Source organism: Netta rufina (genome assembly GCF_964035555.1).
Source record: "Netta rufina genome assembly, chromosome: 35".
Taxonomy (NCBI): Eukaryota; Metazoa; Chordata; class Aves; order Anseriformes; family Anatidae; genus Netta; species Netta rufina.
The window spans coordinates 529,428-586,744 of NC_140159.1; the positions used below are offsets into that span (position 1 = coordinate 529,428).

General features: G+C 54.9%; 3 protein-coding genes across 3 annotated transcripts in view; all 3 read left to right on the plus strand.

The window, feature by feature from the left end:
* LOC311220593 (olfactory receptor 14I1-like) overlaps positions 1 to 254 on the plus strand; it is a gene marked incomplete at both ends in the record, with an annotated part of 16,953 nt that extends 16,699 nt beyond the window's left edge. Inside the window, one exon of the mRNA XM_084304156.1 lies at positions 54 to 254. Coding sequence (XP_084160282.1) covers positions 54 to 254 — 201 coding nt within the window. The remainder of the gene's footprint in view (positions 1 to 53) is intronic.
* A 7,682-nt stretch (positions 255 to 7,936) lies between these two features.
* Positions 7,937 to 8,851, plus strand: LOC311220594 (olfactory receptor 14C36-like; the record flags this gene model as incomplete). The annotated part of the gene is made up of 1 exon (XM_084304157.1): positions 7,937 to 8,851. One exon carries the CDS (start codon positions 7,937 to 7,939, stop codon positions 8,849 to 8,851), a length of 915 nt encoding a protein of 304 aa, XP_084160283.1.
* A 4,457-nt stretch (positions 8,852 to 13,308) lies between these two features.
* LOC311220577 (olfactory receptor 14C36-like) lies at positions 13,309 to 55,210 on the plus strand (the record flags this gene model as incomplete). Its single annotated transcript, XM_084304138.1, has 2 exons — positions 13,309 to 14,069; positions 55,048 to 55,210. 2 exons carry the CDS (start codon positions 13,309 to 13,311, stop codon positions 55,208 to 55,210), a joined length of 924 nt encoding a protein of 307 aa, XP_084160264.1.
* Between the last annotated feature and the right edge of the window lie 2,107 nt (positions 55,211 to 57,317).

Sequence of the window (57,317 nt, forward strand, 5' to 3'; positions counted from 1 at the left end):
GTGTGCCTTGTGACAGTCCTGTTGTCTGTTCCGTGGCATTCCTGGGGCTGTAGACAGGAGGCATCAAGGTGAACCAGTGTGTCACAGCTGGCCTCTTTGCTAGCAGCACCGTACCGAAAGGGGCTCTTCAGGGCCAGGAGGCTGGAGGCCTCTTCCGAAGCTGCGGTCAGCAGGAGCTGCTCCCTGAAGAGGCCTCCTGCTTCTTCTGGGGCTCTCTGTGGATGGAGGGGGACAGGTTCAGAGCCCCTGGGTGATCTGTGTAGTGGGTTTACGTCGCAAGGTTTTGGTAGCAGGGGGCCATAGGGGTGGCTTCTGTGACAAGAATGCAGAAACTGCCCCATGTTACATTAGGGCCCCACTGCTGGGCAGAGCCGAGCCAATAAGCGATGTTGTCTGTGCATCCATGAGAGCACAAAAAAATAAAAAAAAAAAATAAAAAAATAAACCAGCAGCTCAGCACTCACCTGCCCTTTCTGCTCTTAGTAATAAGAGAAATTTCTTTCCTCTGCACTTCCACATGGCCTTTGCTTTTTTTTTTTCCTTCCCTTTATTTAAATGATGTAATTAGTAACAATTTTCCCTTAATAACTATTTTTCCTCTAATTAAATTATCCTTATCTCAGCCCGTGAGTTGTTTCTTTCCTTTTCTTCTTCCCTTCCTCTCCCGAGGATGGGAAGAGAGAGAACAGTTGTGGTGGAGGTCAGCTGCCCAGCAAGGTAAGACCAGTGCAGCTGGGCAGAGGGCAGGGAGCTTTTTGGGGCTTTTCTGGGGTTTTAATTCTTTTTCTCTGCATTCTGCTCCTCTATTAGATGATGCCATTTTTCTCTTTCTTTTGTACCTGAAGCTAAATGCATGCACTATCCTGGTGGTAAAGGACAGCTGAGCATGGTTTCTCTGTCTCCACATTTAAAGGACTCTTCAGCTGGAAAGCAGAAGGTTGCATGGAAGCTTGTCTTGCTTTCCTCCATCAATGCAGAGAGGTCGATACCTCAGTGTGGCTGGCTTTGTGCAAAGACTGAGAGGCGTCATGGACATTCCTGGGCAGGGAAGGTTAATCTAACCTTATTATTAACCTTATTTTTAACCTGATAAACCTAATAATAACAGAAACATTTAGAAAATGTCAATGAAAAGGAAAACCAAACCAAACCACAAAGACTAAGATCTAAACCAAAGACCTTTTATTCATTAAAATTTCAGGTTTTACTTTTTTTTTTTTTTTTTTTTTTTTTTTTTTTTTTTTTAAGTTGTGCATTTGCTTTCTTTCACTTTAATATCCTGGATCTTCAAGGGTGGGTATGGGACCTGGGGTGGATTTCTAGTCCACTTTTTTTCTTTTGAATATGAAAGTGATGTTCAGAATTGGGGTAAGATGTGGGTCACAGGGACACAGGGACAAGCAACACACAATCCTCGCACCTCTTCCTTCCCCCCTCTCTCCCTTTTGGGATGGGGAGAGAATGAAAAATAAAATTAAAAAAAAGAGTAGTGAAAGCTTGTGGGTTGAGATAAATACAGTTTATTAGGACAGAAAAGAAAGGAAAATAAGAATAATAATGATAATAGCTGAAACCAGGACACACATATATATAAATGCATGTATATATGAGCACATTTTCATTACCTGAAACACGTGAGTTCTGCTTATGGAACGGCAATATGTTCTTACCATGCCGGAATGGAAATCACCAAGAAGTGCACTTATTGTACAGGAAATATTGATTTTTCCTTCTCTTTGCACTACCAATATTGTCTGTTATGCTGTGTGTCCAGTCACCCTCATCATTCTGGTGTTCCCACCTCTCCTGGGTATCATAGAATGGCTGGGCTTGGAAGGGACCTTAAAGATCATGTAGTTCAAAATATTAAATGATTAAATAAAATGATTAAGCGGTTATGTCTGAAGGTGTCTTTTCAGCAGACTCCTTGGACGTGTGTTCTTTCCATCGCTCTCCAGAATCTCCCTCTCTTTGCTTTTTGTTCATTCAGACACCTCCCAGCTATCTGATAAAAGCTTAGGGAGATAAAAACTATCGCCATCCTTTAGAAGTCTAATGAACTCTGTAGTGAACGCCTTAATTGTGTTTATCTCTATCCTTGCTTATCTCTCTGTGTAAAACGTTTCTTGTACAGCTGTCCCTTGTGCCAGGTGAACCTCGTTAGATGCAGTTTGCACCTGGCATGCAGTTGAGGAGAATGTTTTAAAGTTTATTGAATTGTACAGCGCTTAACTTTTGTTTGTTTGCAATGGAGAGAATCCCTTCTGTGCCTGTGTGCAGGCAGTTCTCTGGGGAAAAGAGACAGCAATTGGTGCAAAGGAGCTGTCACATGCAGCTGCAGGCCTGAGTGGAGAAGTCTGATGGGAGGAGAAGTGCTGCAAGTCCCAGGCGGCTCCTGAGAGAAATGGAGCGCTTGGGGAGGTGAGGAGCAAGGATGCCCACAGAGTGTCTGGCCTCAAGGGACTACTTTTCCAAGCTGACCACAACTCCTTAGGAGATCCTGTGCATCAATATCAGTTAGAAATGTCAGTAAACTGAATAAATAAATAAATTAGTTAAAGGAAATGCCCTTATTCTCAATTGTTCATTGAAATCTGCCTCTTTAACTACCCTTCTGAAATCTCTCCAGTTAGATGTACAAGCCCTGCATCCTTGAAGAAAATGATGGGAAGAAACAAGGCACATGAGGGCTCTCTGTATTGTAACAAGCCCCAGGGTGTATTTGGTGCTGAGTCCATGGACCTCTGATGCTGAGAGGAGATAGCACAGGCTGAACAAGAAGGTAAAGCCAGAAGAAACAGTAAAGTTTCTTGGAGTGCTAATGGGTCTCACTGAGGGCCATTAGCAACACAACCTCCCCATGGACTTGTTAGAGCAGAAATTGGAGGCAGTGATGCCAGTCAGGCAAAGGCAACATGTAGGTGGCTCTGATGCTGAGTAAAGCCCTTATCCAACCAGATGCCAAGGCCTGATGCCCGGGCTCTGGGAAGGGAGCTCCTGTCCCACACATGACTCAGGACTCTTCAAGAGACAGTGGGATGTGGGGTGTGTGATGCGGAGTGAAGGACAACAGTACAACACCACCGGGGGGTACAAGAAGGCCCCAAGGTTCCAGGGCCAAGGGGACAACGTGCCTTCTCATAGGCCTCAGTGACAGACAACAGCTACAGCCAAGGGGACAAAGACCTTGGCTCTGTCAGGGCCTTCCAGCCTTGCCAGTGCCCTTGGCCGTTGTCTGTCCTACCCTGCCCCATGCCGGTGCCATTTTCCTTGCAGTCTGTAGACACCCAACCTACTTCATCACCACAGTATCTCCCTACCTCTACTGGCATCTGCTTGTCCTCACTGGCTATTTCTTGCAACACAAAGCCATGGGCTGATCCAGACTCCCTCTGAGTGACCACAGCAGTACCCTTGGAGTGATATTTCTTTCTCCTCATGACCAGGACCTCCCAAATGGCAGTTTATGGTTGGTTTCCTTTCTCATGCCCCTATCGAAAATGTGCCATCATTTCTGAAAGCAACTTTCAAGCTGTCTGGAGCTACTACTACACTGTGCCAAGCCTGTGCTTCGCCAGGCCTAGGAAGCCCAGGCCTCTTGGCCTCCACACATGATGCCTACCCCTGTCTTGGTAGACCTCCTCTGAACCCTCTTCAGACTTTATGCATTCCCAGCTGCAAGGTCAACATCGTGGCCATGAGGGCAGAAGACCCTGCTGAGAGGGAGAGGAGAGGCAAGGGGGTCTTGTTCAGTGGAAGGCATCCATGCTGGAGAGGACACAGTGGTGCTCCAGTCCCCAAGGCACAATGCTGCTCTTAGGAGTTTCCTCTCCTTCTAACCACCTCTCTGCTGTATGGAGCTGTCCCTGGGAGATGTTTCTCTGCCCCCCATCTCTTTGGTGCCAGTGTTCACAGACTCTTCCCCCCCCCCCTCCCCACATGCTGCACTCAGCTCTGCCCTATGGGCACCTCTTGGTTGTCTGGCACTGTCCGAGGGCATCTCTGTGGTTGCAGCTTATCAGGGGGAGGCCAGACCTAATCTGACAAGGATGGAAAGAGGAAGCTGGAGTTGTCTGCAGTCTGTCTCTTGTGCAAATAATTTCTCGTTTCTCTTTTTTTTTTCCCTTCAGCAATTAGGAAATTGAAAGCACAGCTTCTGAAAAGCTCCCTCCAGAGAATGTAGTCCCTGCCTTCTTCATCCTCTTGAAAGATCCCCTCAGGACAAGGGTGAGCTGGAACTGCAAGCAGCCCTCAGCTCTGCAGCACCCTGTTCATAGGAGGATGGACCTGCCCTGCTGGGGAAGGACTTGGCTCCTGACTCCAGTGAGCAGACCAAGGACTGTGCGGGTGCTACACCCAGGGAAAGTCTCATCCCTTTGTGACAGCCAAGGACAAGAGGATTCGCGTCAGCGGCATACATCTGAAGCTGCCCAGAAGCATGCTCATGACCTTAGCTTCTCTGCAGTTTCTCAAAATTGCTCTCTGATAGCTCAGGGGTTCTATGGGAGAGCTGTGCCCTTCTGAGCAGCAGCACTGTGCCTCTAAGGACACCAGAGGGTGGTTGCCCTAAAGGTCAGGACGCTCAATGGGAGAGCCAGATCATTTTCCAGCACCACTATCTGCACTGCCAGGAACCCCCCGTCTATCTCTGCTGTCATCTAGGGGTGTTTTAGGCTGGATATTAGTAAAAACTTCTTTATTTAAAGGGTTGTTAGGCATTGGAATGGACTGCCCAGGGAAGTGGTTGAGTCACCATCCCTGGAGGTCTTTAGAAAACATTTAGGTGTAGAGCTTAGTGCTATGGTTTAGTGGAGGACTTGCTAGTATTAGGGCAGAGGTTGGACTGATCTTGGAGGTCTCTTCCAACCTAAATGATTCTGTGATCCCCACATCTACACCCTGTCCATGCTCACAGACCCGGTCCTATTGAGCTCATCATCAGCATTTCAATCATCTCATGGAGCAACCTCTTCATATGAGCAGGAGCTAAAGGGCAGATGCACAAACTCTGATGAGCTTGGAAAGGTGATGCTGGTGCTGTCTGGAGGTTGGCATGTGGTGCAGGCACTTGCCTGGTAAAGCTCAGAGTAACAGTTTGTGTATCTGAGCCCATTCCCTAATTGGGAGAGATGTTTTTACATCGCCACCCAGATGAAACAGAGTAAACTTGAAGCCCAGATCAAGGAAAGGAAAAACTCAAACAGGAGGCACCTTCTGTTAACTAGAAGAGTCCCTTCAGAAATGTGCTGGGCACAGCCCCGGGCACCTCAGCTGTGGCTCTGGGTCCAAGTACAGACTTGTGACAAGGAAACATGGTTTACAACGGCCCAGGATCACATGCGTGCAAAAGGTTTGCTTGTGAGCTTAGACATGCTGAGTGTTTGGCAAATCACAGCATAAAGAGCAAAGGAGAGCACCGCAAAGAGAGCAAACCCTGCTGTGTCCAAGGCTGGAGAGCAGGAAGGGAATTGAGCAGTCTTTCTGGACCTCTCCTGCATTTGGTCAGCTCAACAGCTCTGCATGCTTTGAGGAGATATTGGATAAAGGCACATCCGGAGGTGTCCTACATATACAAGTCTGGTGTCCCTGTGGGCAGCCAAGGACATCCCCCTTCCCTGTCTGGCCCTCAGCTGATGCTCAGAAAAGTTCTCCATCAGAGCCTGCAAACACTGGCACACGTCTTTGACCTCCCCTGGCACCTGAGCCATCACCAAACGTCTGTGTGGGACCAGCTGTCCCCCAGGTTGAACAAAGCCCAGGGGCTCAGAGCCCACACTAGCAATTACTTTGTGTCTACCTGAGCTGAACCAAGAGCAATCCCAGATGTAGGGTGTGTAGGATGCATGGGGGAGCTGAATCCTGCTTCAGCCTGAGGGCTTCCAATTTGGGATGAGATCCTAGAATCATAGAATGATTTTGGTTGAAGGGGACCTTAAGGATCATCTAGCTCTGACATACCAGCCATAGGCAAGGATACTTGCTACTAGGTCAGGTTGCTCAATGAAGATGCCTGCATTCCCTCAGTTGAATCACTGCCCTGACCAAGGGAAACCAGAGAAGCCTCCCTTTGTTTCTCTATTCTTTTATTATGGGTGTTCAGAGGTGAACCAGGACATCTCGTGCTCTGGTAGCACAAATCATGCTGCTGGAACCAGTCTCTGTCCTTTGTTTAGGGCAGGGCAGTTGGTGATTACTTCAGCATGCTTCAAATCATGTTCCCCAGGGGTGACCCTGCTGCTTTTCAGGAGCTGTCATCCCTGGAGCCCCAGGGACATCTCCAGGGAGCCCGAGGGGCCAGCAAAAGTCATGCATTGGGCTTAGCCTCTGCTGCTGAGCTAGGCTGGGCTCCTGAGATGGAGGGATCTGTCTGCAAGCAAGCAGCTCTGCTGAGTCACAGCTGTACCCAGGAGCAGTTCCTCAGCATGGTGCAGCAGGGCTGGGGGTCCCAAGGGGATAAGGGAAGGGGAGGGAGGCAGAGAAAGGTTAAAGGCACTCGGGAGGATGAAGAGAGCTTACTGGAGGAAAAACATCGCAGCTCTTGAAATGGTAAGTCTCTGGCTGCAGGGCAATGCTGCTGCAGTTCCTGGAAGGATCTCCAAAGGGCAGCATAGCCCACAGATTTTGGGACCTTTCTTGAGGACTCCCAGCCCAGAGGCTCTAAGTGGAAAAGTGTGAAGTGCTGTGCAGCTGGGGGTGCAGGCAGGGGTGCTCAGGGCTATGGTGCAGAGTATGGTCCCCAGGGCGCTGCAGGGAGAAGCTGCGGGTGGAAGGAGGCCCCCTGGCAGGGCAGGGCAGGGTCATGCTGCTGCCTAGAGTCTGGTCAGCAGTCTGCTTGCGTTTGTAATTTGCTGCAGTGACATTTCTGGTGCACACAGCTGTTCAGGGGCTACCTGATAAAGACAGACTCCGTGCTTTCAGTTTTCTTGGGAGCAGCTCAGCAGCAAGGGATCTGGGAGTGCTGGTTGACAGCAGGCTCACAGCAGGCTGTGAGTCAGAAATGTACCCTCACGGTGAAGAGCACAAAATGCATTTTAGGATGCATTAAACACAGCAGAGCCGCTCAGTTGAGGTGATTGTCCCACTACCTTTAGCATTAGAGCAGCCTCACCTTGAATTTTATGTGTAGTCCTTGTCTCCACTGTACAAAAAAAGTCCTTGGAAGAGTCTGGAGGAGGGCAACAATGCTGGTAAAAGGGCTGGAAGGGTCCTCAATAAATGGCTTTAACTTCTGATTGAAAAGGTCCTTGAAGAGGTCAGGCAGTTGGACTAGAAGATCCCTACCAATTGAACTATTCTATTTGATTTGATTCGATTTGATTCTTCTATCCTGCCCTATCCTATCCTATCCTATCCTACCCTATCCTATCCGTCCCAAATGGACACAGTTCTCCATTAGAGTGATTGTGATGCTGGAAGCCTCGAAGAATCAGTGGAGGTGCCAAGGCCACAGAAATGCTGTTGGGGAGATGCATGAAGGGAACTGAAATAAGCCCTTGTTGTTCGTGGTGGTTGGAAGTGGAGTACGAAGACAGGGTGAGGGGTTTGGAGGTGTGTGCTTTGAACCGGGAATCCTCTGCTATCAGCAGTACCCAGGTTCATCTCAGGTTCTGCTCTGCCCTGCTGTTGGGTGATTTGGGAATAAGAACACTGAGAAGCTCTTTGATATTGTGAGTGGATTTAATTTGAGATCACCCCATGTTCCCATAAACCTACTGCTGTACAGGACTGACCCACAGATGAATCCCTGCTCCCTCCGCCCACCTCAGCCAGCACATGCTACAGTTAATTAAGGGAGCCACAAGAAGGTCTTTGAAAGGAGAGAGGTACTTTGGGAGACTTCTGTGAGAAATGGCATAGGATTTTTTCAGAGGAACCTCTCCTAACTGGTTATTGCTTTTTCCTCCTTGTAAAGGTCCCCCATGCCCAGAGACAGCAGATGTCCAACAGCAGCTCCATCACTGAATTCCTCCTGCTGGCATTCGCAGACACGCGGGAGCTGCAGCTCCTGCACTTCGCGCTCTTCCTGGGCATCTACCTGGCTGCCCTCCTGGGCAACGGCCTCATCCTCATCGCTATAGCCTGCGACCACCGCCTCCACACCCCCATGTACTTCTTCCTCCTCAACCTCGCCCTCCTTGACCTGGGCTGCATCTCCACCACTCTTCCCAAATCCATGGCCAATTCCCTGAGGGACACCAGGGCCATTGCCTATGCAGGATGTACTGCCCAGGTCTTCTTTTTATTATTCTTTTTTGGTGCAGAGTATTCTGTCCTCACCATCATGGCCTATGACCGCTACGTGGCCATTTGCAAGCCCCTGCACTACGGGACCCTCCTGGGCAGCAGGGCCTGTGCCACCATGGCAGCAGCTGCCTGGGGCAGTGGTTTCCTCTATGCTCTCCTGCACACTGCCAACACATTTTCTCTTCCTCTCTGTTATGGTAATGCTGTGGACCAGTTCTTCTGTGAAATCCCCCAGATCCTCAAGCTCTCCTGCTCAGACTCCTACATGAGGGAAGCTGGGCTTCTTGTGGTCATTGTCTGTTTAGCCTTTGGTTGTTTTGTTTTCATTATGCTGTCGTATGTGCAGATGTTCAAGGTTGTGCTGAAGATGCCCTCTGAGCAGGGTCAGCATAAAGCCTTTTCCACATGCCTCCCTCACCTGGCTGTGGTCTCCCTATTTATTAGTACTGGGATTTTTGCCTACCTGAAGCCCCCCTCCATCTCCTCCCCATCCTTGGACCTGGTGATGGCAGTTCTGTACTCATTGGTGCCTCCAGCAATGAACCCTCTCATCTACAGCATGAGGAACCAGGAGATTAAGGATGCCCTCAGGAAACTGATGAAATAATTTTTTTCAGAAGGAATGAACTTCCCAACTTCTGCATTAGACACATAACGTGGCTCATTAAAGGCACAGCTCCTATTCTAATGTATTTCTGGGTATTGTCATTTCTGTCTTTATTTTGCTTTGGTTTCAGTGTTTATTTTATCTGTGGTTTCATTCTCCTGACACTGTCCACTAAAATGTCATTAGGATTTTGCCTCTTAGCAAGTTGTGGATGCATCTTCCCTGGAAATGTTGAGATCATCAGGCTGGATGGGACTTTGTGCCACATGGTCCAGTGGAAGGTGTCCCTACCCATGACAGGGAGGTTGAGAACTAGATGCTCTTTAGAGGTCCCTTCCAACCCAAAACATTCTGTGAGTCTCTGATTCTTCATCCCGTTTCTCATTCAGTGCATGGCTGTCTAGAGGAGTCCAAAGACTCCGTCCATGAGGAGTCTTGGTGAATTTAAACAAAATAAAGGACCCTTCAGTGACTTGTTGGTCTGACATTCCCCTTGTAAGCCCTTTTCTGGGGCTTCCTCTGCCTGTGTGCAGAGGTGGAGGGAGAGTCCCAGCAGAGCAGCAGTGGATAGTAGTCTGAGCGAAGAACAAGGCTTGGTAGACTCATTGCATCGTTCCTAATACGAGCCCCTGGTAGGCAACACATCTCTCTTGGGAATGGATCAGGCTGGGAGATGGGTGCCTCAGCACCTCTCACAAGAGAGGGAGGAACTTTCACCTGTCCCTTTACTTGGTTGCAGAGGTTGTTACATGGGGAGTAGATGAGGATGGGATAGTTGGGGCCAGCGTGTTCATTGACACGATGGGTCATAGAATCATAGAAAGGATCTGGTTGGAAGGGAGCCCCTCTCCTCCTCAATCACAAAAGCTAACCCAATCTGTTGTCAATTGCATAAAGCAGCTCCATGCATCTGAGCTTCACCTTCACCTTCTCATCTTCCCTGACACTCTCTCTGGCAGAGCCTGCATCCCTCCACTTCAGCACCGCAGGTGGCCAAGATGTGTGATCACACCCCTTAATCCAAATTCCGATGTCCCTTCACCCAAAATCATCACTGTTCTGGGACAAGCCATGAGGCTCCAGCTCGTCCTGGCTGTGCACATTTGGGCTGCAGCACCTCAGGTGTGGCACGGGGCCGAGCACAGACTTGTGGCAGGGCAGGAGAGCCCAGGGCTGTGGCGCAGAGCAGGGTCCCTGCTGTGCCCCAGGGGCTGTGAGCATGGGCAGGGAGACGATGTGACTCCTCTAGACACTGCAGCGAGAGGAGCTGGGATATCAGGACACGCAGCTTTGGGACATCCAGCTGTATCTTTGGAGTGTCTTCCTGGGCTGCAGGTTGCTCTCCGGCAGGATACGAAAGGGGAAGGACACCGCAATGCTAAGGACATATAAATGCTGCTGGATGTCTGCATGAGGGCAGCTGGAATGAGCCCTCTGCATCCCTGCTAGAAGAGCTGAGACCCTCCTTGGGTACCCTAAGAAAAGGTGATGATCCTGTTAAACTGCACTTCAACCCTCGATTCTCTGCTCTCTGTTGTATCCAGTGTCTTATCAGGGTAACACCTGAGTGCAATTATCCTCCAGCTTAAAGAGGTGTGATTGCAGAGGCCTGTTCCTTCACTTGCATGCAGTTTTTGCTTTACCTGTTCAGCTCCCTTAGACTCAGCTCACTTTTCTGCTTCTATCCCCCATCCTGCTGGGGGGAGCCACTGACAGCCGTGTGGTCACAGAATCACAGAACGGCTGAGGTTGGAAGGGACCTCCGAAGATCACCCAGTCCAACCCCCCTGCCATGCAGGATCACCTAGAGCACCTTGTCCAGGATGGCATCCACATGGGTTTTGAATATCCCCACAGAAGGAGACTCCACAACCTCTCTGTGGTGCTTAGCTGCCTATGGGGGTTAATCCAGAGCAGTCCCTTTTGGTGCCCAGCGTGCAGCTCCATGGTTTTGAGATGACAACAGATTTGATCAGAGTCTGCTAAACTGAATTAACAGCTGCTGTAGCTCTTTAGCTATGAATTGGCAGGCTCCTTTTCTTGCCACAGGGCTTGCTTGCCCTATATTTGTTCGTGACTATATTTTGCTTTTGTTGTTTGCCATATCATTTGACTCTGCTGTGCCCAGGAATGTTCTGATAGCAGCAATAGCCACGTACCTGGGCTGTCAGATGGCCAGGGCATTGCTGCTCTTGTGCTTCTGTAATGGACAGGCTTGAACTTGCATGGGTACTTGAGTCAGAGGGACTGTGGCCTGTGCATAAGTCCACGTGGGGCCATGTCTACCCCAAAGGGTCTGTGGCTATGGAGATGTCCACAGTGCAGAAGGTACTTCCCTGAAGGCACGCTGGCCAGAGGATATGTCCACACTGGGGCAGGTACATCTGGAAGCCTCTAAGGCAGTTAATAATGCTGTGCCAGAAAACACAGAAGAGTGTGTGGTGTGGATTAGTCCGTGCTGAAGCAGGAAGGCTTCTGATGGCCACGGAATAAGGCCATGGTAAAGCAGGCTCACCCTGAAGGGATTCTGGCCATGGACAAGTCCATGCTGCGGCAAGTACACCAGTGAGGGCACCACTTGCTGTCTCTGGACACATCAAGGAAAAGAGTCATTAGAGGTGGTCAGCATGGCTTCACCAAGGGGAAGGCATGCTTAACCAACCTGATAGCCTTTCATGAGGATATAACCAGGTGGATAGATGATGGAAAGGCAGTGGATATCTTGATTTCAGTAGTGTTTGACACTGTCTCCCACAGCATCCTCACAGCTAAACTGAACAAGTGTGGTCTGGACGATTGGGTAGTGAGGTGGACTGTGAACTGGCTGAAAGGAAGAAGCCAGAGGGTTGCGGTCTATGGAACATCTCCAGGGAGCCTGAGGAGCAGCAAAATCATGCTTCGGGTTTGGCCTCTGCTGCTGAACTTAGTCAGGCTCCTGGGACCAAGGGAGCTCCTGGCAAGTGGGCAGCACCGCAGAGAGACAGCTCTGCCCAGGAGCAGCTCCTCTGCGCGGCACAGCAGGGCTGGTGGCACTGCCTGCAGGCACAGAGGGAAGATGAGCAAGGCAGAAGGGGAATAAAGGCAGTTGGGATGGTGAGAGCAGAGATGAGCTCATCACAGGAGGAATCTTCACAGACCTTTATGCTGTAAATCTTTTGCCACAGGACAATGCAGTTCCTTGAAGTGTCTCCTAGACTGGTCACATCTCTCCATGGGCAGAACCTGTCAGGGTGTCTTTTGTGGTTTCTGCAGTGTGGAGGAGGATGTGCTCCAGAGCGGGGCTTCCCTGCTGCAGGAACATTATCCTGCAAAAGAATGTAAAACTGGGTGTACCAGAAAATGTAGGAGTCTGCTTTGGATTTTCTCCTTTCAGATGGCTGCGTGGGCAGTGGGAGATGGAATTTCTTTCTCCATTCTGGAGAAGACACTGAGGCTCCAGTTCTTGCTAGCATGTTTCTGAGCATCTCCTTAGTCTCTTCACACAAAGAAATGTGTTTTGCACAGTGTTCTGATGCCAGAAGATGTCTTTAAGGCAGTGCTTAGTGGGTGGGATGGATTCTGTGAGCCTGGTCAGGGAGGAGACATGGGGACAGAGAAGCAGCTGGCAGCAGGGACAGTTTCAGGCAGCAGAGAACAATGCCACCACTCAGCATCACTCTGTTCAGCTGCGCTGCAAAAGAGAGAAACGTTTGCAAGAAAGCTTTGCAAAACCAGAGCTTTTCTGTCCCATCATAGGAAGAGACCTTAGCAGCTGTAAGGATATGAATTTGAAATAAGTGGCTAATAAAAACCTTCTCCAGCTCATCCTCTGGAGGCCAGGTTTTGAAGGTAGTGAACTGTCCCTCCCAGTGCTGGGTGTTACTTCAACATGGGAGGGTGTGAATACAAGGTTCCATTCTCCCTCACATAGACACTGCTATTGTCACGGCTGCGGATGTAATGCGAATGTAAAAAATCAAGTGAGAAAGAATCTGTTTCGGCTGTATGTGACAGATGAAGACTGTTCAGAAGGGCAGAGTTGGAGGAGCTGTGTCCCTCCCAAGACTCTGCCCTCTCCAAGGCAGCTGGCTGCGTGCTGACCCCACCTCACTGCACTAAATAGGGACAATTCTCACAAGGTCACTGAAGCAAATCCTTTTCACTTATCTAAAGGCAGCCAATGAAGGGAAATCCTAAGGAAAAATCTGGGCTGTTTGGCACCACTGAAGTGAAGTAGGATTGACTTGGCTGGAGTCCATGGGCAGAGCCCCTGCTGCTCATGACATATGGAACAGAACAAACCTGAGCTGTCAAAATAGAGCTGAAGGAAGGTCCCAGGGACAAAGAGAAGCCCTTGTGGAAAATTTATATGGGACATTGCATAGAATTAGCGCAGAGAAGTCTGCCCTAACTTGCCTATGTCTTCTCTTTCAACAGTTCTTTCTAACCAAATATTTTCTTGAGAGTAGGGAGAGAAGATGTCCAACAGCAGCTACATCACCGAGTTCCTCCTGCTGGCATTCGCAGACACGCGGGAGCTGCAGCTCCTGCACTTCGCGCTCTTCCTGGGCATCTACCTGGCTGCCCTCCTGGGCAACGGCCTCATCCTCACCGCCGTAGCCTGTGACCACCGCCTCCACACCCCCATGTACTTCTTCCTCCTCAACCTCACCCTCCTCAACCTGGGATCCATCTCCACCACTGTTCCCAAATCCATGGCCAATTCCCTGTGGGACACCAGGGTCATCTCCTATGCAGGATGTGCAGCCCAGGTTTTTCTGTTTCTGTTCTTGATGACAGCAGAGTATTCTGTCCTCACCATCATGGCCTACGACCGCTACGTGGCCATTTGCCAGCCCCTGCACTACGGGACCCTCCTGGGCAGCAGAGCCTGTGCCACCATGGCAGCAGCTGCCTGGGGCAGTGGGGTTCTCCACGCTCTCCTGCACACTGCCAACACGTTTTCTCTTCCTTTCTGCCAAGGTAATGCTGTAAATCAATTCTTCTGTGAAATCCCCCAGATCCTCAAGCTCTCCTGCTCTGGCTCATACCTCAGGGAAGCTGGGCTTCTTGTGGCTAGCGTCTGCATAGTCTCCATGTATTTTATTTTCATTGTGCTGTCCTATGTGCAGATCTTCAGGGCTGTGCTGAGGATCCCCTCTGAGCAGGGCCGGCACAAAGCCTTTTCCACGTGCCTCCCTCACCTGGTCATTGTCTCCCTGTTTCTGAGCACTGCCATGTTTGCCTGCCTGAAGCCTTCCTCCCTCTCCTCCCCAGCTCTAATTGTGATGGTGTCATTTATATACTCGGTGGTGCCTCCAGTAATGAACCCTCTCCTCTACAGCATGAGAAATAAGTAAATCAAGAACGGCATAAAGAAAGTGATTTCGTGGATATTTCTCAAGGGCAATAAACATCCTACCTCTCTTGACAAGTGTCTGTGACAAATCTTAGTATCTGATTGCTGTCCTTTGCTTGGTTTATCTTTTATTATTTCTTTTATTATTTATTATTATACTTTTTTATTGTTATTATTTTTGTTCTTATTGTTATTGCTGGTAGTTATTATCTATCATAATACATATTATATTCTAATACAATATCATAATTATTGCTGGTAATTATCTTATTGTTATTGCTGTTCTTATTGTTATTGCCTGATGCCTCTGCAGCCAGCTCCTTACCTGCCTTCCTGTCTGTCCTTTCCTATACTTCTCACTGGAGATTTTCCACTGAGGTGGGGCATGGCTGAAAATGAGAAAGGAGAACAGAAGAAAACTTCTTGTTCTTTATTTTGGAAATCTTCTCGGTTAGACTATAGTGACAGATTACAGAATCACAGAATCACAGAATCACAGAATTTCTAGGTTGGAAGAGACCTCAAGGTCATCGAGTCCAACCTCCAACCTAACGCTAACAGCCCTCCACTAAACCATATCCCTAAGCTCTACATCTAAACGTCTTTTGAAGACTTCCAGGGATGGTGACTCCACCACTTCCCTGGGCAGCCTGTTCCAATGTCTAACAACCCTTTCAGTGAAGAAGTTCTTCCTAACATCTAACCTAAAACTCCCCTGGCTCAACTTAAGCCCATTCCCCCTCGTCCTGTCACCAGGCACGTGGGAGAACAGGCCAACCCCCACCTCGCTACAGCCTCCCTTGAGGTACCTAAAAAGAGCGATAAGGTCACCCCTGAGCCTCCTCTTCTCCAGGCTGAACAAGCCCAGCTCCCTCAGCCGCTCCTCGTAGGACTTGTTCTCCAGGCCCCTCACCAGCTTCGTCGCCCTTCTCTGCACCCGCTCAAGCACCTCGATGTCCTTCTTGTAGCGAGGGGCCCAAAACTGAACACAGTACTCGAGGTGCGGCCTCACCAGAGCTGAGTACAGGGGGACGATCACCTCCCTCGCCCTGCTGGTCACGCTGTTCCTGATACAAGCCAGGATGCCGTTGGCCTTCTTGGCCACCTGAGCACACTGCTGGCTCATATTCAGCTGACTATCCACCATCACTCCCAGGTCCTTCTCTGCCTGGCAGCTCTCCAACCATTCCTCTCCCAGTCTGTAGCTCTGCTTGGGGTTATTGCGCCCCAGGTGCAGGACCCGGCACTTGGCCTTGTTGAACTTCATGCAGTTGACCTCAGCCCATCGGTGCAGCCTATCCAGATCCTCCTGCAGAGCTTTCCTACCCTCGAGCAGATCGACACACGCACCTAACTTGGTGTCATCTGCGAACTTACTGAGGGTGCACTCGATGCCCTCGTCCAGATCATCGATGAAGATATTAAAGAGGACCGGCCCCAGCACCGAGCCCTGGGGGACGCCACTAGTGACTGGCCTCCAACTGGACTTGGCTCCATTCACCACGACTCTTTGGGCCCGGCTATCCAGCCAGTTTCTAACCCAGCGAAGCGTGCGCCAGTCCAAGCCAAGAGCAGCCAGTTTCTTGAGGAGAATGCTGTGGGAGACGGTGTCAAAAGCCTTGCTGAAGTCAAGGTAGACCACATCCACAGCCTTTCCCTCATCCACCCAGCGCGTCACTCTGTCATAGAAGGAGATCAGGTTCGTCAGGCATGACCTGCCTTTCATAAAGCCATGCTGACTGGGCCTGATCGCCTGCTTCCCCTGCAATTGCTGCATGATGACTCTCAGGAGGATCTGCTCCATGAGCTTTCCTGGCACTGAGGTCAAACTGACAGGCCTGTAGATTCTCTCTAATCAACCACACAAGAGCAGGAGAATTAGGGTAAGTTATGCAGAGGCTTGTCTTGTTAGGGCATTGTGCATTTTCATAAGCTCTCTGGTGCCAAGTTCCTGAACTGCAGCTGCTGAGGGGAGATTGAAGAAGCCTCTGAAGACGGCAGTTGATCAGTTCATCAAGGACTGTATCCCGTGGGAGGACCCCACAGCACAGGGGACGAGAGTGACCGAGAAGGAGCGGCAGAGAAGAAGCGCTGCAGACAGACCATAATGCCCACTCCCCTGTGCCCCTGCACCGCTCAGGGGGAGAGGTGGAAGAGGGTGGATGGGGGGAAGGTGCTTTTGGTTTCTTTCCTTTGTTTCTCACTTCTCTAGCTTGTTAGTAATAAGCAATAAATCTTACTGTCTCTCTATGCCGAGCCTGTTTTGCCCGTCACGATAATTACCTGGTGATCGCATTGTCCTTATCTCAACTTTGAGCCCTTTTCATCATATTTTCTGCCCGTTCCTCTTTGAGGATGGGGAGTGAGAGAGTGGTTGTGGTGGAGCTTGGCTGCCCACTCGAGTGGAACCACCACAGCCCTTCTCTTCAGGGCAAAAAAACCCACCAAACTATTCTTGAGCGCCCAAGCTCTTCTCTTTTGGGCACAAACCCTTCCCTTTAGGTCCCAAGCCCTTCTCTTCAGGGCCCAAACCATTCTCTTTAGGGCAAAAAAAAAACTATTATTCAGGGCCCAAGCCCCTTTCTTTAGGGCCGAAGCCCTTCTCTTCAGGGCCCAAGCCCCTCTCTTTAGGATGCAGAGTCTCATTTTGGGGGACTGAATCTCCACAGTAAGCCCCTATCCCTCTTTGAAGCAGGCATGGCCTCATTTGTAGGGTATAATGAGACCTCTGAGAGAGCAAGGGCTCGTTGTAGGACCCAAATCCTCATTTCAGGACCCCAAAGCACCACGGTGGGGTCCACAGTCCCAGTTTTTGGTTTGGGATTTCAGAGTGTCCGTCTGAGCACCCACAGCCACATTTTAAGGGCCCAGACCCTCATTTTTAGGACCCCAAACCTTCTTTTAGCGTCCAGGCCCCATCTTAAGGGTCCACGGCTCCCAGTTTCACCATCCAAAGTCTGGCAGTCTGCATTGGGGTGACGTGGCAAGGGGATGGCAGCAGGGCATACCCCCAAATTGAAGGATAAGGGTGTCCACTGTGCCCCCCAGGAGCCCCAAGACCCACCTACTGGTGTGACTGGTACAGGAAAAGGATGAGTGAGGGGGACCCCAGTGCGCCCAGTGCCCCTAAACACTCCTAATGGTGCAGCTGGAGCACCATTAGCCTTCATTTTGGAACCCAAAGCCACATTTAAGTGTTCACATCCCCACTGTAATAGCCCAAAGCTTCCTCTAAGGATCCGAACCCGAAACTGCTTTTTAGAGCACAATGCATCAGTTTTAAGATCAAAGCATCTGTTTTACTATCAAAACCTCAAGTTTGGATCCAGACCCTGCTTTTTATGGCCCAAATACTATAATTTTTTAGATCAGTATTATTTCCAGTCTCCTATACCTCATTTTGGGGTCCAAAACTTCCTTCAGAGGGCCTCCACCATCAGTTTTAGAGCCTCATGCCTCCTATTTAGGCCCCTTCTTCCCTTTACGCCCCAAACCCCTCTCTTTAGGACCCAAACCCTTCCCTTTAAGGCCCAAACCCTTCCCTTTAAGGCCCAAACCCTTCCCTTCAGGGCCCAAATGCTTCTCTTCAGGGCAAAAAAAAAACAAAAAACAAAAAACAAATTCTTCAGGGCACAAAACCCTTTTTGAGGGCACAAACCTTTATATTTAGGGCCCAAGCCCTTCTTCTCTTTAGGGCCCATACTCTTCTTCTCTTCAGGCCCCAAACCCTTCTCCTTACGCTCCAAACCCTTATCCTTAAGACCCAAACCCTTCTTCTCCTTAGGCCCTTCTTCTCTTTAGGGCCCAAACCCTTCTCTTTAGGGCCCAAACCCTTCTCTTTAGGGCCCAAACCCTTCTCCTTAGGGCCCAAACCCCATCTCTTTAGGGACCAAACCTTTCTCTTTAGGGCACAAACCCCTCTCTTTAGGGCCCAAGCCCTTCTCTTTAGGCCCAAACCCTTTTTTTTGGCATCAAACTGTTCCTCCCTTTATGCCCCAAACCATTCTCTTTCGGGCCTAAACCCTTCTTCTTTTTAGGGCCCAAACCCCTCTCTTTCAGGCCCAAACCCCTCTCTTTAGGGCCGAAACCCCTCTCTTTAGGGCCCAGACCCTCTCTTTAGGGCCCAAGGCCTTCTCTTTCAGTCCAAGACCTTCTCTTTACGGCCCAAACCCCTGTATTGAGAGCTCTAACCCTTCTCCTTAGAGCCCAGGCCCTTCTCTTTAGGGCCCAAGCCCTCTTTAGGGCCCAAAAGCCTCTCTTTAGGCCCCAAACCCTTCTTCTCCTTGGGGCCCAAATCCTTCTTCTATTCAGGGCACAAAACCTTCTCTTTAGGGACCAAACCTTTCTATTTAGGGCCCAAGCCCTTTTCTTTAGGGCACAAACCCCTCTCTTTAGATGACAACCCTTCCTATTTGGCCTCAAACTGTTCTTCCGTTTACGCCTCAAACCGTTCTTTTTTGGGCCCAAGCCCTTCTTCTCTTTCGGGCCCAAGCCCTTCTTCTCTTTCGGGCTCAAACCCTTCTCTTTTGGGCCCATACCCTCTCTTTAGGGCCCAAGCCCTTTTCTTTAGGGCACAAACCCCTCTCTTTAGACCCCAACCCTTCAATTTTGGCCTCTAACTGTTCTTCCATTTATGCCCCAAACCCTCTGTTTCACACACAAGCCCATCTCCTAAGGGCCTAAGCCCATTTCCTTTTGCCCCTAGCCCTTCTCTTTAGGGCACAATCACCCCCCCCCCCCCATCCCCTTTAGGCCCCAGTCCTTCTTTGTTGGCCTCAAACTCTTCTTCCCTTTAGGTCCCAATGACCCGGGCTGCTGTGCTGTATGATCTGCTATTTATTGAAGCTGCAGCCTCAATAAAGCGGGGGTCAGTAATTGCCCCAGGCTGCACCCCGGGGGGGCCTCCCCCAGCCCTTGAAGGAGGGTGGGGGGCCGTGGGGGTGGTGTCCGTGCCCACGAGGACTGGGGGGCGCTGGGCCGGTCGCACGCCTTCCGTTTGGCTTGTGCCGGGCGTGGGGGCCGCGGAGGCCGGGCTGGTGGCAGGCGGGCAGGTCTTCCAGGCACTGAGGGTGGCCGCTGGCGTCGGGCCTGGCTCTCAGGCCTAGCACGGTGCTCAGGCCTCCTGGACGGGCTCAAGGAGCGGCCACGGCTGTCGCTCTGGGCTGCCTGGGCTGCGGCGAGGCGCCTGCGGGGACAGGAATTGCTGAGGCCGTGCTGCGGCTGCGGTGCCAGGCGGGTGCGAGGCAGCGGGGTGCAGGCACGCGGCTGTACGTGAGCTGTGGGCACGCAGTGCTCTGTGCAGAATTTGGGGCGCCATGTGCCCTGGGCTGGGATTCTGCTCCCCTCCACAACATTCCCCGGCTCGTCTCCTCCCCAGCGCCTCACCGGCCATCCTCACCTGCCTGCTCTGCACGTGCTGTCCCAGGAAGAAGACCTGGCCCCCGCAGAGACAGGCTTGCAAAGCTGGGCTCAGCATGGCCAGGCCCCAAAAGCCACCGTCTGCCCTTCCCCAGAGCGCCTGGCAAGGACCAGCACTCAGCTCCCTGCCTGGCCCTGGCCCTGGCCCTGGCCCTGGCCCAACAAGGCGGCAGCCTCGGCTCACTGTTCGGTGAGGTGCTGCCCATCCACTCTTTGGGATGTGTAATTAAACACACAAGCCCTGTCTGTGCTGAAGACACGCACGCTGGCAGAGCTCAGGTGCGGCTGTGACACATTAGATGCCACTCTCCAAGGGAAAGAATTTGGGGGGGGAAGAGATGGAGAGGGAGTGCGGAAACAACAAGTCACTGATTTTTCTGCCTCCAACGCCGGATAAGCACACAGCAGGCAACCGTCACAAGCAGGAGGGGAACCAAGAATGCCGCAGCGCCTTCTATGCAGTAACTTCGGCAATGTTGGGGCTTTGCAGCGTTTGCACTGTTCTCCCCATCCACGCCTGGAAGAACAATTGTGGACATTGCTGTGTCCTGTGCACTCCTGGTAATCCCACAGGAGGTCTGACATTGCCCGGAAGTGTTCTTTTTCATTTGGGTAGCATCTTTGAGCAAGTGAAAATCCTCTGGCTGCAAATGCTTCCTGAGGTTCAGCAGAAGCTGGGGCATCTGTCAAAGTCATTGCAACTCGGTGCACATGGAGCCTGCCTTTTGACTCAGCTTTGTTTTCCCTCCACCCTTGGTTTTCCCTGCCATAACGCTGTGAGCCCAGTGTCTCATGTTTGCTCCCCCTGCTCTCTGGAGTTCGAAAAGTTCTTAGGTGCTTGCCCACCTTTGCTGCTCGAGGCACGCTCGGAGCCTGAGGGACAAAACTGAAGAAAAATCAGGAGCCCAGGAGAGCCAGTGAGGCAGTGCCCCATCTGCACTGGCTCAGGGCATCACTCTGGGCCGCAGTACACCGGAGGGAGGGGTCCTGTTTCCCAGGATCTGCTCAATGGGTTTCGGATGGCCTCATTCCCTCAAGAGCAAAGTTCCAAAATCCCTGGGAGCTGAGTGCGCTGGCAGGTGACCCCTCTCTAACCACAGCCACAGAGCTTTGTGAGCGTCTCTCTGCTGCACTGCTGCCACATGCTGTCACAGCCCAGGGCAGACAGCCATCCCCAGGGAGCCACTCCTGCCTTCCTCTGCAACACTTGCTGCCTACTGACACTCTGGGCTTTGGCTGCTGCCATGAGGTGCAAGAGCGGGTACCAGGGCAAGAACCTGCACGCGCATGCTGCTTCTGCTTGCTGACTGCGGATGGCCAAGAAACAGCCTTTACCTGGGGTGGCAGTTGCCTGTTTTGCCTCTGTTCCTTTGTCAGAGAGGGGCAGCGTGCGGCTGCTTCCTTGCCAAAGCACGTCCTTCGGCATAGTCTGACTGTCTGTCCCTTGAGAAAGAAAGCAGGACAGTGGGAATGTAAGTAACTGCTCCTCCTTGAACCATGTTCTGGGCACAATTACAAGCAAACGCCCATTGCTGCTGGCTGGATACCAATGTTTGCACGCAACAGCTCGGACCAGTAATGGTAATGCTGGGCTAGCAGCTGCCCCTGGGACCAGGCTGGACCCACAAGCAGCAGCAGGGGCGCTCGGCCATCTCTGGGGCTCAGCAGTGCCTGCTAGGTGTGAAACGGAGTGTCTCCGTTCTGACCCATCCCTTCCTGCTGTGCAGGTTACGGTTCGTCCACACACGGATTTAGAACCTCAGCTTCCCAAGACTTATGGCGCCCAGAGTGAAATATACCCACCAGGTGCTGCCTTCGCTAACTCCTTTCTGATTTCCTCTACGATGTGAGGGGACGCTGGGGAAGGTGTTATTCTTCCAGCTTTATCCTTTGCTCGTAGAGGACCTGAACAGAAAGGAGCAAGTTCACTTTGGCACCAGTGCAATTTGGAGAACCCGGGCATAGTCTGTGAAGTCAGTGAAATGACTCCCCAGCCCTGGGAGACCAGCTGCGCTTCAACGCGGGAAGCAGCCGAGGATCTGGCAAAGCCCTCCATGGGGACACTTCTGCAAGCAAAGACCCGTGAGAACTTTCTGTCCCATCGCCATCTACATCAATAGCTCAGTAGGAGAGCATATCAGGCCTCGTGCCTTGACAGGGCACACACACGTGCCAGTCTGTACCCTCCCACCTGCAGAGATGCTTGGCTGACCTTTGGGCTTTGAGCTGGCAGCTCTCAAAGGAAATCAAAAGCCACAACTTACCCATGCCATCTCCCAGAGCTACTGTCCTGGAACCCATCTGGGAACCTGCATCACCTTTGCCTTCGGTCCCATCTGTAAACACAAGAGGATAGAGCCCCTCCCGTGAACTGCATCAATATACTCCTTCTGACCAGAGTGACAGAGAATGCCGTTCAAAGAGGGGACTGCTCCACGGCACTCTTCTCTCCCTGCCACTCAAGAGCATCTTGCAAACAGTTGCTGGGTGCCTGCAGTGGCACCATGCTGCTACAAAACTAAGCATGCGTGGAGCTGCCCGGAGAAGGGCCCTCCCCGTGCCCACCCCAGATCTCAACTCAACCGCAAGGTGCCTGCTGGCTCTGCAGCACCTAGATGCTCCTTCCTTCCGCTGACTTACTTGGCGGATTGCCCTGAGGCCCGTGGACCACATCAAGCTGAGGTGTCCAGTAGCCAGGACCTGCGAGAACTGCTGCAATCAAACACAAAAGAGAAACTTTGGCCTCGCATGGTGTGATCTACCTCTTCCTTAGTGAGCTGCAGCGACTGGAGGGGGCTCACGCAATGAGGAGGGACCCAGGCACGAGCCAGAGCCAAAACTCACTGATTTGGCCGCCTCCAACACCGGAGAAGCACGCAGCAGGCAACTGTCACAAGCAGGAGGAGAACCAAGAATGCCGCAGCGCCTTCTATGCAGTAACTTCGGCAATGTTGGGGCTTTGCAGCGTTTGCACTGTTCTCCCCATCCACGCCTGGAAGAACAATTGTGGACATTGCTGTGTCCTGTGCACTCCTGGTAATCCCACAGGAGGTCTGACATTGCCCGGAAGTGTTCTTTTTCATTTGGGTAGCATCTTTGAGCAAGTGAAAATCCTCAGGCCGCAAATGCTTCCTGAGGTTCAGCAGAAGCTGGGGCATCTGTCAAAGTCATTGCAACTCGGTGCACATGGAGCCTGCCTTTTGACTCTCAGCTTTGTTTTCCCTCCACCCTTGGTTTTCCCTGCCATAACGCTGTGAGCCCAGTGTCTCATGTTTGCTCCCCCTGCTCTCTGGAGTTCTAAAAGTTCTTAGGTGCTTGCCCACCTTTGCTGCTCGAGGCACGCTCGGAGCCTGAGGGACAAAACTGAGGAAAAATCAGGAGCCCAGGAGAGCCGGTGAGGCAGTGCCCCATCTGCACTGGGTCAGGGCATCACTCTGGGCCACAGTTCACAGGAGGGGTCCCGTTTCCCAGCGTCTGCTCCATGGGCTTCACATGGCCTCTTTCCCCCAAGAGCAAAGTGCCAAAATCCCTGGGAATGGGATTGGGCCATGCCCCACAAGGAGCCCCTGCACCCCACAGGCTCCTGCTTGCTGCAGGCCCTCATCCAGCCCAGACCCCCGGCACCCCTCCTCCTGGGGCCTCCGCTCGCGGGGCAGCTGCTCCCTGCTTCCTGGAACCTGACCAGGAGCGGGGGGCAGCCGCCACTCCCCTCAGGGGACACCGTGCTGCTCCCCAAAGATGAGGGGACCCAAACCCCAGTGCCAGCCCTCCCTCAGACCACTCTGGCTCCACCAACCTGTGTTGAGGTGGCACCCGATGGGGAGTCTGCAGCAGTGGCACAGCCACTGCTGGAAGTTTTACTGGCAGTTTTCTTCCTATCACCAAAGATTTTAAGCTCCAATTCTTTGTGGCCACCGTGCCCAAGATGGCTGCCATTCGCCACTTCACCCAGGTGACATTCTCGGATTACAAGCAACAGTCTAGAAGCGCACATTTCCTACTCGGCTTCCTTAGGCCCTGGATCAAGAAGTTATCAGAAAGGTGCTTTAGGAATTTCCTGGCTCTGCTTGTGTCTGCGCCGTGTCATTCCCCGCTAACATCTGGCAACCCCAAGTCACCCGCACACTTAGGGACAGGGGCGGCTGATTAGGCAGACATTGCCTAATTCCTCATTGAACCATTCATCCCTGTAGTCACCCGGGATGGGAGGCTGATCTCTGACTCCCACAACACCATCCGCATTTTTGGTTTGTCCCTTAATCCTCACTCAGAGCCTCTCAACCGTGTCATTGCACCAGCCCCTTGCCTCGCCTGCGCTGCGTGTCCCTCCTGATGAGCCTAGAACCGTCCCTTGCAGCACTCCAGTCACAGCCCTCTGCCCAACCAGTTGTGCTTATGCCCATGATGATGTAGTTCTGGGGCTGAGCCAAAGCTTGCCAGCACGTCTGGCTGAAGGCTCACCTTTTCAGAAGCACGGCATTTACAACAAAGGGTTCTCATTCACGCATCCCGTCAAAATACATCAATCAATAAATAAATGGGGGGAGAGAGAGAAAAAAGGATTTGACAGGATCTTGGCATTAACGTACATTTGCTGGCCTTCTGCGCTATTCAGGGCTCCTCAGGCTCTCTCACGAGAACAGGCCTGCTCCCCACTTCTGCTCTCTAATGAATTCAGTGCTGCAAAACCAAACAGTACAGCGGAGTGCAGCGGAGCGTTTCAGACCAGACAAATTATTTCTTCCAAACTCTGTTAGCATTTTCCCTTTCTGGGATTTCCATCTCTAGTCTTAATAGCTGAGCCTGTCCTTAGGGTTAGGGTCTGAGACCATCCAAGTGTAGGGGCCCAGCACAAGGCGGACATGGGCCTGTGGGCGTGGGTCCAGAGGAGGGCCACAGAGGTGGCCAGAGGCTGGAGCACCTCTGCAGGGAAGAGAGGCTGAGAGCGTCGGGGCTTTAGCCTGGAGAAGAGAAGGCTCTGCGGAGACCTTTTGGATTTCACAAGGCCATAATCCTTCTTTGTATAAAGCATAATATGTAAAGTATAACTCTAACCTTTTAAAAAATTTACTGCTGCTTTTTTATATGACAGAATTTGTCTGAACAGTGGAACCCTTGTGGAGCTATCATGGAATCGCTTAGGTTGGAGAAGATCTCTGTGATCACCAAGTCTAACTGTTACACCATGCACCCATTAATCCTTAACTAGGAGCCTTCTCTCCTTCGGCTTCTGGCCCCAGACAAATCTGAGGGAGGACGAAGCTGAGGCCTGTACATGGAAAGGACACAAGGTGAGGCTTGGGTGTCCCCGAGAAGACAGAGCTTCAACACCCCCAGAGGGGACTCCGGAGCGTGAGCCGAGCTCTCAGCACTCTCTCCCACAGCCTACTGTCATGCTGCTCCGCAAAGGAGCCCCACGGGAGGAGAGGGCCACCCTCAAGTGAGGTTTTGCAAATGGTGCTGGCAGCGCCTCGGGTCTCCCCTCTGGTTGCAGTCCCTCATGCCAGCATGTGGCAATCCCAGCCCTGACTGCAAAGAGCTGGGTACATCTCCGTGTGCCCCTAGAGGAGAGCTGAGCTGTGGGAGCGTTGGCATGGGGCACCCTGGCCCAAATCGGCCATCCGGGCAGTGTCAGGACCTGCCTGTGAGGAGGGCTGGCTGTGGGGAGGATCAGGATCAGGAAGGGCCCGGGCCTGTGTGTGGCTGTGGCACAGCCACTTTGAACAGGGGGGTTCTCGGCTGAGCGCTGGGCAGGGTCAGTGGCGCGCTCACAGCCCTCCTGTCTGCTCCTGCTGTGCTGCTCCCCAGCTCCCTTCCCCTGCGTTCCCTGCATGGCGGGCACAGTCTGGCTGACCCCCAGCACCGAGGACCCTCAGGGGTACTTCTCCATCCAAGTCCTGCTGCGGGTCCCTGGGTATTGTGGGTCCCTAATGACCCGGGCTGCTGTGCTGTATGATCTGCTATTTATTGAAGCTGCAGCCTCAATAAAGCGGGGGTCAGTAATTGCCCCAGGCTGCACCCCGGGGGGGCCTCCCCCAGCCCTTGAAGGAGGGTGGGGGGCCGTGGGGGTGGTGTCCGTGCCCACGAGGACTGGGGGGCGCTGGGCCGGTCGCACGCCTTCCGTTTGGCTTGTGCCGGGCGTGGGGGCCGCGGAGGCCGGGCTGGTGGCAGGCGGGCAGGTCTTCCAGGCACTGAGGGTGGCCGCTGGCGTCGGGCCTGGCTCTCAGGCCTAGCACGGTGCTCAGGCCTCCTGGACGGGCTCAAGGAGCGGCCACGGCTGTCGCTCTGGGCTGCCTGGGCTGCGGCGAGGCGCCTGCGGGGACAGGAATTGCTGAGGCCGTGCTGCGGCTGCGGTGCCAGGCGGGTGCGAGGCAGCGGGGTGCAGGCACGCGGCTGTACGTGAGCTGTGGGCACGCAGTGCTCTGTGCAGAATTTGGGGCGCCATGTGCCCTGGGCTGGGATTCTGCTCCCCTCCACAACATTCCCCGGCTCGTCTCCTCCCCAGCGCCTCACCGGCCATCCTCACCTGCCTGCTCTGCACGTGCTGTCCCAGGAAGAAGACCTGGCCCCCGCAGAGACAGGCTTGCAAAGCTGGGCTCAGCATGGCCAGGCCCCAAAAGCCACCGTCTGCCCTTCCCCAGAGCGCCTGGCAAGGACCAGCACTCAGCTCCCTGCCTGGCCCTGGCCCTGGCCCTGGCCCAACAAGGCGGCAGCCTCGGCTCACTGTTCGGTGAGGTGCTGCCCATCCACTCTTTGGGATGTGTAATTAAACACACAAGCCCTGTCTGTGCTGAAGACACGCACGCTGGCAGAGCTCAGGTGCGGCTGTGACACATTAGATGCCACTCTCCAAGGGAAAGAATTTGGGGGGGGAAGAGATGGAGAGGGAGTGCGGAAACAACAAGTCACTGATTTTTCTGCCTCCAACGCCGGAAAAGCACACAGCAGGCAACCGTCACAAGCAGGAGGGGAACCAAGAATGCCGCAGCGCCTTCTATGCAGTAACTTTGGAAATGTGGGGGCTCTGCAGTGTTTGCATTGTTCTCCCCATCCACGCCTGGAAGAACACTTGTGGACATTGCTGTGTCCTGTGCACTACCGGGAATTCAGGAGCACAGGAGAGCCAGTGAAGCAGTGCCCCATCTGCACTGGGTCAGGGCATCACTCTGGGCCGCAGTACACCGGAGGGAGGGGTCCTGTTTCCCAGGATCTGCTCAATGGGTTTCGGATGGCCTCATTCCCTCAAGAGCAAAGTTCCAAAATCCCTGGGAGCTGAGTGCGCTGGCAGGTGACCCCTCTCTAACCACAGCCACAGAGCTTTGTGAGCGTCTCTCTGCTGCACTGCTGCCACATGCTGTCACAGCCCAGGGCAGACAGCCATCCCCAGGGAGCCACTCCTGCCTTCCTCTGCAACACTTGCTGCCTACTGACACTCTGGGCTTTGGCTGCTGCCATGAGGTGCAAGAGCGGGTACCAGGGCAAGAACCTGCACGCGCATGCTGCTTCTGCTTGCTGACTGCGGATGGCCAAGAAACAGCCTTTACCTGGGGTGGCAGTTGCCTGTTTTGCCTCTGTTCCTTTGTCAGAGAGGGGCAGTTGCGGCTGCTTCCTTGCCAAAGCACGTCCTTCGGCATAGTCTGACTGTCTGTCCCTTGAGAAAGAAAGCAGGACAGTGGGAATGTAAGTAACTGCTCCTCCTTGAACCATGTTCTGGGCACAATTACAAGCAAACGCCCATTGCTGCTGGCTGGATACCAATGTTTGCACGCAACAGCTCGGACCAGTAATGGTAATGCTGGGCTAGCAGCTGCCCCTGGGACCAGGCTGGACCCACAAGCAGCAGCAGGGGCGCTCGGCCATCTCTGGGGCTCAGCAGTGCCTGCTAGGTGTGAAACGGAGTGTCTCCGTTCTGACCCATCCCTTCCTGCTGTGCAGGTTACGGTTCGTCCACACACGGATTTAGAACCTCAGCTTCCCAAGACTTATGGCGCCCAGAGTGAAATATACCCACCAGGTGCTGCCTTCGCTAACTCCTTTCTGATTTCCTCTACGATGTGAGGGGACGCTGGGGAAGGTGTTATTCTTCCAGCTTTATCCTTTGCTCGTAGAGGACCTGAACAGAAAGGAGCAAGTTCACTTTGGCACCAGTGCAATTTGGAGAACCCGGGCATAGTCTGTGAAGTCAGTGAAATGACTCCCCAGCCCTGGGAGACCAGCTGCGCTTCAACGCGGGAAGCAGCCGAGGATCTGGCAAAGCCCTCCATGGGGACACTTCTGCAAGCAAAGACCCGTGAGAACTTTCTGTCCCATCGCCATCTACATCAATAGCTCAGTAGGAGAGCATATCAGGCCTCGTGCCTTGACAGGGCACACACACGTGCCAGTCTGTACCCTCCCACCTGCAGAGATGCTTGGCTGACCTTTGGGCTTTGAGCTGGCAGCTCTCAAAGGAAATCAAAAGCCACAACTTACCCATGCCATCTCCCAGAGCTACTGTCCTGGAACCCATCTGGGAACCTGCATCACCTTTGCCTTCGGTCCCATCTGTAAACACAAGAGGATAGAGCCCCTCCCGTGAACTGCATCAATATACTCCTTCTGACCAGAGTGACAGAGAATGCCGTTCAAAGAGGGGACTGCTCCACGGCACTCTTCTCTCCCTGCCACTCAAGAGCATCTTGCAAACAGTTGCTGGGTGCCTGCAGTGGCACCATGCTGCTACAAAACTAAGCATGCGTGGAGCTGCCCGGAGAAGGGCCCTCCCCGTGCCCACCCCAGATCTCAACTCAACCGCAAGGTGCCTGCTGGCTCTGCAGCACCTAGATGCTCCTTCCTTCCGCTGACTTACTTGGCGGATTGCCCTGAGGCCCGTGGACCACATCAAGCTGAGGTGTCCAGTAGCCAGGACCTGCGAGAACTGCTGCAATCAAACACAAAAGAGAAACTTTGGCCTCGCATGGTGTGATCTACCTCTTCCTTAGTGAGCTGCAGCGACTGGAGGGGGCTCACGCAATGAGGAGGGACCCAGGCACGAGCCAGAGCCAAAACTCACTGATTTGGCCGCCTCCAACACCGGAGAAGCACGCAGCAGGCAACTGTCACAAGCAGGAGGAGAACCAAGAATGCCGCAGCGCCTTCTATGCAGTAACTTCGGCAATGTTGGGGCTTTGCAGCGTTTGCACTGTTCTCCCCATCCACGCCTGGAAGAACAATTGTGGACATTGCTGTGTCCTGTGCACTCCTGGTAATCCCACAGGAGGTCTGACATTGCCCGGAAGTGTTCTTTTTCATTTGGGTAGCATCTTTGAGCAAGTGAAAATCCTCAGGCCGCAAATGCTTCCTGAGGTTCAGCAGAAGCTGGGGCATCTGTCAAAGTCATTGCAACTCGGTGCACATGGAGCCTGCCTTTTGACTCTCAGCTTTGTTTTCCCTCCATCCTTTGTTTTCCCTGCCATAACGCTGTGAGCCCAGTGTCTCATGTTTGCTCCCCCTGCTCTCTGGAGTTCGAAAAGTTCTTAGGTGCTTGCCCACCTTTGCTGCTCGAGGCACGCTCGGAGCCTGAGGGACAAAACTGAAGAAAAATCAGGAGCCCAGGAGAGCCGGTGAGGCAGTGCCCCATCTGCACTGGCTCAGGGCATCACTCTGGGCCACAGTTCACAGGAGGGGTCCCGTTTCCCAGCGTCTGCTCCATGGGCTTCACATGGCCTCTTTCCCCCAAGAGCAAAGTGCCAAAATCCCTGGGAATGGGATTGGGCCATGCCCCACAAGGAGCCCCTGCACCCCACAGGCTCCTGCTTGCTGCAGGCCCTCATCCAGCCCAGACCCCCGGCGCCCCTCCTCCTGGGGCCTCCGCTCGCGGGGCAGCTGCTCCCTGCTTCCTGGAACCTGACCAGGAGCGGGGGGCAGCCGCCACTCCCCTCAGGGGACACCGTGCTGCTCCCCAAAGATGAGGGGACCCAAACCCCAGTGCCAGCCCTCCCTCAGACCACTCTGGCTCCACCAACCTGTGTTGAGGTGGCACCCGATGGGGAGTCTGCAGCAGTGGCACAGCCACTGCTGGAAGTTTTCCTGGCAGTTTTCTTCCTATCACCAAAGATTTTAAGCTCCAATTCTTCTTCCCTTGAGGAGAGCTGAGCCGTGGGAGCGTTGGCATGGGGCACCCTGGCCCAAATCGGCCATCCGGGCAGTGTCAGGACCTGCCTGTGAGGAGGGCTGGCTGTGGGGAGGATCAGGATCAGGAAGGGCCCGGGCCTGTGTGTGGCTGTGGCACAGCCACTTTGAACAGGGGGGTTCTCGGCTGAGCGCTGTGCAGGGTCAGTGGCGCGCTCACAGCCCTCCTGTCTGCTCCTGCTGTGCTGCTCCCCAGCTCCCTTCCCCTGCGTTCCCTGCATGGCGGGCACAGTCTGGCTGACCCCCAGCACCGAGGACCCTCAGGGGTACTTCTCCATCCAAGTCCTGCTGCGGGTCCCTGGGTATTGTGGGTCCCTAATGACCCGGGCTGCTGTGCTGTATGATCTGCTATTTATTGAAGCTGCAGCCTCAATAAAGCGGGGGTCAGTAATTGCCCCAGGCTGCACCCCGGGGGGGCCTCCCCCAGCCCTTGAAGGAGGGTGGGGGGCCGTGGGGGTGGTGTCCGTGCCCACGAGGACTGGGGGGCGCTGGGCCGGTCGCACGCCTTCCGTTTGGCTTGTGCCGGGCGTGGGGGCCGCGGAGGCCGGGCTGGTGGCAGGCGGGCAGGTCTTCCAGGCACTGAGGGTGGCCGCTGGCGTCGGGCCTGGCTCTCAGGCCTAGCACGGTGCTCAGGCCTCCTGGACGGGCTCAAGGAGCGGCCACGGCTGTCGCTCTGGGCTGCCTGGGCTGCGGCGAGGCGCCTGCGGGGACAGGAATTGCTGAGGCCGTGCTGCGGCTGCGGTGCCAGGCGGGTGCGAGGCAGCGGGGTGCAGGCACGCGGCTGTACGTGAGCTGTGGGCACGCAGTGCTCTGTGCAGAATTTGGGGCGCCACGTGCCCTGGGCTGGGATTCTGCTCCCCTCCACAACATTCCCCGGCTCGTCTCCTCCCCAGCGCCTCACCGGCCATCCTCACCTGCCTGCTCTGCACGTGCTGTCCCAGGAAGAAGACCTGGCCCCCGCAGAGACAGGCTTGCAAAGCTGGGCTCAGCATGGCCAGGCCCCAAAAGCCACCGTCTGCCCTTCCCCAGAGCGCCTGGCAAGGACCAGCACTCAGCTCCCTGCCTGGCCCTGGCCCTGGCCCTGGCCCTGGCCCTGGCCCTGGCCCAACAAGGCGGCAGCCTCGGCTCACTGTTCGGTGAGGTGCTGCCCATCCACTCTTTGGGATGTGTAATTAAACACACAAGCCCGGTCTGTGCTGAAGACACGCACGCTGGCAGAGCTCAGGTGCGGCTGTGACACATTAGATGCCACTCTCCAAGGGAAAGAATTTGGGGGGGGAAGAGATGGAGAGGGAGTGCGGAAACAACAAGTCACTGATTTCTCTGCCTCCAACGCCGGAAAAGCACACAGCAGGCAACCGTCACAAGCAGGAGGGGAACCAAGAATGCCGCAGCGCCTTCTATGCAGTAACTTTGGAAATGTGGGGGCTCTGCAGTGTTTGCATTGTTCTCCCCATCCACGCCTGGAAGAACACTTGTGGACATTGCTGTGTCCTGTGCACTACCGGGAATTCAGGAGCACAGGAGAGCCAGTGAAGCAGTGCCCCATCTGCACTGGGTCAGGGCATCACTCTGGGCCGCAGTACACCGGAGGGAGGGGTCCTGTTTCCCAGGATCTGCTCAATGGGTTTCGGATGGCCTCATTCCCTCAAGAGCAAAGTTCCAAAATCCCTGGGAGCTGAGTGCGCTGGCAGGTGACCCCTGTCTAACCACAGCCACAGAGCTTTGTGAGCGTCTCTCTGCTGCACTGCTGCCACATGCTGTCACAGCCCAGGGCAGACAGCCATCCCCAGGGAGCCACTCCTGCCTTCCTCTGCAACACTTGCTGCCTACTGACACTCTGGGCTTTGGCTGCTGCCATGAGGTGCAAGAGCGGGTACCAGGGCAAGAACCTGCACGCGCATGCTGCTTCTGCTTGCTGACTGCGGATGGCCAAGAAACAGCCTTTACCTGGGGTGGCAGTTGCCTGTTTTGCCTCTGTTCCTTTGTCAGAGAGGGGCAGCGTGCGGCTGCTTCCTTGCCAAAGCACGTCCTTCGGCATAGTCTGACTGTCTGTCCCTTGAGAAAGAAAGCAGGACAGTGGGAATGTAAGTAACTGCTCCTCCTTGAACCATGTTCTGGGCACAATTACAAGCAAACGCCCATTGCTGCTGGCTGGATACCAATGTTTGCACGCAACAGCTCGGACCAGTAATGGTAATGCTGGGCTAGCAGCTGCCCCTGGGACCAGGCTGGACCCACAAGCAGCAGCAGGGGCGCTCGGCCATCTCTGGGGCTCAGCAGTGCCTGCTAGGTGTGAAACGGAGTGTCTCCGTTCTGACCCATCCCTTCCTGCTGTGCAGGTTACGGTTCGTCCACACACGGATTTAGAACCTCAGCTTCCCAAGACTTATGGCGCCCAGAGTGAAATATACCCACCAGGTGCTGCCTTCACTAACTCCTTTCTGATTTCCTCTACGATGTGAGGGGACGCTGGGGAAGGTGTTATTCTTCCAGCTTTATTCTTTTTTTTTTTTTTTTTTTTTTATTCTTCCAGCAGGTGCAAATGCTGCTCCTGTCTGTGGTGGAAGCGGGGCCTGTGGTACCACCACTGGTACCGTGGAGCTGTGATGGGGAGCCAATGGTGTGGCTGTCTGTAAGGGTCCCCAGGAGGTGCCTGTCTGGGGTACTTTTGGTGGGCTGGGGGATGCTGGGGCTGGTGCTGCTGGGGCTGGAGTTGCCAATACCAGCATGGGGCGGGGATGCTGGTGCTGTGCGTGCTGGCCGTAAGTTGGGGATGCTGCTAGCAGTCCTGGACAGAGATGCCAGCAGTGGTGCTGGGGCCCCATGGGGATACCAGTACTGGAGCTGGGGGCAATCAAGGTGCTGGAGGTGGTGCTTGAAGTGGGACAGTGACGTTGGTACTCGGGTGGTGATGCTCTTACTGGGGCCATGCTGCTGGTACTAGTACAGCTTGGTGGGGCAGCGCTGCTGGTACTGGGACGGAGATGCTTGTACTGGGACAGCAGTGCATGTAGTGGGACAGCTGTGCTGGAACTGGGATGGTGACTGTGCAGCACAAGACACTTACTGTAATTTTTTATTACCGTGTGGTGCACATCAACATCATCACTGGTTTCTCTGGTAATCACAGATGAGCGTGCTGCTGATTTTACAACCGCGCTGGGAGACTGGTCAGCCCCTTGGAAGTAATGGCCACATTCAGAGGTGGGGAAGAAGAGAGAAGAGGTTCAACAAAAAGAGCAAAAACCAGCCACATTTCTCACTGTCTTCCTTCACAAAGGCAAGTTCCCTTCGAAGCCCACAGACACCGTGTCAATTCTTCCAACTGGCTGCCAGCCTGCGAGTTGACACCTGCAGAGCATGAATGCCATCACCTTGGCAATTGAGGGAATCATTAGGTAACATTCCCTAGTCTCAAAGACAGATTCTGCATCCAGATAAATCACCATTGGAAATCGGGTAAAACAAGAGTTTCGCTTGAAAACTTCTGAGCAAGAAGCGTAAGCAGAGGTGCAGAATATCTTCAGAACTCTGCTGTGACACTGTGCCAAGCCGTGAGGTCACTACACCTCTCCGTGATGCTGCGAGGGCCATGAGGTCCCAGCGCTGCTCTGTGACACCATGAGGGCTGCAAGGCCACAACACGTCTCAGTGATGCAGTGCTGGGCCGTGAGGTCCTGACACCCCATTGTGACGCTGGGCCGGGCCACAGGCACTGCTCCGCACCGGTCCTGAAGGCAGCACTAGCTGCAGCTGCAGCGGTGGCGGTGGAAGCATGGTGCGAGTGTGGGGAGCCACGGCCCCTGCCTGCCTCCTCTTCCTCCTCCTGGTGGCCCTGTGTGCCCGGGGTGCCCAGGCTGTGCCATGGCGACCACCAGGAGCAGGTGGGTGGACAGGGCCGGGGCCAACACCAAACCCTGGGCGGCATGGTGCTGTGCGGCACGCATATTGATGGAGGGGCCGGGGCCGGGATAGCAGCAGGGCCAGGCGGGCACCGCGGGCAGGGGGCAGGCAGGAGGCAGAAGCTGCGCAGGGCGGCACGGTGGGGTTGTGGCTGCTGAGGGGTCTTTTCCTGCCGGGGGGACCGGGAGTGGCGCTGAGGCCGAGAAGCCTGGGTCTGAGCCCCTGTGGAACTGAGGCTGCTGGCCCCTCTTGGGAAATCTCCACCTGCATCTTTGTCCCATGACATTGCCTCAGCCCCCTCAGTCACTGCAGGGCGCTGGGGAAGCAGGAGAGCACAGCAAGCCATGGGAACTTCTCTCATCTCTGCTTGCTTTTAGATGATGACAAGGTTGGTTCTCCATACCCAGCTTCTCAGCTGGATCCTGGTTTGGAGCCTCAGGAGGATCCCCGAGGTCAGTTGTGAGTGGGCTTCCTTGAAGGAAGATGGCTACTGTGCTGTAATAGTTTATTGAGGGTCTTTCAAGTGGGTTTGTGCCTTGAGGGGGCTTGCACAAATGAGCCCTGAATATTTCTTCACTTGGAGAGATGCCACCCCTGCCCCTCTCCACAGAGAGGGGAGAACCCAGGCTTTTCTTCCTATTTGGGCCACATCATTGCCTGACCTCTTTTGCCAGTGCCTCCCAGTCACTGAGAAAGAGGCAGGCCCCAAGAGGCAATGGAAGCTCCCCTTCCCTGTGTCTGATCCCACTTGTGCCCACAGGCAGTATTGGTGAAGTGCCTCCGTGGAATCCTGCTACTGAGCCTGCCAGTATGGGTCCCACAGGTGCTAAGCTGTCAGTGTTCATTGCCTTGCTGTAATACACAATAAATGTTTGTTCATTGTCCTTTGTATTATAAAAACAAGGAGTTCTGTTTGACGAGCGGGAATTGCGAAAGCTCCCTGCTGAAGTAAGATGCTGTATAATACTTGGCTAGACACTATGAAAATTCCTTTGCTTAATGTAACAAAAAAGAGAACCCCCTCCCCTTCTCTCCTTCTGCATCTCAGTTGCCTCTTTTGTTCAAAGACACTGCTGCAAAGCTCATGTAACCATCTCCTGATAAGTCGCTAAACTAGTGTATCAACATCCTGCCTTCCTGTCTCACGCTGGGCCAACATGACCAAAAAAAAAAAAAGAAGTTGAACCACAACGCCGAGGAAGACTACGGCCTTCATCTTCACGACCACCAGAGGGACAGAGACGACCCCCTAGCAACAGTGCGTGCAATCGCAGAATATACCATGATGTGCTGCATAATCCCAGAATTACCATAAAAAAATATATAAAACCATAAAATATAAAAAGGGACCCTGGCGGGGGTGAGGTGCGCGCGGTTGGTGGAGCCGAGACTCCCCAGCCACCCAGCGCTGCTTTGCTTGCTGTTGCATACTCAATAAATTCCTTTCTATTATTAATGCAATGCTCCCTGAAAATTAATGAAGGGGGCAACTTATAACACTTGCTATTTGCTAATGGTTTGTTGAGCTAGCTCAGCAAGGGTTCAGCACAGGGTTCTGCACTGGGTCAGGGCATCACTCTGAGATGCAGTACACCGGAGGGAGGGGTCCCGTTTCCCAGGATCTGCTCAATGGGTTTCGGATGGCCTCATTCCCTCAAGAGCAAAGTTCCAAAATCCCTGGGAGCTGGGTGCGCTGGCAGGTGACCCCTCTCTAACCACAGCCACAGAGCTTTGTGAGCGTCTCTCTGCTGCACTGCTGCCACATGCTGTCACAGCCCAGGGCAGACAGCCATCCCCAGGGAGCCACTCCTGCCTTCCTCTGCAACACTTGCTGCCTACTGACACTCTGGGCTTTGGCTGCTGCCATGAGGTGCAAGAGCGGGTACCGGGGCAAGAACCTGCACGCGCATGCTGCTTCTGCTTGCTGACTGCGGATGGCCAAGAAACAGCCTTTACCTGGGGTAGCAGTTGCCTGTTTTGCCTCTGTTCCTTTGTCAGAGAGGGGCAGCGTGCGGCTGCTTCCCTGCCAAAGCACGTCCTTCAGCATAGTCTGACTGTCTGTCCCTTGAGAAAGAAAGCAGGACAGTGGGAATGTAAGTAACTGCTCCTCCTTGAACCATGTTCTGAGCACAATTACAAGCAAACGCCCATTGCTGCTGGCTGGATACCAATGTTTGCACGCAACAGCTCGGACCAGTAATGGTAATGCTGGGCTAGCAGCTGCCCCTGGGACCAGGCTGGACCCACAAGCAGCAGCAGGGGCGCTCGGCCATCTCTGGGGCTCAGCAGTGCCTGCTAGGTGTGAAACGGAGTGTCTCCGTTCTGACCCATCCCTTCCTGCTGTGCAGGTTACGGTGCGTCCACACACGGATTTAGAACCTCAGCTTCCCAAGACTTATGGCGCCCAGAGTGAAATATACCCACCAGGTGCTGCCTTCGCTAACTCCTTTCTGATTTCCTCTACGATGTGAGGGGACGCTGGGGAAGGTGTTATTCTTCCAGCTTTATCCTTTGCTCGTAGAGGACCTGAACAGAAAGGAGCAAGTTCACTTTGGCACCAGTGCAATTTGGAGAACCCGGGCATAGTCTGTGAAGTCAGTGAAATGACTCCCCAGCCCTGGGAGACCAGCTGCGCTTCAACGCGGGAAGCAGCCCAGGATCTGGCAAAGCCCTCCATGGGGACACTTCTGCAAGCAAAGACCCGTGAGAACTTTCTGTCCCATCGCCCTCTACATCAATAGCTCAGTAGGAGAGCATATCAGGCCTCGTGCCTTGACAGGGCACACACACGTGCCAGTCTGTACCCTCCCACCTGCAGAGATGCTTGGCTGACCTTTGGGCTTTGAGCTGGCAGCTCTCACAGGAAATCAAAAGCCACAACTTACCCATGCCATCTCCCAGAGCTACTGTCCTGGAACCCATCTGGGAACCTGCATCACCTTTGCCTTCGGTCCCATCTGTAAACACAAGAGGATAGAGCCCCTCCCGTGAACTGCATCAATATACTCCTTCTGACCAGAGTGACAGAGAATGCCGTTCAAAGAGGGGACTGCTCCACGGCACTCTTCTCTCCCTGCCACTCAAGAGCATCTTGCAAACAGTTGCTGGGTGCCTGCAGTGGCACCATGCTGCTACAAAACTAAGCATGCGTGGAGCTGCCCGGAGAAGGGCCCTCCCCGTGCCCACCCCAGATCTCAACTCAACCGCAAGGTGCCTGCTGGCTCTGCAGCACCTAGATGCTCCTTCCTTCCGCTGACTTACTTGGCGGATTGCCCTGAGGCCCGTGGACCACATCAAGCTGAGGTGTCCAGTAGCCAGGACCTGCGAGAACTGCTGCAATCAAACACAAAAGAGAAACTTTGGCCTCGCATGGTGTGATCTACCTCTTCCTTAGTGAGCTGCAGCGACTGGAGGGGGCTCACGCAATGAGGAGGGACCCAGGCACGAGCCAGAGCCAAAACTCACTGATTTGGCCGCCTCCAACACCGGAGAAGCACGCAGCAGGCAACCGTCACAAGCAGGAGGAGAACCAAGAATGCCGCAGCGCCTTCTATGCAGTAACTTCGGCAATGTTGGGGCTTTGCAGCGTTTGCACTGTTCTCCCCATCCACGCCTGGAAGAACAATTGTGGACATTGCTGTGTCCTGTGCACTCCTGGTAATCCCACAGGAGGTCTGACATTGCCCGGAAGTGTTCTTTTTCATTTGGGTTTGAGCAAGTGAAAATCCTCAGGCCGCAAATGCTTCCTGAGGTTCAGCAGAAGCTGGGGCATCTGTCAAAGTCATTGCAACTCGGTGCACATGGAGCCTGCCTTTTGACTCTCAGCTTTGTTTTCCCTCCACCCTTGGTTTTCCCTGCCATAACGCTGTGAGCCCAGTGTCTCATGTTTGCTCCCCCTGCTCTCTGGAGTTCGAAAAGTTCTTAGGTGCTTGCCCACCTTTGCTGCTCGAGGCACGCTCGGAGCCTGAGGGACAAAACTGAAGAAAAATCAGGAGCCCAGGAGAGCCGGTGAGGCAGTGCCCCATCTGCACTGGCTCAGGGCATCACTCTGGGCCACAGTTCACAGGAGGGGTCCCGTTTCCCAGCGTCTGCTCCATGGGCTTCACATGGCCTCTTTCCCCCAAGAGCAAAGTGCCAAAATCCCTGGGAATGGGATTGGGCCATGCCCCACAAGGAGCCCCTGCACCCCACAGGCTCCTGCTTGCTGCAGGCCCTCATCCAGCCCAGACCCCCGGCGCCCCTCCTCCTGGGGCCTCCGCTCGCGGGGCAGCTGCTCCCTGCTTCCTGGAACCTGACCAGGAGCGGGGGGCAGCCGCCACTCCCCTCAGGGGACACCGTGCTGCTCCCCAAAGATGAGGGGACCCAAACCCCAGTGCCAGCCCTCCCTCAGACCACTCTGGCTCCACCAACCTGTGTTGAGGTGGCACCCGATGGGGAGTCTGCAGCAGTGGCACAGCCACTGCTGGAAGTTTTCCTGGCAGTTTTCTTCCTATCACCAAAGATTTTAAGCTCCAATTCTTCTTCCCTTGAGGAGAGCTGAGCCGTGGGAGCGTTGGCATGGGGCACCCTGGCCCAAATCGGCCATCCGGGCAGTGTCAGGACCTGCCTGTGAGGAGGGCTGGCTGTGGGGAGGATCAGGATCAGGAAGGGCCCGGGCCTGTGTGTGGCTGTGGCACAGCCACTTTGAACAGGGGGGTTCTCGGCTGAGCGCTGGGCAGGGTCAGTGGCGCGCTCACAGCCCTCCTGTCTGCTCCTGCTGTGCTGCTCCCCAGCTCCCTTCCCCTGCGTTCCCTGCATGGCGGGCACAGTCTGGCTGACCCCCAGCACCGAGGACCCTCAGGGGTACTTCTCCAGCCAAGTCCTGCTGCGGGTCCCTGGGTATTGTGGGTCCCTAATGACCCGGGCTGCTGTGCTGTATGATCTGCTATTTATTGAAGCTGCAGCCTCAGTAAAGCGGGGGTCAGTAATTGCCCCAGGCTGCACCCCGGGGGGGCCTCCCCCAGCCCTTGAAGGAGGGTGGGGGGCCGTGGGGGTGGTGTCCGTGCCCACGAGGACTGGGGGGCGCTGGGCCGGTCGCACGCCTTCCGTTTGGCTTGTGCCGGGCGTGGGGGCCGCGGAGGCCGGGCTGGTGGCAGGCGGGCAGGTCTTCCAGGCACTGAGGGTGGCCGCTGGCGTCGGGCCTGGCTCTCAGGCCTAGCACGGTGCTCAGGCCTCCTGGACGGGCTCAAGGAGCGGCCACGGCTGTCGCTCTGGGCTGCCTGGGCTGCGGCGAGGCGCCTGCGGGGACAGGAATTGCTGAGGCCGTGCTGCGGCTGCGGTGCCAGGCGGGTGCGAGGCAGCGGGGTGCAGGCACGCGGCTGTACGTGAGCTGTGGGCACGCAGTGCTCTGTGCAGAATTTGGGGCGCCATGTGCCCTGGGCTGGGATTCTGCTCCCCTCCACAACATTCCCCGGCTCGTCTCCTCCCCAGCGCCTCACCGGCCATCCTCACCTGCCTGCTCTGCACGTGCTGTCCCAGGAAGAAGACCTGGCCCCCGCAGAGACAGGCTTGCAAAGCTGGGCTCAGCATGGCCAGGCCCCAAAAGCCACCGTCTGCCCTTCCCCAGAGCGCCTGGCAAGGACCAGCACTCAGCTCCCTGCCTGGCCCTGGCCCTGGCCCTGGCCCTGGCCCTGGCCCAACAAGGCGGCAGCCTCGGCTCACTGTTCGGTGAGGTGCTGCCCATCCACTCTTTGGGATGTGTAATTAAACACACAAGCCCTGTCTGTGCTGAAGACACGCACGCTGGCAGAGCTCAGGTGCGGCTGTGACACATTAGATGCCACTCTCCAAGGGAAAGAATTTGGGGGGGGAAGAGATGGAGAGGGAGTGCGGAAACAACAAGTCACTGATTTTTCTGCCTCCAACGCCGGATAAGCACACAGCAGGCAACCGTCACAAGCAGGAGGGGAACCAAGAATGCCTTCTATGCAGTAACTTTGGAAATGTGGGGGCTCTGCAGTGTTTGCATTGTTCTCCCCATCCACGCCTGGAAGAACAATTGTGGACATTGCTGTGTCCTGTGCACTACCGGGAGTTCAGGAGCACAGGAGAGCCAGTGAAGCAGTGCCCCATCTGCACTGGGTCAGGGCATCACTCTGGGCCGCAGTACACCGGAGGGAGGGGTCCTGTTTCCCAGGATCTGCTCAATGGGTTTCGGATGGCCTCATTCCCTCAAGAGCAAAGTTCCAAAATCCCTGGGAGCTGAGTGCGCTGGCAGGTGACCCCTGTCTAACCACAGCCACAGAGCTTTGTGAGCGTCTCTCTGCTGCACTGCTGCCACATGCTGTCACAGCCCAGGGCAGACAGCCATCCCCAGGGAGCCACTCCTGCCTTCCTCTGCAACACTTGCTGCCTACTGACACTCTGGGCTTTGGCTGCTGCCATGAGGTGCAAGAGCGGGTACCAGGGCAAGAACCTGCACGCGCATGCTGCTTCTGCTTGCTGACTGCGGATGGCCAAGAAACAGCCTTTACCTGGGGTGGCAGTTGCCTGTTTTGCCTCTGTTCCTTTGTCAGAGAGGGGCAGCGTGCGGCTGCTTCCTTGCCAAAGCACGTCCTTCGGCATAGTCTGACTGTCTGTCCCTTGAGAAAGAAAGCAGGACAGTGGGAATGTAAGTAACTGCTCCTCCTTGAACCATGTTCTGGGCACAATTACAAGCAAACGCCCATTGCTGCTGGCTGGATACCAATGTTTGCACGCAACAGCTCGGACCAGTAATGGTAATGCTGGGCTAGCAGCTGCCCCTGGGACCAGGCTGGACCCACAAGCAGCAGCAGGGGCGCTCGGCCATCTCTGGGGCTCAGCAGTGCCTGCTAGGTGTGAAACGGAGTGTCTCCGTTCTGACCCATCCCTTCCTGCTGTGCAGGTTACGGTGCGTCCACACACGGATTTAGAACCTCAGCTTCCCAAGACTTATGGCGCCCAGAGTGAAATATACCCACCAGGTGCTGCCTTCGCTAACTCCTTTCTGATTTCCTCTACGATGTGAGGGGACGCTGGGGAAGGTGTTATTCTTCCAGCTTTATCCTTTGCTCGTAGAGGACCTGAACAGAAAGGAGCAAGTTCACTTTGGCACCAGTGCAATTTGGAGAACCCGGGCATAGTCTGTGAAGTCAGTGAAATGACTCCCCAGCCCTGGGAGACCAGCTGCGCTTCAACGCGGGAAGCAGCCGAGGATCTGGCAAAGCCCTCCATGGGGACACTTCTGCAAGCAAAGACCCGTGAGAACTTTCTGTCCCATCGCCATCTACATCAATAGCTCAGTGGGAGAGCATATCAGGCCTCGTGCCTTGACAGGGCACACACACGTGCCAGTCTGTACCCTCCCACCTGCAGAGATGCTTGGCTGACCTTTGGGCTTTGAGCTGGCAGCTCTCACAGGAAATCAAAAGCCACAACTTACCCATGCCATCTCCCAGAGCTACTGTCCTGGAACCCATCTGGGAACCTGCATCACCTTTGCCTTCGGTCCCATCTGTAAACACAAGAGGATAGAGCCCCTCCCGTGAACTGCATCAATATACTCCTTCTGACCAGAGTGACAGAGAATGCCGTTCAAAGAGGGGACTGCTCCACGGCACTCTTCTCTCCCTGCCACTCAAGAGCATCTTGCAAACAGTTGCTGGGTGCCTGCAGTGGCACCATGCTGCTACAAAACTAAGCATGCGTGGAGCTGCCCGGAGAAGGGCCCTCCCCGTGCCCGCCCCAGATCTCAACTCAACCGCAAGGTGCCTGCTGGCTCTGCAGCACCTAGATGCTCCTTCCTTCCGCTGACTTACTTGGCGGATTGCCCTGAGGCCCGTGGACCACATCAAGCTGAGGTGTCCAGTAGCCAGGACCTGCGAGAACTGCTGCAATCAAACACAAAAGAGAAACTTTGGCCTCGCATGGTGTGATCTACCTCTTCCTTAGTGAGCTGCAGCGACTGGAGGGGGCTCACGCAATGAGGAGGGACCCAGGCACGAGCCAGAGCCAAAACTCACTGATTTGGCCGCCTCCAACACCGGAGAAGCACGCAGCAGGCAACTGTCACAAGCAGGAGGAGAACCAAGAATGCCGCAGCGCCTTCTATGCAGTAACTTCGGCAATGTTGGGGCTTTGCAGCGTTTGCACTGTTCTCCCCATCCACGCCTGGAAGAACAATTGTGGACATTGCTGTGTCCTGTGCACTCCTGGTAATCCCACAGGAGGTCTGACATTGCCCGGAAGTGTTCTTTTTCATTTGGGTAGCATCTTTGAGCAAGTGAAAATCCTCAGGCCGCAAATGCTTCCTGAGGTTCAGCAGAAGCTGGGGCATCTGTCAAAGTCATTGCAACTCGGTGCACATGGAGCCTGCCTTTTGACTCTCAGCTTTGTTTTCCCTCCACCCTTGGTTTTCCCTGCCATAACGCTGTGAGCCCAGTGTCTCATGTTTGCTCCCCCTGCTCTCTGGAGTTCGAAAAGTTCTTAGGTGCTTGCCCACCTTTGCTGCTCGAGGCACGCTCGGAGCCTGAGGGACAAAACTGAAGAAAAATCAGGAGCCCAGGAGAGCCGGTGAGGCAGTGCCCCATCTGCACTGGGTCAGGGCATCACTCTGGGCCACAGTCCACAGGAGGGGTCCCGTTTCCCAGCGTCTGCTCCATGGGCTTCACATGGCCTCTTTCCCCCAAGAGCAAAGTGCCAAAATCCCTGGGAATGGGATTGGGCCATGCCCCACAAGGAGCCCCTGCACCCCACAGGCTCCTGCTTGCTGCAGGCCCTCATCCAGCCCAGACCCCCGGCACCCCTCCTCCTGGGGCCTCCGCTCGCGGGGCAGCTGCTCCCTGCTTCCTGGAACCTGACCAGGAGCGGGGGGCAGCCGCCACTCCCCTCAGGGGACACCGTGCTGCTCCCCAAAGATGAGGGGACCCAAACCCCAGTGCCAGCCCTCCCTCAGACCACTCTGGCTCCACCAACCTGTGTTGAGGTGGCACCCGATGGGGAGTCTGCAGCAGTGGCACAGCCACTGCTGGAAGTTTTCCTGGCAGTTTTCTTCCTATCACCAAAGATTTTAAGCTCCAATTCTTTGTGGCCACCGTGCCCAAGATGGCTGCCATTCGCCACTTCACCCAGGTGACATTCTTGGATTACAAGCAACAGTCTAGAAGCGCACGTTTCCTACTCGGCTCCCTTAGGCCCTGGATCAAGAAGTTATCAGCAAGGTGCTTTAGGAATTTCCTGGCTCTGCTTGTGTCTGCGCCGTGTCATTCCCCGCTAACATCTGGCAACCCCAAGTCACCCGCACACTTAGGGACAGGGGCGGCTGATTAGGCAGACATTGCCTAATTCCTCATTGAACCATTCATCCCTGTAGTCACCCGGGATGGGAGGCTGATCTCTGACTCCCACAACACCATCCGCATTTTTGGTTTGTCCCTTAATCCTCACTCAGAGGCTCTCAACCGTGTCATTGCACCAGCCCCTTGCCTCGCCTGCGCTGCGTGTCCCTCCTGATGAGCCTAGAACCGTCCCTTGCAGCACTCCAGTCACAGCCCTCTGCCCAACCAGTTGTGCTTATGCCCATGATGATGTAGTTCTGGGGCTGAGCCAAAGCTTGCCAGCACGTCTGGCTGAAGGCTCACCTTTTCAGAAGCACGGCATTTACAACAAAGGGTTCTCATTCACGCATCCCGTCAAAATACATCAATCAATAAATAAATGGGGGGAGAGAGAGAAAAAAGGATTTGACAGGATCTTGGCATTAACGTACATTTGCTGGCCTTCTGCGCTATTCAGGGCTCCTCAGGCTCTCTCACGAGAACAGGCCTGCTCCCCACTTCTGCTCTCTAATGAATTCAGTGCTGCAAAACCAAACAGTACAGCAGAGTGCAGCGGAGCGTTTCAGACCAGACAAATTATTTCTTCCAAACTCTGTTAGCATTTTCCCTTTCTGGGATTTCCATCTCTAGTCTTAATAGCTGAGCCTGTCCTTAGGGTTAGGGTCTGAGACCATCCAAGTGTAGGGGCCCAGCACAAGGCGGACATGGGCCTGTGGGCATGGGTCCAGAGGAGGGCCACAGAGGTGGCCAGAGGCTGGAGCACCTCTGCAGGGAAGAGAGGCTGAGAGCGTCGGGGCTTTAGCCTGGAGAAGAGAAGGCTCTGCGGAGACCTTTTGGATTTCACAAGGCCATAATCCTTCTTTGTATAAAGCATAATATGTAAAGTATAACTCTAACCTTTTAAAAAATTTACTGCTGCTTTTTTATATGACAGAATTTGTCTGAACAGTGGAACCCTTGTGGAGCTATCATGGAATCGCTTAGGTTGAAGAAGATCTCTGTGATCACGAAGTCTAACTGTTACACCATGCACCCATTAATCCTTAACTAGGAGCCTTCTCTCCTTCGGCTTCCGGCCCCAGACAAATCCGAGGGAGGACGAAGCTGAGGCCTGTACATGGAAAGGACACAAGGTGAGGCTTGGGTGTCCCCGAGAAGACAGAGCTTCAACACCCCCAGAGGGGACTCCGGAGCATGAGCCGAGCTCTCAGCACTCTCTCCCACAGCCTACTGTCATGCTGCTCCACAAAGGAGCCCCACGGGAGGAGAGGGCCACCCTCAAGTGAGGTTTTGCAAATGGTGCTGGCAGCGCCTCGGGTCTCCCCTCTGGTTGCAGTCCCTCATGCCAGCACGTGGCAATCCCAGCCCTGACTGCAAAGAGCAGGGTACATCTCCGTGTGCCCCTGGAGGAGAGCTGAGCCGTGGGAGCGTTGGCATGGGGCACCCTGGCCCAAATCGGCCATCCGGGCAGTGTCAGGACCTGCCTGTGAGGAGGGCTGGCTGTGGGGAGGATCAGGATCAGGATCAGGAAGGGCCCGGGCCTGTGTGTGGCTGTGGCACAGCCACTTTGAACAGGGGGGTTCTCGGCTGAGCGCTGGGCAGGGTCAGTGGCGCGCTCACAGCCCTCCTGTCTGCTCCTGCTGTGCTGCTCCCCAGCTCCCTTCCCCTGCGTTCCCTGCATGGCGGGCACAGTCTGGCTGACCCCCAGCACCGAGGACCCTCAGGGGTACTTCTCCAGCCAAGTCCTGCTGCGGGTCCCTGGGTATTGTGGGTCCCTAATGACCCGGGCTGCTGTGCTGTATGATCTGCTATTTATTGAAGCTGCAGCCTCAATAAAGCGGGGGTCAGTAATTGCCCCAGGCTGCACCCCGGGGGGGCCTCCCCCAGCCCTTGAAGGAGGGTGGGGGGCCGTGGGGGTGGTGTCCGTGCCCACGAGGACTGGGGGGCGCTGGGCCGGTCGCACGCCTTCCGTTTGGCTTGTGCCGGGCGTGGGGGCCGCGGAGGCCGGGCTGGTGGCAGGCGGGCAGGTCTTCCAGGCACTGAGGGTGGCCGCTGGCGTCGGGCCTGGCTCTCAGGCCTAGCACGGTGCTCAGGCCTCCTGGACGGGCTCAAGGAGCGGCCACGGCTGTCGCTCTGGGCTGCCTGGGCTGCGGCGAGGCGCCTGCGGGGACAGGAATTGCTGAGGCCGTGCTGCGGCTGCGGTGCCAGGCGGGTGCGAGGCAGCGGGGTGCAGGCACGCGGCTGTATGTGAGCTGTGGGCACGCAGTGCTCTGTGCAGAATTTGGGGCGCCATGTGCCCTGGGCTGGGATTCTGCTCCCCTCCACAACATTCCCCGGCTCGTCTCCTCCCCAGCGCCTCACCGGCCATCCTCACCTGCCTGCTCTGCACGTGCTGTCCCAGGAAGAAGACCTGGCCCCCGCAGAGACAGGCTTGCAAAGCTGGGCTCAGCATGGCCAGGCCCCAAAAGCCACCGTCTGCCCTTCCCCAGAGCGCCTGGCAAGGACCAGCACTCAGCTCCCTGCCTGGCCCTGGCCCTGGCCCTGGCCCTGGCCCTGGCCCAACAAGGCGGCAGCCTCGGCTCACTGTTCGGTGAGGTGCTGCCCATCCACTCTTTGGGATGTGTAATTAAACACACAAGCCCTGTCTGTGCTGAAGACACGCACGCTGGCAGAGCTCAGGTGCGGCTGTGACACATTAGATGCCACTCTCCAAGGGAAAGAATTTGGGGGGGGAAGAGATGGAGAGGGAGTGCGGAAACAAGTCACTGATTTTTCTGCCTCCAACGCCGGATAAGCACACAGCAGGCAACCGTCACAAGCAGGAGGGGAACCAAGAATGCCGCAGCGCCTTCTATGCAGTAACTTTGGAAATGTGGGGGCTCTGCAGTGTTTGCATTGTTCTCCCCATCCACGCCTGGAAGAACACTTGTGGACATTGCCGTGTCCTGTGCACTACCGGGAATTCAGGAGCACAGGAGAGCCAGTGAAGCAGTGCCCCATCTGCACTGGGTCAGGGCATCACTCTGGGCCGCAGTACACCGGAGGGAGGGGTCCTGTTTCCCAGGATCTGCTCAATGGGTTTCGGATGGCCTCATTCCCTCAAGAGCAAAGTTCCAAAATCCCTGGGAGCTGAGTGCGCTGGCAGGTGACCCCTGTCTAACCACAGCCACAGAGCTTTGTGAGCGTCTCTCTGCTGCACTGCTGCCACATGCTGTCACAGCCCAGGGCAGACAGCCATCCCCAGGGAGCCACTCCTGCCTTCCTCTGCAACACTTGCTGCCTACTGACACTCTGGGCTTTGGCTGCTGCCATGAGGTGCAAGAGCGGGTACCAGGGCAAGAACCTGCACGCGCATGCTGCTTCTGCTTGCTGACTGCGGATGGCCAAGAAACAGCCTTTACCTGGGGTGGCAGTTGCCTGTTTTGCCTCTGTTCCTTTGTCAGAGAGGGGCAGCGTGCGGCTGCTTCCTTGCCAAAGCACGTCCTTCGGCATAGTCTGACTGTCTGTCCCTTGAGAAAGAAAGCAGGACAGTGGGAATGTAAGTAACTGCTCCTCCTTGAACCATGTTCTGGGCACAATTACAAGCAAACGCCCATTGCTGCTGGCTGGATACCAATGTTTGCACGCAACAGCTCGGACCAGTAATGGTAATGCTGGGCTAGCAGCTGCCCCTGGGACCAGGCTGGACCCACAAGCAGCAGCAGGGGCGCTCGGCCATCTCTGGGGCTCAGCAGTGCCTGCTAGGTGTGAAACGGAGTGTCTCCGTTCTGACCCATCCCTTCCTGCTGTGCAGGTTACGGTGCGTCCACACACGGATTTAGAACCTCAGCTTCCCAAGACTTATGGCGCCCAGAGTGAAATATACCCACCAGGTGCTGCCTTCGCTAACTCCTTTCTGATTTCCTCTACGATGTGAGGGGACGCTGGGGAAGGTGTTATTCTTCCAGCTTTATCCTTTGCTCGTAGAGGACCTGAACAGAAAGGAGCAAGTTCACTTTGGCACCAGTGCAATTTGGAGAACCCGGGCATAGTCTGTGAAGTCAGTGAAATGACTCCCCAGCCCTGGGAGACCAGCTGCGCTTCAACGCGGGAAGCAGCCGAGGATCTGGCAAAGCCCTCCATGGGGACACTTCTGCAAGCAAAGACCCGTGAGAACTTTCTGTCCCATCGCCATCTACATCAATAGCTCAGTAGGAGAGCATATCAGGCCTCGTGCCTTGACAGGGCACACACACGTGCCAGTCTGTACCCTCCCACCTGCAGAGATGCTTGGCTGACCTTTGGGCTTTGAGCTGGCAGCTCTCAAAGGAAATCAAAAGCCACAACTTACCCATGCCATCTCCCAGAGCTACTGTCCTGGAACCCATCTGGGAACCTGCATCACCTTTGCCTTCGGTCCCATCTGTAAACACAAGAGGATAGAGCCCCTCCCGTGAACTGCATCAATATACTCCTTCTGACCAGAGTGACAGAGAATGCCGTTCAAAGAGGGGACTGCTCCACGGCACTCTTCTCTCCCTGCCACTCAAGAGCATCTTGCAAACAGTTGCTGGGTGCCTGCAGTGGCACCATGCTGCTACAAAACTAAGCATGCGTGGAGCTGCCCGGAGAAGGGCCCTCCCCGTGCCCACCCCAGATCTCAACTCAACCGCAAGGTGCCTGCTGGCTCTGCAGCACCTAGATGCTCCTTCCTTCCGCTGACTTACTTGGCGGATTGCCCTGAGGCCCGTGGACCACATCAAGCTGAGGTGTCCAGTAGCCAGGACCTGCGAGAACTGCTGCAATCAAACACAAAAGAGAAACTTTGGCCTCGCATGGTGTGATCTACCTCTTCCTTAGTGAGCTGCAGCGACTGGAGGGGGCTCACGCAATGAGGAGGGACCCAGGCACGAGCCAGAGCCAAAACTCACTGATTTGGCCGCCTCCAACACCGGAGAAGCACGCAGCAGGCAACTGTCACAAGCAGGAGGAGAACCAAGAATGCCGCAGCGCCTTCTATGCAGTAACTTCGGCAATGTTGGGGCTTTGCAGCGTTTGCACTGTTCTCCCCATCCACGCCTGGAAGAACAATTGTGGACATTGCTGTGTCCTGTGCACTCCTGGTAATCCCACAGGAGGTCTGACATTGCCCGGAAGTGTTCTTTTTCATTTGGGTAGCATCTTTGAGCAAGTGAAAATCCTCAGGCCGCAAATGCTTCCTGAGGTTCAGCAGAAGCTGGGGCATCTGTCAAAGTCATTGCAACTCGGTGCACATGGAGCCTGCCTTTTGACTCTCAGCTTTGTTTTCCCTCCATCCTTTGTTTTCCCTGCCATAACGATGTGAGCCCAGTGTCTCATGTTTGCTCCCCCTGCTCTCTGGAGTTCGAAAAGTTCTTAGGTGCTTGCCCACCTTTGCTGCTCGAGGCACGCTCGGAGCCTGAGGGACAAAACTGAAGAAAAATCAGGAGCCCAGGAGAGCCGGTGAGGCAGTGCCCCATCTGCACTGGCTCAGGGCATCACTCTGGGCCACAGTTCACAGGAGGGGTCCCGTTTCCCAGCGTCTGCTCCATGGGCTTCACATGGCCTCTTTCCCCCAAGAGCAAAGTGCCAAAATCCCTGGGAATGGGATTGGGCCATGCCCCACAAGGAGCCCCTGCACCCCACAGGCTCCTGCTTGCTGCAGGCCCTCATCCAGCCCAGACCCCCGGCGCCCCTCCTCCTGGGGCCTCCGCTCGCGGGGCAGCTGCTCCCTGCTTCCTGGAACCTGACCAGGAGCGGGGGGCAGCCGCCACTCCCCTCAGGGGACACCGTGCTGCTCCCCAAAGATGAGGGGACCCAAACCCCAGTGCCAGCCCTCCCTCAGACCAATCTGGCTCCACCAACCTGTGTTGAGGTGGCACCCGATGGGGAGTCTGCAGCAGTGGCACAGCCACTGCTGGAAGTTTTCCTGGCAGTTTTCTTCCTATCACCAAAGATTTTAAGCTCCAATTCTTCTTCCCTTGAGGAGAGCTGAGCCGTGGGAGCGTTGGCATGGGGCACCCTGGCCCAAATCGGCCATCCGGGCAGTGTCAGGACCTGCCTGTGAGGAGGGCTGGCTGTGGGGAGGATCAGGATCAGGAAGGGCCCGGGCCTGTGTGTGGCTGTGGCACAGCCACTTTGAACAGGGGGGTTCTCGGCTGAGCGCTGTGCAGGGTCAGTGGCGCGCTCACAGCCCTCCTGTCTGCTCCTGCTGTGCTGCTCCCCAGCTCCCTTCCCCTGCGTTCCCTGCATGGCGGGCACAGTCTGGCTGACCCCCAGCACCGAGGACCCTCAGGGGTACTTCTCCATCCAAGTCCTGCTGCGGGTCCCTGGGTATTGTGGGTCCCTAATGACCCGGGCTGCTGTGCTGTATGATCTGCTATTTATTGAAGCTGCAGCCTCAATAAAGCGGGGGTCAGTAATTGCCCCAGGCTGCACCCCGGGGGGGCCTCCCCCAGCCCTTGAAGGAGGGTGGGGGGCCGTGGGGGTGGTGTCCGTGCCCACGAGGACTGGGGGGCGCTGGGCCGGTCGCACGCCTTCCGTTTGGCTTGTGCCGGGCGTGGGGGCCGCGGAGGCCGGGCTGGTGGCAGGCGGGCAGGTCTTCCAGGCACTGAGGGTGGCCGCTGGCGTCGGGCCTGGCTCTCAGGCCTAGCACGGTGCTCAGGCCTCCTGGACGGGCTCAAGGAGCGGCCACGGCTGTCGCTCTGGGCTGCCTGGGCTGCGGCGAGGCGCCTGCGGGGACAGGAATTGCTGAGGCCGTGCTGCGGCTGCGGTGCCAGGCGGGTGCGAGGCAGCGGGGTGCAGGCACGCGGCTGTACGTGAGCTGTGGGCACGCAGTGCTCTGTGCAGAATTTGGGGCGCCATGTGCCCTGGGCTGGGATTCTGCTCCCCTCCACAACATTCCCCGGCTCGTCTCCTCCCCAGCGCCTCACCGGCCATCCTCACCTGCCTGCTCTGCACGTGCTGTCCCAGGAAGAAGACCTGGCCCCCGCAGAGACAGGCTTGCAAAGCTGGGCTCAGCATGGCCAGGCCCCAAAAGCCACCGTCTGCCCTTCCCCAGAGCGCCTGGCAAGGACCAGCACTCAGCTCCCTGCCTGGCCCTGGCCCTGGCCCTGGCCCTGGCCCTGGCCCAACAAGGCGGCAGCCTCGGCTCACTGTTCGGTGAGGTGCTGCCCATCCACTCTTTGGGATGTGTAATTAAACACACAAGCCCTGTCTGTGCTGAAGACACGCACGCTGGCAGAGCTCAGGTGCGGCTGTGACACATTAGATGCCACTCTCCAAGGGAAAGAATTTGGGGGGGGAAGAGATGGAGAGGGAGTGCGGAAACAACAAGTCACTGATTTTTCTGCCTCCAACGCCGGATAAGCACACAGCAGGCAACCGTCACAAGCAGGAGGGGAACCAAGAATGCCGCAGCGCCTTCTATGCAGTAACTTTGGAAATGTGGGGGCTCTGCAGTGTTTGCATTGTTCTCCCCATCCACGCCTGGAAGAACACTTGTGGACATTGCCGTGTCCTGTGCACTACCGGGAATTCAGGAGCACAGGAGAGCCAGTGAAGCAGTGCCCCATCTGCACTGGGTCAGGGCATCACTCTGGGCCGCAGTACACCGGAGGGAGGGGTCCTGTTTCCCAGGATCTGCTCAATGGGTTTCGGATGGCCTCATTCCCTCAAGAGCAAAGTTCCAAAATCCCTGGGAGCTGAGTGCGCTGGCAGGTGACCCCTGTCTAACCACAGCCACAGAGCTTTGTGAGCGTCTCTCTGCTGCACTGCTGCCACATGCTGTCACAGCCCAGGGCAGACAGCCATCCCCAGGGAGCCACTCCTGCCTTCCTCTGCAACACTTGCTGCCTACTGACACTCTGGGCTTTGGCTGCTGCCATGAGGTGCAAGAGCGGGTACCAGGGCAAGAACCTGCACGCGCATGCTGCTTCTGCTTGCTGACTGCGGATGGCCAAGAAACAGCCTTTACCTGGGGTGGCAGTTGCCTGTTTTGCCTCTGTTCCTTTGTCAGAGAGGGGCAGCGTGCGGCTGCTTCCTTGCCAAAGCACGTCCTTCGGCATAGTCTGACTGTCTGTCCCTTGAGAAAGAAAGCAGGACAGTGGGAATGTAAGTAACTGCTCCTCCTTGAACCATGTTCTGGGCACAATTACAAGCAAACGCCCATTGCTGCTGGCTGGATACCAATGTTTGCACGCAACAGCTCGGACCAGTAATGGTAATGCTGGGCTAGCAGCTGCCCCTGGGACCAGGCTGGACCCACAAGCAGCAGCAGGGGCGCTTGGCCATCTCTGGGGCTCAGCAGTGCCTGCTAGGTGTGAAACGGAGTGTCTCCGTTCTGACCCATCCCTTCCTGCTGTGCAGGTTACGGTTCGTCCACACACGGATTTAGAACCTCAGCTTCCCAAGACTTATGGCGCCCAGAGTGAAATATACCCACCAGGTGCTGCCTTCGCTAACTCCTTTCTGATTTCCTCTACGATGTGAGGGGACGCTGGGGAAGGTGTTATTCTTCCAGCTTTATCCTTTGCTCGTAGAGGACCTGAACAGAAAGGAGCAAGTTCACTTTGGCACCAGTGCAATTTGGAGAACCCGGGCATAGTCTGTGAAGTCAGTGAAATGACTCCCCAGCCCTGGGAGACCAGCTGCGCTTCAACGCGGGAAGCAGCCGAGGATCTGGCAAAGCCCTCCATGGGGACACTTCTGCAAGCAAAGACCCGTGAGAACTTTCTGTCTCAGTTTCCAGCACTGGGGGATACAAAAGATTTGATATATTCCTATAACCTGTTCATTGATGTTAACTAAACTGCTGTCTTTTCTGAGAGAACTTGTTCCTTTCACATTGGACCACAAGGAACCAGCACTCCTTGGTTTACAGTAGGTCCCTGACATGGATTCTTGATGAGGAAATGCCAAGGAAATTCAAGTCTCTTGTAATCGATGAAGTCATTCTTCTTGAGATGTCCATATGCTGCTTGAACAAGACTTGGACCACTTTTTCAGCACATCTGTAAGCCTCACCACAATGTCACCACCATCAGCTTCTCCTGTGGTGCTCTGATGAGTCTTAGGTCCTTAATAAGCTGCGTGTGTCTTTTACAGCACCACCAGACCTACGAGCTCCTTGCCACATCTCAGGAGTTACTCCATAAGTGTCCCCATCCTGTGACAGCACTAGCGGCTCCAGGTCCCCCTGCCTCTTCCTGGCTGAGGGCGTTGGCACACGTTTGGGCAGCTGCACCTCAGCTGTGCCACCAGGGCCAAGCACGGACCTGTAATGGGACACCCTTTTACCAAGAGCCCAGGACCCTCTGTGAGCAATGGCTTTTCTGCAAGGAACTGTGTGCCCAGGGCAGGTTTAATGCCCTCAGTGTTTGGTGCCTTCTCACTTGGACAAATGGCCCTCTCCCTAGCGCCCTGCAATTGATGCTCAGACAGGCGGGGCTGTCCCACTTGTGCCCCATTAGAAGGGCCAGACACATGCACAAGGATGGGACCAGCCCTAGCACCTCCAATGCCAACAAGGTTGGTTTGTTTTTGGTGTGTGAGTGAGCGTTGACTGCCCCCCTCCCTACCTGCTGACCCAGGGGGAGCTCAGGGAAGGGGCTGGCCCGCAGGCACCCACTGTCTCTGCACCGAGCAGAGGCAAGAGGGGTCTCTGCTGCTGGGGGTCTGAGGGCTGCAGGAAGGGAGCTGCCAGCCTCAGGGCCACTGATGAGAGCTGAGAGAGAGCAGCACTGGCCCAGCTGAACCCCTGCCCTGCACCACGGGATCCCTGCCTGCCCTGCCCGTGTCCTGCCTGACACTGGGGCAGGACCAGGGGTTCCCAGGGGGGAACACTGACGCCTTCCATAGATCACATAGATCACTGGCAGGGCAACTCCTGCTGCAGGACTCAGTCTGTCCAGTGTGCATAGGGGCCGAGAGGGACTGTGTCTGTCTGCTTCCAAGTAGGTGCCCCAGGAGCGACTCTGCTGCCTTCAGGAGCCATCAGCCCTGCAGCCCCAGGGACATCTTGTGGGATGCAAGAGGGGCAGAGCAAGTGACACCTTGGGCTGAGCCTCTGCTGCTGAGCTGGGCTGGGCTCCTGGGACACAGGGAGCTTATGGCAAGTGAGCAGAGCTGCAGAGACAAGGGGAGAGGAGAAAACAGAGAGAGAGGTTGGAGGCAGCATAGGGTGGGAGGACAACTGCGAGCTCACTGCAAGAGGAATCTTCACCAGCCTTCACCCAGCAAGTCTCTGGCTGCGGGATGGTGTAGGTGAGTGCCTGGTAGAGCTGGCATGTCCCACAGCCTAGAGCACCCATCAGGACTCTCCCAGTTTCTCTGGTGTGGAGGAGGATGTGCTCCAGAGCAGAGTTTTCCCACAGTAGGGTGAGCATCCAGGGCATGTATGTGAGCATGGGCAGGGAGGAGAGGTGGGGACAGGGAGACAGCCACCTGCAGGGTCAGCCTTAGGTAGCAGACAGGGGGTGAGAGGGCTGCTACCACAAACACCATGGCAAGGAGATTCAGACGCGTCCCTGCCCCTGCCCCTGCAGTGCAGAGGCCTTTGGTGGCACAAGTCCTTGTTGTCTCCTGGCCAGCAGAGCCTCTGTCACCAAGGCCATGGGCTCCTGGCTTGAGTCAGCTCCTTGGCAGCTGGAGCCCGAGGAGGAGAAGCTCCCGAGTGCAACCTGTCTGCCCTGTCGCCAGCCAGCGGGAGTGCTGGGGAGCTCTCCCATCCCCTTACTGCCCACGCTGCCCTTGCTTTGCCCCTCACGCCCTGCAGCAGCTCCCACACAGCAGTGCAGGTCCTGCTGTGCAGCTTTGTCCAGCCCCGGTCCCTCGGAGCACCTCAGTGCGTGGGACCTGACAGCATGGTGCGTGGGGCTGGGCAGCGAGCTGGCTCTCTGCAGGCAACCTCTTAGAGCACACCCAGGAGCTTCTTCTGCTGGAAGGTGCTGAGCAGCCCTTCTGCATTGCAAGTCGGTGACATGAGAGGTAAATGTTGAATTTTGGAATATCTCAGCAGCTTTCCAAGGGGGCAGCCAGAGTAGAGCAGGGCTGAGTCCTTCAGGAGAAGAGACCCTGCTCCTCACGGTGCCCTGAGCCAGCATGAAGCAGAGCTCCAGCCACGGAGGTGCATGAGGGTGCTGAAAGGAAGGTGAGTGGCCATGTGCTTTGGGTGATGCTGTGGGACTGGAGGGCAAGGAGTGGAAAGAGATTGGATCGGAGCAGTCCTAACTTATGAGTGGGCTTATTCCTTTGGCAGCACCCCATGAGCAAAGGGATCAGATGCCCAACAGCAGCTCCATCACTGAATTCCTCCTGCTGGCATTCGCAGACACGCGGGAGCTGCAGCTCCTGCACTTCGTGCTCTTCCTGGGCATCTACCTGGCTGCCCTCCTGGGCAACGGCCTCATCCTCACCGCCGTAGCCTGCGACCACTGCCTCCACACCCCCATGTACTTCTTCCTCCTCAACCTCGCCCTCCTTGACCTGGGATCCATCTCCACCACTCTTCCCAAATCCATGGCCAATTCCCTGTGGGACGCCAGGGCCATTGCCTATGCAGGATGTGCAGCCCAGGTTTTTCTGTTTCTATTCTTGATGACAGCAGAGTATTCTGTCCTCACCATCATGGCCTACGACCGCTACATGGCCATTTGCCAGCCCCTGCACTACGGGACCCTCCTGGGCAGCAGGGCCTGTGCCACCATGGCAGCAGCTGCCTGGGGCAGTGGTTTCCTCTATGCTTTCCTGCACACTGCCAACACATTTTCTCTTCCTCTTTGCAAAGGCAATGCTGTGCGCCAGTTCTTCTGTGAAATCCCCCAGATCCTCAAGCTCTCCTGCTCTGGCTCATACCTCAGGGAAGCTGGGCTTCTTGTGGTTTGTCTTTGTTTAGTATTTGGTTGTTTTGTTTTCATCCTGGTGTCCTATGTGCAGATCTTCAGGGCTGTGCTGAGGATCCCCTCTCAGCAGGGGCGGCACAAAGCCTTTTCCATGTGCCTCCCTCACCTGGCCGTGGTCTCCCTGTTTGTCAGCACTGGCATGTTTTCTTACCTGAAGCCCCCCTCCATCTCCTCCCCATCCCTGGACCTGGTGATGGCAGTTCTGTATTCAGTGGTGCCTCCAGCACTGAACCCCCTCATCTACAGCATGAGGAACCAGGAGATTAAGGACGCCCTCAGGAAACTCATGAAATAAAGATTTTCAGAAGGAATGAACTTCCCACCTCTGTGTTAGACTGTGTGTTGGCTCTGTCTCAGCTGGAGTCACCTTTTCCCTGCAGCAGCCCACACAGTGCTGTGCTCTGCACTCATAGCTGGAACAGCACTGATAATCACTCAAGTGTTGTGTCTGTTGCTGCATAGTGCTGGCACAGCATCAGGACTCCTTGCAAGCCCCCAAGAGCCAGCAGGCTGGGGGTGGGCAAGTGATGGGGAGGGGACATTGCCAGGGCAGCTGACCTAAACCAACCAAAGGGATATTCAATAACACCTGATGTCACACACAGCAACAAAAAGGGGGGCTCTCGTGGGGGAGGGAGTGTTCGTCCTGAACAACCACTATGTGTTTTGAGGCCCTGCTTCCCAGGACATGGCCGAACATCGCTCATTGATGGGAAGTAGAGAATAATTTTTTTCCCTCTCTCTGTGCTTGCATGCGGACTTATTTTTTCCTTTGTTTCTTTTTTCCTCCCCATTCCCTTTCCCTTTAATTAAACCTTTCTCATCTCAAACCTTGAGTTCTCTGTGTTGTATTTTCTCCCCCTTCCTTATTGAGGAGAGGGGGAGTGAGAGAGCGGTTGTGGTGGGGCTCGGCTGCCCACCTGAGTAAAACCACCACAGGGGGGAAAACAGTGCATTCCCAAAGTGGATAAAACACTAGAATTAAACTGTAATGTAGAGATCTTGTTTGTATGATACACATATGTGAATTCAGCTTAAAGGTCTAAATTCAGGCTTCTCTAATGTTGCAAAAGTGACAGTGAAACCTCTGCACACTGTCAAAATAGCACAGAACCAATAACAAGGATATCCAATGTATGTCGCAGGGGAGATCACAGAATCACAGAATCACAGAATTTCTAGGTTGGAAGAGACCTCAAGATCATCGAGTCCAACCTCTGACCTAATGCTAGCAGTCCCCACTAAACCATATCCCTAAGCTCTACATCTAAACGTCTTTTGAAGACTTCCAGGGATGTTTGGTTCTTTGTGATTTTTTTTTCTTTCATAGGTGGTTGTGCTTTTGGCTTTTAGAGAACTTACCCAGTTAAGTTAATTCGTATTGCTTTCTTTTCCTACTTCATGCATTCAGTGTATCTTTAGGTATATCTTGAAATTAGGGAGCTTATACTGGAGGCACAGGAAAAACCAGGAGCTACAATCCAGGTGAGATGTTAGTGACGAAGATGTGTGACTTCTTTTAAAGGTCCAGCACCCTACTGCAAAAATGCTTGTGAAGGTTTCCAACATGCAAGAGCAAGAAGTTAGAGATGAAACTAGCTTTGTCCTTGTTCTTGATCAAGTCCTTCAGGAAATAGCCTAAGACCTTCTGAGGCTGGGATTATCAGTCTCAGAGGCAAGCTCTATTGTTACTGCCGTTCTGGAGATTTAGTTCACACTGCCATTGGTCATAGAACTGTGAATAGTCTACTTCCTTCCAAGTGAATTTTTAGTCAGTTTTTGTTGCTTGTGATTGTTTGCTTCCCTTGTAAGCTTTTCCATTTGTTTATGTTGTATGGCCCTTTTCCAAGGAGGTAGAAGCAATACGGATGCACAGCCAGGTGAAATATTTGTTGTTTACTGCACAGGTGAGTGAAAGATATGAAAAAGTTGTCAAGGAGGCCCTAGAAATCCTTCCAGATGTGGTGTGCTGTTTGCAATGAACCTTGGAGATTTTGAAGTGGCATCTGTGTTGCGTATTTCAGTGATACGATACGCAGAAAGGATGGCACTGAAGGCTTCTTTTGTTGAAGCTTTTTGCTCAGGCCTGTAGTAAATGGATACGAACATACCTGTGCATGCATCTAAAAACTTCAGTGGCTTGACTAACTTCTTCATAGAAGACAAAAGTTGTGATTAGTTTATCAGGGTAAACTGATGGAATACATCAGCCTCTGAAGTTAGTATGACATTGAACTCTTTGCTGACACTGTGGCTCAGAAAAGACCTGTACTTTCTACTAAATCTTTACAGAAATAGCTTACTGCTTTTATCTTTCAAGCAGAAAACCAAAAGCAGAAACTGGAGGGACATCAAGGAGGCCAGCAGGGGGCTATTCAGGGGACCACACAGGGAAGGGGAAG